The 72,089-nt window shown below is 45.9% G+C and overlaps 1 long non-coding RNA gene across 1 annotated transcript; it reads right to left on the reverse strand.

Moving 5' to 3' along the window:
• Positions 1-23,031: 23,031 nt before the first annotated feature.
• On the reverse strand, positions 23,032-39,228 carry LOC132207740 (uncharacterized). Its single transcript, XR_009443771.1, has 3 exons — positions 39,110-39,228; positions 35,765-35,920; positions 23,032-23,943 (listed from the first exon to the last, which is right to left on the reverse strand). It is a non-coding gene; the product is annotated as an uncharacterized LOC132207740 (long non-coding RNA).
• Positions 39,229-72,089: the final 32,861 nt, after the last annotated feature.

The following is a 72,089-nucleotide window of genomic DNA, read 5'->3' on the forward strand; positions in this document are numbered from 1 at the left end:
CAACCTCATCGCTTCAGGTGGCCTCCCACCCACAGCCTCCAACTTCATGGTTCCCCAACCCCGCACCACCCGCTTCTATCTCCTTCCCAAAATCCACAAACCGGACTGACCTAGTCGACCAATTGTCTCTGCCTGCTCCAGCCCCACCGACGTTGTCTCCACCCTTGTAGACTCAACTTTCTCCCCCTTGGTCTGGGAACTCCCTACCAACGTCTGTGACACCACCCACGCCTTCCACTGCCTCCAAAACTTCCGACTCCCTGGTCCCCAACACCTCATCTTCAGAATGGACGCCCGATTCCTACATACTTGCAGTCCCCATGCAGACGGCCTGCAGACCCTCTGCTCCTTCATGTCCCGCAGGCCCGACCAGTCCCCCTCCACTGACAGCCTTGTCTGTTTAGCTGAACTCATCCTCAACCTTAACAACTTCTCTTTCAATTTCTCCCACTTCCTACAGACAAAGGGGGTGGCCATGGGTAGCCGCATGGGCCCCAGCTATGCCTGCCTCTGTGTAGGGTACGTGGAACAGTCCCTCTTCTGAAGCTACACCGGCCCTATCCCCCACCTCTTCCTCCGGTACATTGATGACTGTATCGGTGCCGCCTCATGCTCCCACGAGGAACTCGAACAGTTCATCCACTTCAACAACTCCTTCCACTCCAACCTTAAAATTATCTGGACCACCTCTGACACCTCTCTCTCCATCCAGGACCTCTCTGTTTCCATCTCTGGCAACCACCTGGAAACCAATATCCATTTCAAGCCTACTGACTCCCACAGCTACCTAGAATACACCTCCTCCCACCCACCTTCCTTGCAAAAATGCCATCCCCTATTCCCAATTCCTTCGCCTCCGCCGCATCTGCTCCCGAGATGAGGCATTCCACTCCCGTACATCTCAGATGTCCTCGTTTTTCAAGGGCTGCAACTTCCCCTCCAAGTGGTCAAAAACCCTGTCGACCGGACCTCCTGTGTTTCCCACAACTCATCCCTCACACCCCCTCCACGCAATAACAACAAAAACAGAATCCCCCTTCTCCTCACGTACCACACCACGAACATCCGGACCCATTGCATCATCCTCCGGCACTTCCGCCACCTGCAATCGGACCCCACTACCAAATCTGCTTTCCAGAGGGACCACTCTTCCCCCTGACTCCCTTGTCCGCTCCACACTCCCCACCAGCCCCACCATCCCCGGCACTTTTCCCTGCAACCGCAAGAAGTGCAACAGCTGCCCCCACACCTCCTCCCTCACCCCCATCCCAGGCCTCATGGAAACCTTCCACATCAAATAGATGATCACCTGCACATCTGCTAATGTGGTATATTGTATCCCCTGTTCCTGATGGGGCATCCTCTACGTTGGGAAACCAAGCGGAGGCTTGGAGACCACTTTGTGGATCACCTACGCTTGGTCTGCAACAAACAATTACACCTCCCAGTTGCAAACCACTTCAACTTACCCTCCCACTCTTTGGACGACATGTCCATCATGGGCCTCCTCCAGTGCCACACGATGCCATCTGAAGGCTGCAGGAACAGCACCTCATATTTCGCTTGGGAACCCTGCAGCCTAATGGCATCAATGTGGACTTCACAAGCTTCAAAATCTCCCCTCACGCTACTGCATCCCAAAACCAGCCCAGCTTGTCCCTGCCCCTGTAACCTGTCTGCTCTTTCTCCCACCCATCCACTCCTCCCACCTCAACTCCTACCCCCACCTCATACCTACCGGCCTCATCACTGTCTCCTTGAGCTGTCCTTCTCCTCTGCATCTATCTGATCCTTTATCCATCTTCCATGTGACTTCCCCTCTCTCTCTATTTATTCTAGAATCCCGTTCCCCTCTCCCATTTCTGAAGAAGGGCCCAGACCTGAAACGTCAGCTTTCCTGCTCCTCTGATGCTGCTTGGCCTGCTGTGTCCATCCGGCTCTAAACCTTATTATCTCCGATTCTCCAGCATTGGCAGTTCCGACTCTGTCTGTAAACTTCAATGTTAGCGAAACAAACTCTGCAGACATATTCTGCACTATAGAGAATCTCGATTAGACATTACTGAACACCAGACATGACCAAAGAGCATAATTTCCAACCCCGAAAGAGCATATTGCAGATCACGATTTCCTGTCTCTAATGTGTGGCTGCCCTACCCTAAAACCATTAAATGTTACAAGGCAACAAACTATATTCGAGGAACAAAAGCAAAGTTGCTGGAAAAGCTCAGCAGGTCTGGCAGCATCTGTGAAGGCCAAAGAAAACAGAGCTAATGTTTGGGGTCCAGTGACCCTTCCCCAGAAGTTATGGCTGCTGGGAAAATGTCAGTTTGTCTGCCGAAAATAGGGAGGTGGGTCGGGTAGGGAGTAAACAATAGGATAGGGCGCAAAGAGCGAGAAAGAAGTTGGACAGACAAAGGAGTTAATAACGATCAGGCTGGGAGGGTGAGTAGTTGCTAATAGGGACTGTTAGTGACTGACAACAGGGAGTGTGTAATGGCAGGGTATGTGGTAACAAGGCCTGGTGTGTGCAGTGGGGTGTGGGACATGGGAGAGTTTAGGCCCTAAAATTATTGAACTCAATACTGAGTCCGGAGGGCTGCAGGGTCCCCAAGTGGAAAATGAGGTGTTGTTCCTCCAGCTTGCATTGGACTTTGCTGGAACAGTGCAGCAAGCCAGAGACAGAGATGTTGGCCAGGGAGCTGGATGGTGCATTGATGTGGCAGGCAACAGGTAATTCAGGGATAATAAAATGTGAGGCTGGATGAACACAGCAGGCCAAGCAGCATCTCAGGAGCACAAAAGCTGACGTTTCGGGCCTAGACCCTTCATCAGAGATCTCTGATGAAGGGTCTAGGCCCGAAACGTCAGCTTTTGTGCTCCTGAGATGCTGCTTGGCCTGCTGTGTTCACCCAGCCTCACATTTTATTATCTTGGAATTCTCCAGCATCTGCAGTTCCCATTATCTCAGGTAATTCAGGGACTTTTCTTGGGAGCAAAATGTAGATGTTCTACAAAGCAGTCTCCAAGTCTACACTTTGTTTCCCCAGTGTAGAGGAGACCACATTGTGAGCAGCAAATGCAGTAGACACGATTCTGGGAAGTGCAAGTGAAGTGTTGCTTCACCTGGAAGGTATGTTTGTGTCCTTGGATACTGGGGAGGGAGGGGGTAAATGGGCAGGTGTTGCACCTTCACCGGTTACAGCGGAAGGTGCCGTAGGGCTGTGGGGAGGTTGGCGGTTTGGACCAGGGTGTCCCAGAGGGAATGGCCCTGTAGAAGGCAGACAAGGAAAGGGAGGGGGATCTGAGTTTGATGCTGGCAGCTCGCAGAAAGTGGCGGAAATGGTTTCTGACGATCTTCTGGATGTGGATGCTGGTGGGATGGTCGTTGAGAATAAGGGAAACTCTATCGCTGTTGCGGGAGGGAAGAGAAGGGATGAGGGCAGAAGTGTGGGAGATGGGTCAGACCTGGCTGAGGGCCCTGTCGACAACGGAGCTGGGGAATCCTCGATTGAGGAAGGAGGTGGACATGTCAGACGATCCCTTTTTGAAGTTGGCTTCATCTGAACATATGCGACCGAGACGGGGGCACTGACAGCATGGGATGGAGTCTTTACAGGAAGTGGGATTGAGGAGGTATAGTCCAGGTAGCTGTGGGAGTCTGTGGGTTTGTAATGGACGTTAGTGGCCAATCTCTCCCCAGGAATGGAAACAGAAATGTTAAAGAAGGGAAAGGAGGGGTCAGAGATAGACCAGGTGAAAGTGAGGGCAGGGTGGAAATTGGAAGCAAAATATCTGAAGTTTTCTAATTCCAGATGAGAGAGAGAAGCAGTACCGATGATATCATTGATGCATTGGAGAAAGATTAGTGGGTGGAGGCTAGAATAGGACTGGAAAACGGAATGTTCCACGTACCCCATGAAGAGACAGGCAAAACTTGGGCCCATCCAGGTACCCATGGCAACCCCTCTTTCCTGAAGAAAATTAGTCTCCTCATTTGGTCAGCAATCCACCCTCCACCCATCTCCTCCTGCCCACACAAGGCAAACCAAGCTCAGGGTCTTTGGGAAAATGCAGACTGGAGTTTGTAGAGATTCTGGAGATGGGAGGGTCTTTCAAAACATGTCAGTGTTGTGTGGGGGTGGTGGTGGGAATATCACTCACTGGGCTTTGGTGGGGCAGATTGTGTTTAATTTGCATAAATGCGAGACATTGTTTTTGGTGAAACAAACAAGGGCAGGACTGATACAATTTAAATTAGGGCCTTTGGTAGTGTTGCAGAACAGAGACTAGACTGTCAGGTATAATTCTGTGAAGTCTTTGTCACATATAGACAGGCTGGTTAAGAAGGTGCTCAGTTTACTGTCTTCATCGCTCAGGCCTTTGAGTTTGGGAGTTGGGATGCCATTTTCAGATTGTACAGTACGTTGGTGAGGCATCTTCTGAAGAACTGTGTCCACTTCTGGTCGCACTGTTATAGGAAGGATAGTATTAATCTGGAGAGAGAACAGCAGAGATTTACCAGGATGTCGGTGGGAATTGATGGTTTGAGTTATAAAGAGAGGCTGGACAGGCTGGGACTTTTCTCAGTTGTGCTTTGGAGATTGCGGAGAGACCTGATTGAGGTTTACAAAGCTTGAGGGGCACAGATAAGTTGAAAGTTAGTCATCTTTTCTTGGGGGTGGAGGATTTCAAGATGATGGGGATATTTAATTTTTTGAGGAACAAATATCTGAAAAGACATGAGGAACAATTATTTTACAGAGTTGTTCGTGTATGGAACAAACTTCCAGACAAAATGGTGAAAGTGCCGACAGTTACCATGTTTAAAAGACATTTAGATAAGTACATGAGGAAGAAATCAGTTTGGATGGTGTTGTGAGCTGCTGCCTTCCCAGGCCCTCTCTGAATAAATCCCAGATGGTCCTCATCCTCTGCTGCTGCCTGTGCAGTGGCGTGTGGAGACCAGCAGAGGGTGGCATTGCATCACACCAAACAGCACAGAGACTGTCAGACCTGACCCACACAGAGACACACAGATACATACACAAATACACCGATACTTACACAAATAAGGGGAGACTATCAGAATTTCTCTGGCTCTGTGGTTTGTCAATATTTCATTCATTCCATCTGGTGTGTGTCAGGATTCCTGTTATTCCGTGGACAGCATTTCATTATTTGAGTCACTCCATGAGAGTACATCAGTATTTGCTCTCTCCAGTGAGTGTGACAGTCTTTCAGTTGTTCCATGGGGACTGTGACTCTGTGAGATTTTCAATGCTTGATTATTGAAGATGTAGGGACAAGTTGGGAGACTAGTAAATATTACAGGTTAGATTCAGTATCTGACCTGTCTGAAGGAGGAGGTGTAGGAGGGAGACTCCGTGCTCCCTTCCTGGGAGCTGGTGGAGACGATGTGTTGTGAGCCCACCCTCCTGCCCACCGAGACCGTGGGGATTCCATTTATACCGGCTCGATATAAAAGGGAGATGGCATCAGGGACACAGTTTCTAAGCTGTGCCAGGTGGAAATGGAACTGACAGTGGGGTTAAAGTGAGAATTACCCTTCACTGAACATTGCTGCTTACTCGGTCGGTGGGACATGTATATTTTGGAATCTCCACACGGGCCGTCCTGGTTCTCTCCAGCTCATTCCAGGGTCCACCCCATGCGGCGGGGGAAGGTGGGTGAGGGAACTGATGTGGGGAACACCACCGCCCTGCTTGGCCTTTTCTGTCCTATCCCAGGCTGTTCCTCCTGGAATGAGGGAAAGGGAGGGTTGGAATGAAGGTGAATGTGCATGGCCCTGCTGTTAGTGATGGTGTAGGTGAGGGGGAATTGGTGAGGTGTCCGGATTGAATCAGTTGACAATGTTGATTCCATGCAATGTTTTCAGTGTAGGGGAGTAGCGGAGGTGGTGTGTGTGTGTGTGAGAGAGACAGAGAGAGAGAGTGAGAGAGACACAGAGGCAGAGAGAGAGAGAGAAGGAGAGATGGAGCAGTGAGAATACAGTGTTGTTTATCCTGACGGAGCGGGGAAGGCTATTGTTGCCCTGTGTTGCTGGACATTTCTTCAGACTGCAGGTACTGCACTGGGCTGTGTGGTGAGCTCAGGCCATACTCGGTGGGTCTGGTGGTGTGGTTTCCTCTGCTAAAAGAATGGTCCTCCTTTGTACTCGCCCATGCACCAGGATCTCCGTGTCCCTTTCGATCAATCTTGGTGCAATTGCTCCTGATCTGCCAGGCTCGGGGTAAACCGTGTAGGCTGGCACCAAACTAAGAAAGTTCTAATGTGTGCCCATTGGCCTTTTAAAGAATGGCACCTGCACCAGGGATGGAATACCTGGGCCATCCAGGCGATGGGAACTATTACCAGCCATGATGGGTGGGAGAGTCAGGCTGGCATTGAATGAGAGGAATGGCATGTGCTGGGTGAGGGAGAAAATGAGGGGAGTTTGATAACATAGCATCAAAAAACTAGCTCGGCCTCCTGCAGACTATCCTTCTGTCAAACTCAATTGAAATGTCACTGAGACAAATTATTGTTAGATTCAGCCCAATGAGTCAAAAACTGTGCTCACCACACTGTCTGTCACAAATGCAGAACAAATGCTCATTCAAAACTCTCCATCATCTGAACTCACAGCAATATCCTATTCACACATCATTCCTGAAACACTGACCCATGTTGCAAGATGCTATCAAAATGTCTACATGTCAGTATTCTAAAACTTGTGAGCACATCCTTCCATGACACAGTCTCTCAATCTCCCCGTCTCTGTCTAGAAATCCAATCCATCCCATTTGTTTGTATTTAAACTGATTCCCCACCATCTCTCTCTGGCAGTGATTTTCACACCCATGGCACCCCTTGTCATGGCACATTGGAGATATGGAGCTGTAAATGGATGGGAGCAGCACATCCTGTCACTTCCAGCATGGGCTGCAAGTTTCCCCAAACTGGGCAGCGATTTAACGCAGCGTTAACCGAGCACCGCACTGGAGTGGTCTGTACAGATCTACACGCTGGGAGGGTAACTGCTCCGGGTTTAGAGATCAGTTCAGTGGTGTTCACTTCACAGCCCCCCGTGCTGGAGAGGTACCTGATCCAGGGTTATAGATCGATGCACTGGTGTGGTCTGCACAGCTCCCCGTGCTGGACTGATATCTATGTGACTGGTGAGGCCTGCACAGTGTCCCACTCTGGGCAAATTGCCGGGTTGCATTGAGCAGGACACTAGCCTGGTCTGCACAGTGCTCCATGCTGAACAGATATTCCATCTGGGTTTGTGGTGTCTGGGCTGGTTCCGTGAGGTGAATTGAGAATGTGAGATAACTGACCACTTCAGCTGATCTGGCAATGCCTTCAGTTTGTGTTTGCCAGTTGTGTTGAGTTTGGGGAGAGATTTCCACCGCGAGGCTGTGTTTCTCAACAAAACTGATGGACAGAAGGGCCTTTGTGATGTGGATCTTTATGACTCCATCACATTCTGTAACCGACATTCCCCGGAACATTCTGTCACCGACTTTCCCCGGAACATTCTGTAACCGAATTTATTTGTGAATGTTTGGATGTCAGTTAATTGAACAAAAGATAAGATCCTGAGGGAAATGATCCCTTTCCAGGGAGAAGGAGATACTGTTTCAAAATTTCCTCAGGGAGTTAAAGGGGTGAATACATTTTCCCTGTGTTCATGTTTCTTCACATCTGAAAATTGACCACAATTTAGACAAACAGACAGAATTTTTTATACTCTGTTTGTCTTCAAGGAACTGGGAAAGAATCCTTCAGGAATGCAATGTCTTCACCCTCTGTATCAGGAACTGTGAAGAAGTGACCTGTGACTGCGCAGGTGGGAATGTTCCAGAAAACATCCGTTCTTATGGATGTGTGTCTGTGTGTTTCGGGTGGGAGTGCTTCTTGTGTTTCATGTTGCGTTTTTCACAAACAAAATTGAGAAATTACTATTTGTTATATCAGCTTTTTTTCCCCGCAATAAATCAGCGACACATTTGAAAATGTCACTCGGTCCTCAATCAAACTGGTAACTTTGCTTCCAGGCTGGTGTATGATTTGTTTGTTTTCCTTCCTCACAGTTAACATAGTGACAATCTACGTCCTGCTTTATAAAGATTGTGGATTGTCTCCTTGTGTCAGACGTTACCTGGGGGCTATGGCAGTGGCGGATCTACTGGTCATTATCCTCGATCTGATACTGAGACACATTCCCATTGTTTATGAGGAACAGTTTTATTTCCTGTTCTCCATCCCTGTGTGTAATATCCACGGCGTCCTGCTTTATGCAGCCACTGACTGTTCTGTCTGGTTCACCGTCACTTTCACCTTTGATCGATTTGTGGCCATTTGTTGCCAGAAGCTGAAAAGTAAATATTGCAGTGAGAAAACGGCGGCTGTGGTTCTGGGAACAGTGACTGTGCTGAGCTGTTTAAAGAACATTTTCTGGTATTTTATGCTCACAGCTCACTATTCGCTGGCGAACGACCCCTGGTTTTGTGTGCAAACAATCGATGTTCAATCATCTCGTGCCTGGACCACAATCGAGTTCCTCCACCACATTCTAACCCCGACTCTCCCATTTCTCCTGATTCTGCTGCTCAATGTTTTCACCGTCAGACACATTTTAGTGACCAGCAGAGCCCGCAGGAGACTCCGGGCTCACACCAATGGGGACGGTCAGTGTGACACAGAAATGAGAAATCGAAAAAAATCCATCATTTTACTGTTTGTGATCTCGGCCAATTTCATCCTGTTATGGTCAACGTTAATGGTGTTTTCCATATGGTCCCGGATGTGGTCTTTTGGGTATCGGTCTGTGTATCTAGGTCGCTTTGTGCAGGAATTGGGCTTCATGCTGCATCTCCTCAGTTGCTGCACAAACACCGCGATTTATGCCGTGACCCAGACTCAGTTCAGGCAGCAGCTGAAGAATGTGCTGAAATATCCCTTTACCCAAATTCATCAATCATTCAAATTCACTCATTAATCAATCCATCCAGGATTTTCTCATTTCAGTTCAATGTTTCAGCAATGAAGCAGCCTGTCGCTATGGTAACAGACTGGAGGTAGCGCTGGTCCAAACTTATCTCGCAGGGGGTTACAGGGAAACATTTCGATGATTGTCTCAATTCAGTGGGCCAGTGAGAAAAGGCACCATCCCACTGACTGTACCTATCACTTCAATTTGTAATTGATAAATATGTATATTAAAGAGAGCCAAGCAGCAGAGTGAACTGTATTATTGTTGCTGTTCCTCCAGTTTCCAGGTGCCATCAATGTGACACTGGAGGAGGCCCAGGATGGGCATGTCGTCCGAGGAGTGGGAGGGAATGTTGAACTCGTTCGCTACTGGGACGTGCAGTCGTTTGTCACAAACCGAGCGTGGGTGTTCCACAAAGAGGTCTCTGAGCCTCCGTTTGGTTTCCCTGACATTGAGGAGCCCACATCGGGAACAGCGGATAAAATCGACCACATTTGGGGATGTGCAGGTGAACATCTGTTTAACGTGGACGGTATTTTGGGGCCTGGGATGGGGGTGAGGAGGGAGGTGCAGGGGCAGGTGTAGCACCTCCTGCGGTTGCAAGGAAATGTGCCGGAGTTGGTGGGGTTAGTGGGGGGTGTGGAGCGCACGAAGGAATCGCGGAGACAGCAGTTCCTCAAAAGGCAGATAGGGGTGGAGAGGGAAGTATATCCTTCATATCCTTCACACTCCTCACCAGATCTCATCCCAAGACCAGCAGCAACCCCCAATCCCTGTCTCCTTGACCGGTCCATCTTCCCTCCCACATATCCGCTCCTCCCACCTACCCGCTCCTCACACCTATCCACTCCCTCCACCTCACTGACCATCCCCACCACCCACACTCACCTCTCCTGGCTTTATCCATGCCTTCTTGACCTGTCCGTCTTCTCTCCCACCGTATCGCTCTACTATGTACCTGCTATCACTGCCGCCCCCTCTCTATTTATTTTACAGCCTCCTTCCCCCCCCCCCCACCCCATTTCTGAAGAAGGCTCCTGACCCGAAACAGCAGCTTTCCTGCTCCTCTGATGCTGCCGGCCTGCTGTGTCTCTCCAGCTCCACACTGTGTTATCTCAGACTCCAGCATCAGCAGTTCCTACTGTCTCCCAGTGAGTTATCTTCAATGTTCAGTGAAGTGATGGAAGGGAAGCGGACAGGGCTCTCAGGCATCACATTCTCAACAATAAGCTGCTCACTGACACTCACTATCTTCTAATGTTCGCAGTCTTTGTTTGTCCATAGTCCCATTTTGCTTCTCGCATCAGATTTATCACCTTCCTTCCGTTCACCCACCATCACATCAAACATGAGCTTTCCTCATGGTGGGCCAAACTCGAAGGATCAGACAGAGAGAGAGAGGGAGAGAGAAAGGGAGGGAGGAGAGAGATGGAGTGAGAGAGCAGGAGAGGCAGAGAGAGGGGGGGGCAAAGACAGAATGAGGTGGGGGATATATATATATAGAGAGAGAGAGGGGGATCTATGTCTCACTCCCAATTGCTCCAGAATCTGCAGTTCCCATGATCTCTGATACAATGTTAACCTCACTGTGAAGCCTCTTCCTGGGATACCTAACCTGAAGAAGTTACCCTCCTCCCTCCGGACCAACCTCAGGGGATCTCTCTCCCACTGCAAACCATCTTCGGTCCGCTTCCCCCTCTCTCCCTATTTATTCCAGAATCGTCTCCCCATCCCACTTTTCTGATGAAGGGTCTAGGCCCGAAACGTCAGCTTTTGTGCCCCTGAGATGCTGCTTGACCTGCTGTGTCCATCAAGCTCCACACTTTGTTACCTCTGATCCCGATTGCTCCCTCGTGTTTTAAGTGAAACAATACCCCCCTCTGCTGGCCTCCTCACGCCACTGCACAGGGATGATCGATGGTGAAAGCCAGCAGGGGCTCAGTCAAAGAGAGAGAGAGTAGCCCACAGCAGCGTCAATACACACACACAGACACATGCACATATAGGCACAGCCATGGAGACACACAGATACATTTATGCACACACATGTACACTCAGACCCAGTCATGCAAAGACAGAAACACACAGATAGACACAGCCACACACAAACGCAAAAGCACACACCACAAACACACGCAAACACAGACACAAAGAAACAAAATGACACACACAGATTCCATGTGCAGTAGCAGGCACAGCCCTGAGATTAACCACCTTTAAGACAGTTTTTGTCAATCAGATAATTCCCAGCTTTTATGAATGAAATGCCGATGAGAAAGTGGGACAGCGCTGTGATGCCCCTTGGCTACTGCCAGGGAGAAGGTGAATGTGTTTAAGAAACACATGATCATTTGTGCAATGTACATACGCCCAATGGTGCAACAGATCCATGGCATCATTTGATGTCCATCTGTGAAACTGATTGATGTTCATTCTCAGAAAATCATTCAAAGTAAACTCGCCAACTCTACTGGTTAAGTTCAATCCCACTCTCATCTTGTGTTTGTGTGAAAGTGTTGTGTTCCCCTGTGGGATAAATCTGGGTTCCCTGGCTGCAGAAAACTCTGTTCCCTTGTCTGAATGAAAGGGTGTTGTAGCTAGTTTGAATAGTAGCTTTGTATCTATGTGGATTTCAGGCCTGGTGTGTGTGTGTGTGTGTGTGTGTGTGTGTGTGCGAGAGAGAGAGAGAGAGTGAAGGAGTGTGAGAGAAAGGGAGTGACTGTTTAAGGGAGAGACAGACAGGAGCCACTGGACAGAACTTTTGAGTTGTTGCTTTTTCTCACACCACCTCACATCCTGCTTTAATCTCACAAAGAAGCCTCTTACTCTGCTCTGTACCTTCGGGAGGTATATGTCAGGTAGAGAGAGCTGGGAACTTACTGGAAGAACTGGGACCTGGGAGGACAGAAGGGAGTGAGGCACAGGCCTGGGACAGAGACAGAGAGGGAGTAGAGAGCAAAAGAAACCAGCGAGAGAGACAAGACAAAACCCAAAGAAAGTAGCAGAGAGAGAACAATAAAGCCACGGGCTGAGAGAGAGAAGAGAGAGAAATGCCATTCAGAACAAGGAAAAGGGCAGAGAGGTGGGAGTGGGGTATAAATCCAGAGTACAGACAGAAGGACTGACAGAGAGAGAGAGAGAGATCCCAGGAAGAGAACGAGAAAGGACAGGTACAGAGAGAAATCGAAGGAGAGGAGAGCAAATAGATACCATGGAGAGTGAGTGATGGAGATACAGATGATCACAGATAGGATGACCATCAGGCAGAGAGAAAGGAAAAGGGCAGAGAGGTGGACTGGGAAGTTCAGAAATGAGAAAGGCTGAACGTTAAAACAGTTCCTGCAAAAACTGGGGAAAGGGGTGAGAGAGTTGCGGGAGAGACTTGAGGAGGTGGGGTATTGGTGAACTGGGAGATGTGAAGGATGTGGGGGAGACAGATTTATAGAAAGCTGTGGGAGGTACAGGAAGCTGAGAGTATGGAGGCAGAGAGAAAGGGAGGCAGTGAAATCTGTGGGATCAGACTGTGCAGCAGCCCCACATTGTCTGGAGTTTCAGCTCCCAAGTCAAATCTCCTCAGGGGCAGGGTGTGGAAAGACAGAGAAATGAAAATTGAATAAATAAATAAAAGCATCAAAAGCACAGCAAGATCCCATTGCTGCTTGGACTTCATAACCTGACATCTTCCCACTCCCCCAGCAGAGCCCCTGATGTTAACCTGAGAGAACGGCGAACAGGACGGTGTCTCAACCTGTCTCAGGCCTGTCCCAGTGTTTCTGGTTGAGGGGAGGGGGCAGGAGAAATGTTTACTCCAGAGGCTGGGATTCACACCCCCATCCTCACTCCCAGACTCTGTTTGTCTCCCTCTGTCTGTGCCCAAGTTTCAGTCTCTCAGAAATCCCCCAGGGAGAGAGAGATGAAAATTGATCACATCAAAACCAATATATTTTGAAACAAAAATAACAAGGATCAAAACGAGGTCCCATCGCTGACTGACTTCCAAAAGCTCTCCAATTTCTCAGCACTTCCCCCTGACTTTTAAATCCAGAGAATGGGAACAGATTTCATCTGGATTCGAGGGGCAAATGCTTTCTGACTGCCCCCAGGGTTTATTTTCTGAGAGGCTGGGTAATGACTCAGTGGGAGGAGTGACCCCACAGGGCCTGTGTCTCTCCCTCCCTCCGTGTTTAACCTGCCCCCTCCAGCTGGTTCTCTGACATTATGGGGTGGGGGGGTGTGTTGAAAAACAAAACCAATACCCCTCCCCCAGTCCACTCCCATTCACCGGGCTCAGCCCCCATGTCCATTCTGTCTGGGGTTGGTGCTGTTTCTATCTTAAATATTAGACGTGGATCTTCCGCTGGTACAGTCACCTCTCTCTCTCTCTCTTTCCTTTCCATCCCTTCCCCTTTCTCACTCTCTCTCTGTCCGTATCAATGTCTCCATCTCTGTTGAGCTTTCTCTTGCTCGATAATTGCTCAATGCCTCCCTCTCTCTCTATTTCCTCTCTGTTTTGACAGGGATGCCCTCTCCTGCCTCACATTTGCCACGTGTTCCCATCTCCCCGCTGTGTCTGGGAGGCATGACACTGTCACATGTTGGTGGGCGAGGGGGTGACGAGAGGTGGTGGGGAGGGGCGTGTCTGACGGGTGGGGGCGTACAGCAAAAGGGAGGGATGTTACACCCCACCCACTATCAGACTGTCAGAAAATTCAGCCTGGGTCCCTGCAGACAGCCTGAGGGTGACATGCTGCCAAAGGGGATACACAGCAAGATCCCACAGACTACAGTATGCAGGACCTCCAATGGATTCCCTTAACAACCTGTTGGAGCCCATCCCCCCCACACCCACAGCGCCCCCACAAGGAGAGGAGCTGACATAGGAATGAAGGACATTCTGCACAGCAGGATCCCACCTGCTGTCCCCTGCAATGCCCTTACCCCACACTGAAGAAGCCTGAACGTTTCTGCATCATTTCCACCCACTTTCGGAAGCCCTCCCTCCTCACCCGCCCCACCACATCTGAATTTGGAAAGTGTAGCCTCGCTACTGTAAAGGGAACGGCTACAGGCTGTCCCCACACAGCAAGATCCCACAGGCTGCAAAGCGCAAAAAGGGGCCTCCCCCACCAGCAAACACTGAACTCTCCCATTTCAACTTGGAGCTGGGCTCGGCCTGAACACTGGAGGAACCTCCTTTCCCCTATCCCCCCCCACCACACCCACCTCTCCCTCTTTCAGCTGTTTCCCTTTTCCCTCCTGCACCCCCATCCTCCCCTTACCCTACTCAGCTCGGTGAGATCCCACAAGTAGCTCCCCTCCAATATGGCACCCCCTCGAGTGTACCTCGAACATAACACAGTACAGGCTCTTTGGCCCACGATGTTGTGCCAAAAGTTTACCCGAAAACCAAGGCCTATCTAACCTCCAACCCTACCTGAGGTTATCATCCACATGCCGATCTAATAGCCACTCAAATGTCCCTACTGAGGCCGACTCCACTCTCTGCTCCAGAAATGCATTCCATGCCCCAACCACCCTCTGAGTGAAGAACCTCCCTCTGACGTCTCCTCTATATCTGCCGCCACTCACTTTAAATCTATGCCCCATTGTAACAGCTACCTCCACCCTAGGAAAAAGTCTCTGGCTGTCCACACTATCTATATCGCTCATCATTTTGTACACCTCTATCAAGTCACCTCTCATTCTCCTTCGTTCTAAAGAGAAAAGCCCTGGCTCTCTCAACCTTTCCTTGTCAGACTTTCCTTCCATTCCAGGCAACATCCTGGTAAATCTCCTCTGAACCTTTTCCAATGATTCCACATCTTTCCTGTAATGAGGCGACCAGAACTGGACACAATACTCCAGATGTGGCCGGACCAGGCTTTTGTACAGCTGGAGCATAACTTCACGGCTCTTGAACTCAATCCCTCTATTAATGAAAGCTAACACACTATGTGCCTTCTTAACAACTCCATCCACCTGGGTGGCAGCTCTCAGGGAGCTGTGGACATGAAGCCCAAGGTCCCTCTGCTCCTCCACACTGCCAAGAATCTTTCTGTTAACCCTTTATTCTGCTTTCAAATTTGTCCTTCCAAAATGAATCACCTCACACTTTTCAGGGTTCAACACCATCTGTCACTTTTCTGCCCAGCTCTGCATCCTATCAATGTCCCTTTGTAACCTAGAACAGCCCTCCACACTATCCACAACTCAACACCCCTTCATGTCATCTGTGAACTTAATAATCCACCCTTTCACTCCTTCATCCAAACCATTCACAACAATCACAAATAGAAGAGGATCCAGAACAGATCCTTGAGGTACACCACTTGTAACTAAGCACCATGTTGAATATTTCCCATCCACTACCACCCTTTGTCTTCTAAGGGTCAGCCAATTCTGAATCCAATCTGCCACATTTCCCCCGATCCCATGCCCCCTTACTTTCTGCATGAGCCTACCATGGGGAACCTTATCAAACACCTTCCTTAAATGTATGCTTCCCAATATGCTCCCCTGAAATGACCCCTGCCAAAATGACCCCTAGAATTTTGTGGCATGCAATTTTGAACCATCCTCATTTCACATTCTCCTCTCCTCCATTTTCTGCCTCCTGCCCAAATCTTCTGCCCAACATGTTTCACAGCCTCCACGTTTTGCCCCTTTTTACCTCCCCAGAAATGTGTCCTCCACTTTTTCCCTACCATCACAATATTGTACCCCATCTCCAAATCCTGTGCCTCCCCAAAACAATATTGCACTCCCCCCCCATAAGTAATTTGCCCCGACCTGTCAAATATTGTTCCCTCATATTGTTATTTCCCCCATTTCAGTTACTCTCCACAATATTGCCCCCAAAGCTTGCCCTCCTTCCCAATTTTGGGACTCCCCCACTTTGCACTCCTTCTAATATTGTCCCCTCAACAAATGTTTGCAACCCCTTTCAAAATTCCCCATCTTGAGTTTTACCCCACAAATATTTTGCCCTTCACAAAATGTTTCAACGCTCAGTTTGTAACTGCCACCCCGCCATAGAGCTTCTCTCCCCTCCCAGTTCCTTCGTGACCACAACTCCACTGTATATAAATGGCCCTCTGCATTTCCTTCTGTGGACAATTCCCCCCTCCACATCACCAAGTCGTTGCACCCACCCTGGGGGCAGAGATCATAGGGCATAGGGCGAGACACTCAGGGGCCTTTTCACTGACTGCCTTACAGTACAGCAAGATCCTGGTCCCCAGGCAGACCCTGCCCCCCTCATTGAGACAGGTAACCCCCCACCCTTTCAGTTTAGAGAGAGCAGGCAAGGGTGAAACTCAGGTGGGGCAGGGAACAGGAAGATCAGAGGGTGAGACAAGTGATGGGGAGAGAAGGTCATTGATAGAAAGGGAGGGAGAGAACCTCAGAGGAGAAAAGAGGCACAGACAGGCCAAGGGAGAGACAAGACATGGGGAGTGAGAGGTGGGAATAGACAGAGGGAGGGAGAAGGGTGAGAGACAGGGCGAGAGAGACAGAGCGAGAGAGTGACAGAGAGAGAGAGAGAAGAGGCATAGAGAGACAGAAGAAGAATGAGGTCATGAGGAGGGGGGACAGACAAAGAGAGAGAGGGAGAGAGGAAAACAGGGAGGATCCCACTCCAACAACTATTCACCCCTCTGCTCTCTGGCACAAGGCCCAAATCCACCCTAGGGAGAGAGACAGAGAGATGCAGGCAGTCAGAGTGGCACACCCCCAGGGATGGAGACAGACCAATGGGCAGGCAGGCAGATGAACCCAGGGAGGGAGGGAAAGTGAGAGAGTGACAGAGAGAAGCGGGGGGAGGGGAAAGGAGAGAAAGATACCAGGGTGTAGGACAGAGACAGAGGGAGATGGAAAGATAGGGAGAGAGAAACAGAGGGACAGAGAGACCCCAGAGAGAGACAGAAGGACAGACAAGCGAGAAAGAAACATGGACCGAGAGACAGTGAAACCTGAGGCTGGGAAAGCAGGACACACAGAGAAAGATAGAGGAGAGAGACAGAGGAACAGAAAGGGAGAGAGACAGAGGGAGCCAGGAAGATCCCAGGGAGGGAGACATAATGAGGAAACCCAGGGGCAGAGACAGAGCAAGAGAGAACAAAAATACCACAGGGAGAGACAGAAGGGCAGACAGGGAAGAGAGAGAAATCCCATTGAGAACAAGAAAAAGGGCAGAGAGAGAGTGGGAGAGAGGGGGAGAAATAAACTCAGGGAGAGAAACAGAAAGCAACTTAGAGTGAGAGAAAACCCAGGGATAGAATGGAAAAGGACAGGTAGGGAGGGAGAAATCCGAGGGAGAGAACAAGAAAAGACGGACAGAGAGAGAGAGAGAAATCCCAGGGAGAAAATAGGAAAGGATAGGGGGAGAGAGAGAGAGAGAGAGAGAGAGAGAGAGAGAGACAGAGGGACAGAGAGAAATCGAGTGAAAGAAGAGCAGGCAGAGAGATACCATCGAGAGTAGGTAATGGAGAGACAGTGAGGGAGCATGCAGATAGAATGACCGTCAGGCAGGAACAGCAAGATCCCATAGAACAGCGAGAGAGTGAAAGTATAGAGAGAGGTGAATGGGGAAGGTCAGAGTTCAGAAAGATTGAACGATGGAACTGGAAGAGAGCAAATGATTTGAAAAATGGATATCAGAGGGTCGGGGGAGAGCAGATGGGGGAGATTTGAAGGATGTGGGGGAGGTGGAGATTTATAGAAAGCTGTGAGAGATTTAAGAAGCTGTGAATATGGAGGCAGAGGAAGGCAGTGAAATCTGTGGGATCAGACTGTGCAGCAGCCCCATTTTTATCCCTTTGTCTCCCCCAAGCCCCAGCCCAGGTCTCACGCCCTTGTGGTCCAAACTCCAGAGACTGCCTGAACCCCATAATTCATTTCCCCCGTGAGCATGTGAGTGTGGAATTGAACGACAAGGACACGGGATGGTTTATTATAATTCTCTCGGTCTCGCTCTCTCTGGTCCCAGCTCCTGTCTGACGATTCCTCACTGCAGAATGATTTGATTCTCTCTGTCTCTGCATCATCCCGAGTTTCAGCTCCTGAATAAAATCTCCTTGGGAGTGGAGGTAAGACAGAGAGAAATGAAAATGGACTAATATTTTTAAAAAGCACTGAAAGCACAGCAAAATCTCACCACTTGCTGACTTCAGCAATCTGAGACATTCCCCACCCAGCACAGCAAGATCCCACTGCTGAACATGCCTGAACACCCACAACCTCACACTCTCCTCACCTCACCTCACCCCGCCCTCCCCACCCTAACACCAGCACAGCTCCTGATTTTAAACCCAGAGAACGGGGAACAGGAAGATGTCTCAAACTGCCTCAGGACTGTCCCAGTGTTTCTGTTTGAGGGGAAGGGCAGGAGAGATATTTACTCCAGGGCTGAGATTCACAACCCCTCACACATCCGCCATCCCCACTCCCAGAATCTGTGTGCCTCACTCTGTCTGCAAGCTTCAGTGTCAGATATCTCCCCGCCTGCCCCAGCACAGAGACAGAGAGACAGAGACAGAGGTGCCCTGTTTTTTTGGGAGGGGATGTGGGGGAAGAGAGAGAGAAAAACAGACAGACAGAAATTGATCAAATTAAATGGAAATAAAAACAAACAGAAACAAAGGGAATCCCGCCACTGACTGACCTCCAACATTTCCCCATTTTATCAGCATTTCCCCTGGGTTTGAACCCAGAGAAATGGAAGAGATTTCAACTGAGATCAAGGGGCAGATGCTTTCTGACTGCCCCCAGGCTTTATTTCCTGAGAGGCTGGGCAGAGACTCAGTGGTGGGAGTCACTCCCCGGAGCCTGTGTCTCTGTCCATCTCCATCTCCCCACTCAGAGTTTAACCTGTCCCCACCAGCTTGTTCTCTGACACTCTGGCGAGGCAGTAAAAAAACACGAAGAAATGACCAATGCTCCCCTCTGCCCACTCCCATTCACCAGGCACAAACCTCTTGCCCACTCCACCTGGGATTGGTGCTGTTTCTACATGAAATATTAATGATGAACCTTTCAAAGTGTCCAGTCGCCTGTCTCTCTCCCTCCCCGTCTCTGTCTCTGCCCCTATCCATGGATCCATCTCTGTTGACTGTCTCCTGCTCGAGAATGATCAATGTCCCTCACTCCCCCCATTTCCTCGATGTTTCAGTAGCAATGCCCTCTCCTGCCTCACGTTTGCCATGTGTTCCCATCTCCCCGCTGTGTCTCATGGATATCTGCAATGTCAATGTCACATTTTGGAGGTTGAGGGGGTGATGGGAGATGGGGTGGGTCTCGGCTGAGGTAGTGGGGGTGATAGAGGGACAACACACCCACTCAGTACAGTCACGATCAGGCCATCAGCAGACTCAGCCCAGGGCCCTGTGGATAGCATTGCATCACATGTGAGGGTGACCTACAGGCTGCAGTGGTGCACAGTAAGATCCCACCGGCAGCTGTGTGTGGGACTGCTGAGGGTTTCCCTCAACACCTTGTCGGAGCCCGGCCCACCCCCTCCACGGGCTGCAATGTGTAAACAGGCCTCTCCCCCACTGAACCCGCCAGCAAATATTACACTCCCCCATTTCAACTTGGAGCTGGCTCAGACTGAACAAGGGAGTTAACCCCTCACCACCACCTCCCTAGATCCTCTACCTAGCCCCCACAAACATGCCCACCTCTACCTGTTTCAGCTGTATTCCTTTTCCCCCCAACACTCCCATCTTCATCCCAACCCCACCTCCACACTCCCCGCTGTGCATGGTCACACAAACAGCAAAATGTGAAAATGGCCACACGTTACTGGAGAAGGTTAAGCTCATCCTGAACACTGATGTAGAGGGATTGGGGGTGGGACATCAGACCCTGCAGTTTCTGCCCCTTTCTAATGCTGAGCCCTCCCCCTGTCCCAGAGCCTGCACTGACCCCACTCCCTCACTCCCACTCCTCCCAGAGATCAGAATAAGGTCCCAGTCAATGGAAACTATTCCCTCCATTCACCCCCAGACCTCACAGACAGGCCGAGAGGGGCCAAGTGGTGGGATTGGGACATGGGGCAGTGGGGCGAGGTCGTGGGATCCTACTCCTCCTTTCCCACATCCTGGCATCCCCATCCTACCCACGCACCTCTCCATTAAAATGACAATAAGTCCCAGCAGAGTTTCTCCCAGATATTCCAAGATGAAATGCAGGAGAGGAAACAGTTTGACGGATGGACAGGAGTACCCAGCTCACCCCTCCCCTCCCGTCTCCTATTGCCTTCAGCTCGCCAATACACTTCATTCGAGTGGTGCCTGTACCTTCCATATATTGCTTGCTGCCACGTGGCCCCATCTGAAACACAGATATGACTCACAAAGCTTCATATAGGGTTAGGATTCCTGATCTCCCCCAGCCCTCCTTTCTCCCCATCCCATATACAACACCCAGAAGGGGCTAAAGTTGGAATGACCAAACAACAGCACAGCAAGATCCCAATGACTAGAGATCCCCACCCCCAGCCCTTGTATCTATTCCCCACCTCCCGTACATCCCCACCTTCCCACTCCCACTGCCCTCCGATCTCACTCCCATCCCCGCCTTTCTAAGCTTTTCCTCTCTGTCTCCATCTCCCTTTCCCCCCAACACTGTCTCTGAATTATACCTCTGTGTCTGAAATGTTGTCACCCCTGCCATTTAGTAACCCTGGCCTGTCACACTGCAGCATTGACTGTCTAAAATGGTGGAACGGTCTGGAGAGAGTGGTGGGAGTGGGGAAGCCCTAAACTGAGGAATGGCAATGGAGAGAGGGAAAGGGGGAAGAGATAAAGTAAGAGAGAAAGAAAGAGCCAGAATATGGTCAGAGAGAAAGGGAGGAAGACCCCATTCTGAGGAAGGTGCGTGGAGAAGGAGACGGGCAGAGTGAGACAGAGAGACAAAGAAAATGTAATAGCAAAGGCTCTGTAAACAACATTTGGACACTGAGCATCTTGTTGCAATGTAGGCCACACTGCAGGTAATTTGACACACAGCAAGATCCCACAGGCAGCAGTGTGGCTGCAGACAGATTGTGTGTCTCACTGATGCTGGGTAAGGGTTCAATTCTGGCTCCATATTGACAGAGAGGGACCAATCCTGCTATTTACAAAATTTAAAGTACTTCTTTCTTTCTCTGCCTCTTTCCCCTGCACCTCTGATATCTCTCTCTCACTCTCTCTTTCCAACCTCTTTGTGTGCCGTTCTCTCTCTCCCTGCTAAATCTCTTATCTTTCTGTCTTTGTTCCTCTCTCACTTCTTCCCTCCCCCGCCCCTCATCTCTGATCTTTTTTTCTCGCTCTCCCAGATTTAATCTTGAGCATTGTAATCTTTATCTTTTAAAAAGACTGTGGCATTGATATTTGAGGATATTCTGTTTGATAAATGGGGGCACTGTTTCCCAGCATTCTGTGCCAGTAATGCTGCAGGCCATTGATACACAGTGTGATCCCACAGGTCACCCCTTCCTGCTCCACAATGTGTTGAAATCACAATTTCCATTCAGAGAAGAGGCTATCAGTTTCTTTGGGACAAAAAACACCCCCTCCATCCCAGGATTTGAGTTGGTGGGTGGCACTTTCTAGAACAAAGTGATTGGAGCTGGGCAGTGAAGAGATATTGGAGACCCCAGTTCTCTCCCCCACAACATGCCCCCTCCCCCAGACCCTGTCTCCCTTTCCCAGCACAGATACAAAGACACATCTTGTCCCTTTATCCCTCGGACCCTCCCGCTCAGTCTTTTTGTCTACATCTGTGTTTTTTTTGTTGATCGAAAACTTTTGTGTTGCAAATTATTTCTAACTCCCCCACTGTTTCTGTTTGTTTGAAAAAAACAATTGGAGGAAGCTGGAGGGGGTTCAGGAGAGGAGACAGGGAGAGAAAGACTGAGATGCCCTCGCAGTTACTCAGGGGATTGAAGTAAAATGTCCAAATAATGTTTTAGTTAGTGATAATGGGAACTGCAGATGCTGGAAAATCCAAGATAATGAAATGTGAGGCTGGATGAACACAGCAGGCCCTGCAGCATCTCGGGAGCACAAAAGCTGACGTTTCAGGCTCTCTGATGAAGGGTCTAGGCCCGAAACGTCAGCTTTTGTGCTCCTGAGATGCTGCTGGGCCTGCTGTGTTCATCCAGCCTCACATTTCATTATCTCTAAAGTTTTAGTTATGTGGTTATCAGTTTTTTTTCATCCTGGCCTACACACATCACATGTTACTCTGAAGTGAGAATGAGTCTTTGCAAAGAGTTTCACATTTATGGTTTTAATTTCCTCCATGGGGAATCCTGCTGTTAGACACTCACTGGGAGGAGAATTAACATGTTTGTGTCAAATCCCAGGCTTCTTTCTTCAACCGCAGGCTTCAAAAGGTTTTAAAAGTTACCTGGAGGCTCCTAAAAGAAAACCAGGGTACACCAGAGGAATTCAAACCTTGACAACAAACAAATACAACTCACATGTGCCCCGCGGTGTGCAGCCTGTTGAACAGGCCTCTGGCCAATGCCTGAACCCCACCCCTCCTCGCTCTGGAGGAAACCTGTGTCCAAGGGAAGGATTTCTTGTCCCATTGTGGTTTCAAAATAAATGGACAGAGCAAGAGGGGAGAAATTATTGGAACTGGAAAGGAAGGGCATTGTTAAAGAAATTTCACGGCAAGAGGTGAGGGTTTGATGTTTCTCCTTCACACAAGCCATCCCTTATCAATGCCAGGCTCTGTTTGAATTGGGGAAAAATTTGGGAAATTTCAATCCCAGACCCATCAGGCAAGGTTAACAGGAGGAGATTATCGAGACAGTCGCATTGCTGCAGGCCAATGAGGCACAGCAAGATCCCACTGCCAGCAATGTGTCAGGAACAAGATAAACCCAATCTTTGTAATGGAATATTGGTTAAATGGTCAATATTTTCTGTATCCCCAGGCACTACCATGACAGATACTTAAAAATCTCAAATGCCTCTCTCTCCGTCCCTCTCCCTTTTCCCCTGTCCCTCTCCCTGTTGCAAGTCTGTCTCTCACTCCCAATGTCGACTTCACATTCACACATTATTACTCTGACATCAGAACATGTCTTTTGTGAGATTTCACATTTACAGTTTTAATTTCCTCCTTGGGGAGTCCTGACACATGTTTGTGTCAAATCCCAAGGCCCCGATTACTTTAACCCCAAGCTTCAAACCCTGGGGCGCAGCCTGTCCAATAAGCCTCAGCATGATGTCCCCTTTGGAGAAAGCCCTTGTTCTATGCCTTGTGGGCCCCAAACGCTTCCCCTTTGGTTCTTCAAAAAAAAACTGGTCCCTTTGGAGAAAAAAAAGAGACAGCATTAGTTGCAAGGCAAAGCAGAGACAGTGCAGCAAGATCCTGGGATTTCCTCTCTGTCACACGGACAACGTCTTGGCAACATCTGAACACAAACATATCGGGTGATGCATTGAGTTTCCATGCCAGTCCCTTTGTAAAGCTTTGAAATGATGGGTTACCTGATCAAAACAGTCACGACCTGTAACAATGGCACTGGGACAATTAATACACAGCAAGATCCCACATGCAGCAGTGTCCCAGCAGCCAGATAATCTGATTTTTTTTCCCTTCTGTGATGCTGGCTCAGTTTAATTATTTCCTGTGACCCCAGAAACTGACATTACAGTTAATTCACAATCTCAAATACTCTCCCTGGCTCTCCTGTTTGACCTACTCTTTCAATTCTTCAAATCCTTCTCTCACTGTCACATTTTATCACGCTGCCCTCCTCCGTAACCCACATTAAACCTCAGGGTCAAAAAGAGACAGGACTCATATGGGCCCCTCATGGGATGCAGTGGGAACAGACATCAGGCCAATGTTGTAACCCTCTGGAAGTTGTTCTTTTTCAAAGCTTTCCTGGCCCCAGACATTTTGGATCTTCACGTTGTAGCTTTCCAAACCAGAAATTCCTGGGGATAGAAGAGAAAAGATTAGTTGAAAGGGGGAGCTAGAGCATTTTGCAGCAAAATTACACAAGAGGCCAGGTTTATCTTCATTACCCCACGTCCACAGCATTACAAAACATCACAGCAACATCAAACTACCAAATAAATCATAAGCTGGTAATAAACCAGAGGTTTAAAATAATAATAAACACACATACACACACACAATCTCAATCAAACAGGGAGAGCTGCTCACTCTCACAGTTTCAGAGATAATGGGAACTGCAGATGCTGGAGAATTCCAAGATAATAAAATGTGAGGCTGGATGAACACAGCAGGCCAAGCAGCATCTCAGGAGCACAAAAGCTGACGTTTCGGGCCTAGACCCTGCATCAGAGGATAAATCTGATACATTTCTCAGTGAATGATTTGCAGACTCCACCTCTGACACATTGCAATGTCGCTCAGTCTGCTCATTAGGGAGGCCTCTGTGTGATAGAGATGGTAATTTCCAGGATTGGAGTCTTTTGTTGGATCTTCCTGGCCATTGAAATGTTAATTCTCCGGCAGCAAAGCTTTATTCGCAACAAACAACTGCACCTCCCAGTCGCAAACCATTTCCACACCCCCTCCCATTCTCGAGATGACATGTCCATCATGGGCCTCCTGCACTGCCACAATGATGCCACCCGAAGGTTGCAAGAACAGCAACTCATATTCCGCCTGGGAACCCTGCAGCCTAATGGTATCAATGTGGAGAGATAATGGGGACTGCAGATGCTGGAGATTCCAAGATAATAAAATGTGAGGCTGGATGAACACAGCAGGCCAAGCAGCATCTCAGGAGCACAAATCCTCATCAGGAGCCTCTCTGATGAAGGGTCTAGGCCCGAAACGTCAGCTTTTGTGCTCCTGAGATGCTGCTTGGCCTGCTGTGTTCATCCAGCCTCACATTTTATTATCTTGGTATCAATGTGGACTTCACCAGTTTCAAAATCTCCCCTTCCCCTACTGCATAGTTCCAGCCCAGTTCGTCCCCTCCCCCCACTGCACCACACAACCAGCCCAGCTCTTCCCCCCGACCCACTGCATCCCAAAACCAGTCCAACCTGTCTCTGCCTCCCTAACCGGTTCTTCCTCTCACCCATCCCTTCCTCCCACCCCAAGCCGCACCCCCATCTACCTACTAACCTCATCCCACCTCCCTGACCTGTCCGTCTTCCCTGGACTGACCTATCCCCTCCCTACCTCCCCACCTCTCCTCTCTCTACCTATCTTCTTTACTCTCCATCTTCGGTCCGCCTTCCCCTCTCTCCCTATTTATTCCAGTTCCCTCTCCCCATCCCCCTCTCTGATGAAGGGTCTAGGCCCGAAACGTCAGCTTTTGTGCTCCTGAGATGCTGCTTGGCCTGCTGTGTTCATGCAGCCTCACATTTTGTTGTCTTTACCAACCCTTGTTCTTTGAAACCTTTTTAAAGCCATGTTATCTCTGTCAGTGCAGTTTGAAAATATTTAACATTGGTCTCATAATAGCACTTAAGAGCCTGACTGCGGATGCCCCAAGAGACAGGAATAGAAAGATAATGGGGATATTTGCTGAGGATCTCTCAGTATTTTCCTACTGTCAGTGTGGCTCCCAGAATCAAACTCCTGAGATGCTGCTTGGCCTGCTGTGCTCATCCAGCTTCACACTTTGTTATCTCTTTCTCACTCTCTCTCTCTCTCTCTCTTCTGCCACTGTCTCTCCCTGGCCTGCACTCCATGCAGCCATTTCAAACTTGACAGTCAAAGCTTTGTTTATTCTCCTCCTTGGGAGCACTTTATAAAGGTTTTGTCAGGGGGTGTAGTCAGTGATGTTCTGAGCTCAAGGGGTCAGCGTGTTGTGTGTGTGTGCGTGTATGTGTGTGTGAGCGTGCAAGTATGTGCATGTACGTGTGAGCGTGAGTTTGTGTGAGTGTGCACATATGTGCATGTATCTGTGTGCATGTGTGTGTGAGCATGCAGGTGTGTGAGCGTGCACATGCATGTGAAAGTGCACGTGTTTTAGAGCGCATGCATGTGTGTATGAGCGCGCACATGTGTGACCACGCATGTGTGTGTGTGCTCATATGTGTGCGAGTGCTCACATGTGTGCATGTGTGTGTAAGTGTGCACGTGTGTGTGTGTGAGAGCATGCATGTTTGTGTGTGTGCGAGCACACACGTGTGTGAGTGCACGCGCATGTGTGTGAGTGTATGCGCATGTATGTATGTGTGTGTGCGTGCATATGTGCGTGTGTGTATGTGAGCATGTGCATGTGTGTGTGTGCACGTGTGAGCATGTGCCTGTGAGCGTGTGCTTGTGAGCATGTGCGTTTGTGTGAACGTGTGTGGGTATGTGCATGTGTCCGTATGTGTGTGCGTGTGAGTGCGCGCATGTGCAGGTGTGTATCTACATGTCATACAGTCCGACAGCACAAAAACAGATTCTTCGGTCCAACCAGTGCATGCCGAACATAATCCCAAATGAACCTAGTCTGACCTGCCTGCCACTGGCCCAAATGTATTTTAAGTGATATAATTGTACTCACACACACCTCTTACTCAGGAAATTTATTCCACACACTTACCACCCTCTGTGTAAAAACTTTTCCCCTCATGTCTTCTCTAAATCTTTCTCCTCTCGCCTTTAAAATTGTGTCCCCTAGTCTTGAAAAGTCCCATCCTAGGGAAATGACAGCTACCATTACCTCTATCTATACCCCTCATTATTTTATAAACTCCTTATCAGGTCACCTTTAAAGCTCCTATGCTTCAGTGAAAAACATCCCAATATATCCGACCTTTCTTTGTACCTCAAATCATCCATAATCAGCAACATCCAGGCCAATAGTGTGTGCGTGTGCGCGTGTGTCTCTGTGTGTCTGCATGCGCGTGTCTCTGTGTCTGTGCACGTGTGTGTCTCTGTGTGTCTGCGCGCGTGTCTCTGTGTGTCTGCGCACGCGTGTGTCTCTGTGTGTTTGCGCGCGTGAGAGAGAGAGACCCAAAGAAAGGGTCTGCCTGTGTGCGTGCATAGAAAGAAAGACCATGCATGTGAGTGTGTCTATTGGACTGCAAAGTTTGTGTCAATGATTCCATCCTGTAATTTCATTCAGTAACTGTCTTCCCCTGTGTTTCTTCCCCTGCCACAGTGAAGACTCTCAAACAGTCCCTTACTCTCAATCACACACACTCTCGTGTGTGCAGACGCTCTCACATACAGTCTTGTACATACACACATGCACACACTCACATATATTCACAGGGACAAAAAGAAAGAGAGAGACACACAGAAAGACACAGAGATGGTGAGAGAGAGAATGATTACACTTGTAAATGTATCAGCAATTCGACAATTTATACAACGAGGGTGGGCAAGACACAGATTTTCAGAGGTTTTGAGAGAGACAGAGAGAGGATGACACAGATAGGTGCAGTGACAGAGAGAATCACAAATAGACACAGTGACAGGGAAGAGAGAATCACAGATAGATGCATGGAGCGAGAGAGAGAGAGAGAGGGAGAGACATAGATAGACACAGACTCAGATAGAGCAAGAGAAACAGATTAAGACAGGGTCAGAGAGATAGATAGATAGGCACCGTGGCTCAGTGGCTAGCACTGCTGCCTCACAGCACCAGGGACCCAAGTTCTCTCCCATCCTTGGGTGACTGTGTGAAGTTTGCACATGGTCTCCAAGTCTGCGTGACTTTCCTCCGGGTGCTCAGTTTTCCTTCCACGGTCCAAAGGTGTACAGTTTAAGTGGATTGACCACGCTAAATTGTTCAGCAATGTATATAACAAGTGGGTTATGGGGGTGTGTGTTTTGGTGGGAGGCTCTGAAGGATAGTATAGCCTTATTGGGCTGAATGGCCTGTTTTCACACTGTAGGGAATCCATGAATGAAAGAAACAGATATACACAGCGACATAGAGAGATTACTGATATATGTAGGGACGCAAACAGAACCACAGATAGACACATGGAGCAGAGAGAGATTATCACACTTATGAACCGATCACAGAGACATTGCAGCTACATTCAGCAACATGGAGTGGGATTCACAGAAACAGAGACAGACAAACAGATTCACAGAGAAATAGCATGAGATAGATAGAGAAAGAGACAAAGCTAAGATGAAAACGATGACACTGTTATCACAAGGAGAAATGGAGACTGAGACAGACACTCTCTCCCCTTTACTATGAGTACAGTGGCACAGAGTTGTACATCATCTAAAGGTCCCTGCAGGGATCACTCAGGATTATTCAGCAAAAATGATCTTCCACAACAGCACCCACTATTCCAGGATTGACTGCTTTCATCCTTTTGGGAACATCCCCATCCCCATTCTCTGCTCCCAGACACAGAGCACACTGACTCCGAACGATATTCCCATTGCAATGCTGTCACTGGGTCTGAATCCATGAAGTGCCACCCTCACAACACTGTGGGTGAGCTCCATCTCATGGACTGTAAAGGGTTCACATCCTGACTGATTGTCACTCATATCCCATGAAGGAAGTAGAAGAATATTGGACACTGGAGAAGGAGAATAGACAATAGACAACAGGTGCTGGAGTAGGCCATTCGGCCCTTCGAGCCAGCACCACCACTCATTATGATCACGGCTGATCATCCACAATCAGTATCCTGTTCCTGCCTTATCCCCATAACCCTTGATTCCACTATCTTTAAGAGCTCTGTCCACCTCTTTCTTGAAAGTATCCAGAGAGGTGGCCTCCACTGCCTTCTGGGGCAGAGCATACCACATATCCACCACTCTCTGGGTGAAGAAGTTTTTCCTCAACTCTGTTCTAAATGGCCTACCCCTTATTTAGACACAAAGACAAAGAGACACAGATGCTGAAGCCTTACCAATGACTCACTGCTACGCTGTCTGAGTGCATCTCCCCCACAGTCTCATTGTGCCCAGTTCCCACTTTTCAGGAATGCTGGGGAATAGTCAGAATAGCAAGTGCAGCCTCATTCCAGTGAAAGACCTCATTTACTGCAATCCTGGATAATCGTAGGGGAACTCTCAGCACACAGTCTCCAGCAGATCCTTCAACACAATCACAACATTATAATCACAGGGACAGAGACAGTCACAGAAACACACAGGTACATAAGAGGCAAACCATGAAATCCGAAAGGACAGAGAAATAGGCCTCATCGTATGATCAATACTGCTCACACACAAACTCAGCTGAAGTCCAGAGCACCCAGGTTCAAATCCAGCCACGACTGAGGGTGGAATTTAAGTTCAATAAAGAATTCAGAGCTGAGAATGCAACAATGATGTTGAATGCATTGTCAATTTTTGGGAAAAAGAAAACACTTGCTTCATTTTTCCATCCCCACTCCTGTCTGCTTTCCAGAGAGACCACTCTCTCCATGACTCCCTTGTTCGCTCCACACTGCCCTCCAACCCCACCACACCCGGCACCTTCCGCGTAACCGCAGGAAATGCTACACTTGTCCCCACACCTCCTCCCTCACCCCTATCCCAGGCCCCAAGATGACATTCCACATTAAGCAGAGGTTCACCTGCACATCTACCAATGTGGTATACTGCATCCACTGTACCCGGTGCGGCTTTCTCTACATTGGGGAAACCAAGCGGAGGCTTGGGGACCGCTTTGCAGAACACCTCCGCGCAGTTCGCAACAAACTACTGCACCTCCCAGTCGCAAACCACTTCCACTCCCCCTCCCATTCTCTAGATGACATGTCCATCATGGGCCTCCTGCAGTGCCACAATGACGCCACCCGAAGGTTGCAGGAACAGCAACTCATATTCCGCTTGGGAACTCTGCAGCCCAATGGTATCAATGGACTTCACCAGCTTCAAAATCTCCCCTTCCCCCACCGCATCCCAAAACCAGCCCAGTTCGTCCCCTCCCCCCACTGCACCACACAACCAGCCCAGCTCTTCCCCTCCACTCACTGCATCCCAAAACCAGTCCAACCTGTCTCTGCCTCCCTAACCTGTTCTTCCTCTCACCCATCCCTTCCTCCCACCCCAAGCCGCACCTCCATCTCCTACCGACTAACCTCATCCCACCTCCTTGACCTGTCCGTCTTCCCTGGACTGACATATCCCCTCCCTACCTCCCCACCTATACTCTCCTCTCCACCTATCTTCTCTTCTCTCCATCTTCGGTCCGCCTCCCTCTCTCTCCCTATTTATTCCAGAACCCTTACCCCATCCCCATCTCTGATGAAGGGTCTAGGCCCAAAACGTCAGCTTTTGAGCTCCTGAGATGCTGCCGGGCCTGCTGTGTTCATCCAGCCTCACATTTCGTTATCTTGGAATTCTCCAGCATCTGCAGTTCCCATTATCACTGCTTCACTAATGCTCATTGTCTGGTTTGGCCTAACATGTGAGTCCAGGCCCACAGCTCTCTGCACAGTCAGTGATGGGCATGAAATGCAGGCCTGGCCAGAAATGTTTTCATCCCAGATGTGATTAAAATAAACAAACATTGGGGCAGAGAGAATCAGAGACAGGGTAGTGAGCGAGACAAGAGAAATATATACATGGGGATAGAAAGAGAGAAACACAGTACAGGTCATGTCAGAAACTGAGGATCACAAAAGCACACGGGGACAGAGAGAGACACAGCTCTACTCAGGAAGAGAGAGAGAGATAGACATGCACACATAGAAAGACACACATAGATCAACACAGGGATGAGAGAGAGCTCGAGATAGACACAGGCACAGAGAAAGAGACACAAATAGATCAACACAGGAATGACAGAGAGAGTCATAGATAGACACCCAGACACAGAGAGAGAGAGAGAAACAGATAGACACAGGGGCACAGTGAGAGAGAGTCACAGATAGACACGGGGCAGAGAAATGATGACGGATATGAAATGAGACACAGCTACATTCTGGGCCACAGAGAGAGATTTACAGGAATACACAGGGACAGAGAGTTATGGAGAGATTCACAAAGAACACGGAGTGACAGAGAGCGAGAGAGAGCAGAAGAAACAAATAGGGGCTCACAAACCTAAGATGAAGACAATGACAGCTCTACACAGGGAAAGATGGAGAATAAGAGACAGTGTGCAAAACCTTAATGACTCTAGCCCTTTACCATCAGTTCAGAAAGACAGACCTATGCATCATTTGCAACATCCTCTGCAAATATCATTCAGGGTTATTCAGCACCTCCTTCCAAAAATGACCTCCCTAAACAGCAACCACTATTCCCAAATGGACAACAGCAGTCCATGCCTGGAACATCCCCATGCCCAAAGTCTGCTTCCAAACACAGAGCACAATGACTTCAAATGATATCCCCATTCTGACCCTGTCACTGGGCTCAAATCCCATCTTCACAACACTGTGGGTGAGCTACACCACATGGTTTGCAGAGGGTTCACTCACCGACTGATAGGCACTCATGTCCCATGAAGAAACAGGAAGAAGGAGAGAAAAAGAAGCATGCAGGAACAAAGGGAGGCTCACAGATACACCCAGAGACAGAGCAGGGAAATTAGCACAGATTTGGTCTGAAGTTGCTCCGTGGGATCTGAGGGACACTCGATGGGCCAGCTGTCATTCCCCTTCACTACCTGCCCTCAGAAAGGCGATGGTGGTTGGTTTCGCTGACCCAAAGCAGTCCATCTGGTTTAGGGAAGGCCAAAGTGTGATTTAGGAGGGAGTTCCTGGGTGAGACACAGTGCCAGGGAAGGAGCAAACATCTAGATCACAGCCAGGACATGGTGCCTCTTGCAGGGACACATGCAGGTGGGTGGCAGATGAACTCCAAGTGCTTCTGTCACCCTGGTCATTCTCAGTGGTGAGGGGTCATATAGTTGCTGGGAACGAGTGTTGGAATGTTGCTTCCATTGTTATTGCTGTGGGACACATGCCTGACCCTCTGCATTGAAGGAGAGAGACAGAGGATGAATATACTTGTAAATGTCACATCAGTTAGAGAGTTTATGTAGTGAGGGAGGGAGAGATAGATGCAGATGTCGGGGGGGGTGGTGCGGGGTATGGTGAGAGAGAGATAGGGACAGAAAGAGAGAAACACACACACACACACACACACACACACACACACACACACACACACAAACACACACATACACACAAAATGATTAAGTGAGAGACAGAGGGAGATACAGAGACAGAGGGACAGATTTACACAGGGACAAACGGAGAATGAGAGCAACACCCTTCACCATCGATTCAGAGGGACAGAGTTGTGCTTCATTTCCACGAACCTACAGAGATCACTTTGGATTATTCAGCATCTCCTTCCAGAAATGGTCTTGCAAAACAGCATCCACTATTCCTGAATGGACAAGAGCAGTCCATGCCTGGAACATGACCATCTCCAATCTCTGCTCCCAGACACAGTGAACACTGGCCCGAATGATATTCCCATTCTGACACTGTCACTTGGTCCGAGTCCAGGAAGTGCCACCCTCACAATGCTGTGGGTGAGCTACACTGCATGGGCTGCAAAGGGTTCAATCACTGGCTAATGGCCACTCACATCCCATGAAGGAACTGGAAGAATATTGGACACTGGAAGAGGCGGAGAGAACACACAAGGACAAGGGGAGGTTCAAAGATACACACAGAGACGGAGAGCACAAGCGAGGGAGCGAATCACAGAACGGGTCTGAAGTTGCTCCATGGGATCTAAGGGACACTCGATGAGCCAGCTATCATTTCCCTTTCCCACCTGCCCTCGAGAAGGTGATGGCACTCTGCTTTGCTGAGCCAGTGCAATTCATCTATTTGAGGGAATGCCAAAGTGTGATTTTGGAGGTAGTTCCTGGATGGGGCACAGTGCCAGGAAAGGAGCGATCCATCCTGTTCACAGGCAGCATGCTGTGCCTCTTGCAGGGGCACATTTATTTGTGAGGTGGGTCATTTCTGTTGCCCTGGTCATTTTCGGGGTGAGTAGACCGGGCGCGGCGGGGGAGGTCACATAGTTGCTGGGAATGAGTTTAGTCGTGTGGCCTCCATTGTTGTTGCTTTGGGACAGATGTTTGCCCCTCCGCTCTGAACGAGAGAGAGAGGACGATTACACTTGTAAACGTTACATCAATGAGACAGTTTATGTAGTGACCGAGGGAGAGACGCACACAGATAGTCACAGGGTGAGAGGAAGACTCAGACCCAGGGATAGAGATAGAGAGATACACACATAGCAAATGGGAGAAACACAGAGAGAGGGAGAGAGACCGACAGATAGACAGACAGACAGACACATGCAGAATCACAAGTAGACAAAGAGAAACAGAGACACAGATAGGCACAGAGACAGAGACAGACAGTCACAGATTAACATCAGGACCAACACAGACACAGGGCAGGGGGTGTGGGGGGAGATATCGTCACATGGAGACAGGCAAAGAGTGACAGATAAACACAGGTACAGAAACAGAGAGAGATAGAGTCTCAGATGGACACAACAATCAAGATAGAGACAGATACATATAGGGACAGAGAGAGAAAGAGGCAGACACTGTCTGTGTGGTGTTGGCATGTTCTCCCTGTGACTGTGTGGGTTTCCTCCGGGTGCTCTGGTTTGCTCCCATGTGCTGGCTGGGTGGATTGGCCAAGCAAAATTGCCCATAGTTTTCAGGGATGAGTAGGTTAAGTGGGTTGCAGGGAGATGTGTCTGGGTGGGGTCCACTGAGGGCCGGAGTGGAGTTCTTGGGCCGAAGGGCCTGTTTCCATACTGTAGGAATATCTGAATTCTATGAAAACATTGCTAAGTGATCTCTGATGGGAATATTGGAAATAACGCACAGCTCTGTCCCTCTGAACAGATGGTGGAGGGGTGGAGTTATAAAGGTGTTACACACAGTGTTAGTCTTATGCTCCATTTCTCCCTGCCTAAGGCTGTCATTGCCTTCATCTTACATTTGTGACACTGTCTCTATCTCGTGTTCTCGCTCTGTCCTTCTGTATCCTCTATGCACCCGCCCGTGCTCTCTGTCCCTGTGTGTTCCTGTGTATGTCTCTCCATAATCCCTAAATGCAGTTGTGAATCTTTCTCGATCTCACTTGAAATGTGTGATGATCTCTCTCTATCCTTGTCTATATGTGACTCTGTGACAGAGAAAGAGAGAGACACAGATAGTCACAGGGACAGACAGACAAAGAGAGACAGATAGATACAGTGACAGGGACAGAGTCACTGATAGACAAGAATAGAGAGAGATCATCACACATTTCAAGTGAGATCGAGAAAGATTCACAACTGCATTTAGGGATTATGGAGAGGCATACACAGGAACACACAGGGACAGAGAGCACGGGCGGGTGCACAGAGGATACAGAAGGACAGAGCGAGAACACGAGATAGAGACAGTGTCACAAATGTAAGATGAAGGCAATGACAGCCTTAGGCAGGGAGAAATGGAGCATAAGACTAACACTGTGTGTAACACCTTTGTAACTCCACCCCTCCACCATCTGTTCAGAGGGACAGAGCTGTGCATTATTTCCAATATTCCCATCAGTGATCACTTAGCATTCTTTTCATAGAATTCAGAGAATGCCGACAGTATGGAAACAGGCCCTTCGGCCCAAGAACTCCACTCCGACCCTCACAGCACCTCAGTCAGACACATCTCCCTGCAACCCACTCAATCTACACATCCTTGAACACTATGGCCATCTTAGCTTGGCCAATCCACCTAGCCAGCACATGGGAGGAAACTGGAGCACCTGGAGGAAACCCACGCAGCCACAGGGAGAACATGCCACCTCCACACAGACAGTTGCCCAAGGTTGGAATCAAACCCAGGTCCTTGGCACTGTGAGGCAGCAGTGCTAACTACTGAGCCACTGTGCCGCCCTTCTATTCAGCATCTCCTTCCAAAATGTTCTTCCCAAACAGCACCCACTATCCATGAAGGGACAAGAGCAGTCCATGCCTGGAACGCCCCCATCTCGAGTCTTTACTCCCAGACCCAGAGCACAGTGACTCTGAGTGAAATTCCCATTCCGACACTGTCACTGGCTCTGAATCCAGCAAGTGCCACCCTCACAATACTGTGGGTGAACTATACCTTACGGATGGCAAAGGGCTCACTCACTGACTGATGGCCAATCAGATCCCATGAAGGACCTGGCGGAATACTGGGGACGAGAAGAGGGAGAGACACACAAATAGACAGAAACAAAGGGAGCCTCGAAGATACACCCAAAGAGAGAGTGAGGGAAAGAACCACAGAATGGGTCTGAAGTTGCTCCATGGAATCTGAGGCTCAATAAATGGGACAGTAGTCATTCCCCTTCATTGCCTGCCCTGAAGAAGGTGATGGTGGTCTGCTTTGTTGATGCACTGCTGTCCATCTGGTTTAGGAGAGTCCACAGTATGATTCAGGAGAGAGTTCTTGGATGGGACACAGTGCCAGGGAATGAGCAACCCATCTTGCTCACCATCAGGATGTTGTGCCTCTTGCAGGTGAAATTGAACCAGCCTCACCCCCAATAACTAAATCTGAAACATCCAAGAGAAGCACACCTCACCCTATAATCTGGTAAAAGAAGTGTGAAAAGTGGTGTAACTTGCCTCTCACCCTAACCTGTTAATAATGAGTGATCAAACAAAATATACCCCTTATATGCACTCTGTAATCAACAAGTAACAATTTATTTATATAGTTCTAACAGAGATCAAACTTGGTAAGCCAGCAACAAACTGAACATTTCCCCTCTAACTGCTAACTATTCCGGAATAAAATAAGATTCTAATAGTATGCTGTCATAATAAATTCAAGTCCCACTTATATTAAGCAAAATTTAAAAAAAGAACTTAGTGTCTCAAAATTACAGCCAGGTCACATCTTCTGGAATGTCCTGTATCTTCTCTGTTGAATTCTTCTGTCAGGAATGCCTCCTCTGTGGAATTCTTGTGTCAGGAACATTAACTAGTTGTGCTGTAGGTACCTTTGCTTTCGATGGCCTTAACTCCACGGCTTTTCGAAATCTGTGAGAGCCAATGAATCTTTCTTTAGAGATGATTGTCGGTAACTTGGACAGGTGGCAGTTTGCTCTCTTGACTTCCCTAATCTTTAATACCCTTAGTGACATTTCATTTTCTTACAACAGAATTGATCCCAAGTTGTCAAAATGATTAGATTTAAACTTAATTGTTTTTGTTTCGGTATGTAAGTGCCTGGTTGAAATTAATTGGCTAAAATCAAAACTTGTTGCCTTGATAACAAAATGAAACTGTGGATTGGCCTGCTAACTATACAGCCTTTTGAAACAAATGTTAAAATTCAAGTGTTCTTTGAACCTACTAACCAGCAAGCTGGTCACAGAACTATTTCTTTAAATCTCCAAGCCAAACAAAAACAGATTATCTTTTAAAGGGAACACTCACTTCTTTCCTCCTTCTCATTTAACAAACATCAAAATTTTACAGAAAAAATTCTAACATCCTGCCTTCCAGTCCAATAGCACTCTATCCAACTTTGTAACACTTCCAACAATCTAGATCTCTGGCGGTTCTACTTGTTCCAGCAATTCAGTCTAACTAAATATTACATAAATTTCCATCGTAATCTTGACAGTCCATGTGTCAGGAGCACATCCTATGGGAAAATGTGGATGTGGATCTGTCCTAGATTGTCTCATCTGCAGGAAATATTTCTACATTGCGATCCTCTGGCTGAAACATGAAGCTGGGTTGTGAGGAAAGGCAGGACTGAGAGCGCTACAGTATACCACAGCTGACTGTATTAGTTACAAAAGCAAATCTCTAGGCTCATTCTGCACCATGGTCAGTGAGGATCAGTGATTCCCTACCTTGGTGAAAACATTCTTGTTTTCCAAAGATAGCATCTTGAATTGAATATTCTCATGTATCAGAACTCTCTCCAGCTTCTGTGATGCACAATGGGCATTAATTTCTACCCAGAATCAACAAGACACAGAAAGTGCCTTTTCTGTTTAAATAGCACAGCTTCAGTGCCACAATCAAATAAATAAGGAGATTGCTTCTCCAAAATAAACCATCAAGATAGTGGCAGAATTACACCATTCAGCATCTGGAGCCTGATTAGCAGTTTAATAATGCTGTTTGTTTGAAAAAGGAGTCACATCAGTCACAAAAAACTTACTGTTTCTCTCTCCACAGATGCTGCCAGATTTGCTATGTCCCTCCTTGTCTTTTTTTTAAATTTCCAGCATCCACAGTGGACGTTTCTATTTTAGTAACATCATAGCTGACTTCTCCACTCATCCAGTTTCTGCAACATCTTTTTGATCCCCTTCACATTGCAAACGTTGCTACTCATTTTCTGGAATATAGTCAGTGATTCAGTCCCTGAGGAGGAATGCCAATGCGTGTTTCCTTCAGTGAGGAAAACAAATCTGCACACACTTGTGTTCCTCTGGCTTTAGGAGGTTCCACAAAGTGCATGAATAGAAATCACATTGCAAGGAACATATCACATTTCCAGGTGTTCAAGTCACTTCATGTGTAATTTGTAGACAAAGGAAATCTGTGTTCTAGGGAGCAGAATCCTATTAGACACAGCCTGTTGCATACAGCAACATGACACTCTCAAATATAGAAGCCATAGTCTGATATTTAAAACGTTTTATCAGCAGAAAATGTCACATAAAGCACCCACTCCTTGTCACTTTAATACATGACCTTCCTGACAAGATAACACAAAAACAAATACAATCTAGTCAGACAGCTAAGCTAGTGTGGGTAACAGGTAGAACTGGCTCATATTGAATTGTGAATCAACATTTTCACTGCAAAACTGACAACAAAACACTTCAACACCATTCACACCCGGTGTGACATAAATAAATGCAGATTGGTTGGACAGGCTGGCTTTGTTTCCACTGGAGTATTGGAAGAATGAGTGGTGTCCTGACAAGGTAGATGTGGAAAAGAGGTTTCCTCTGGTGGGTCATTCCTCAATGAGAGGGCACTGTTTTAAAATTGGGTTCACCCTTTCAGGACAGAGATGAGGAGACTTATTTCCATTCAGAGGGCTGTGCTATTTTTAAACTCTCTGCCTCAGAAGGTGTGTTCATTGAATATTTTTAAGACATGGGTTAATGGATTGTTCTTCAGCAGAAGCATCAGTGTTCATTTGTGTTGAAGTAAATATGGCATTTCAAACACAAACAGATCAGTCATGAATGTATTGAATGATGCAGCAGGTTTGAAGGGCTGAATGGTCTACACATGGTCACAGGGTTGTGATCTAGAAAGGGAGATTTAAAATGATGGAAACCAAAGTCTTGACCAAATAGGTAGGTTTTCCAGGAGCCTAAAAGATGAAAGGAGCGTAGAACGGACCAGACGAAGAGAATTTCCCAGCTTAGGCCCAAGCCAGCTGAGGGTAAATCCATTAATAGTGAGTGAGGTAAATAAAATCAGGAATTCTCCAGCAGCTGGAATTGGATAAGTGCAGATACTTTGAGAAGGGGTGAAATTGTAGAAATAGGATCAGGCGAGGTCGTCGTTAGATCTGAGAACAGTGAGCCAAACTTTGGAAGAATGTTTAGATTGAACATAATGGAGCTCATGGTGAAATTGTGGTGGATATTTTACAGGACCTGTAAGGACATAGGCGGTAGAATCTGTGATGATCATGAATACATGAAGGCAGAATGTGGAACACAAACTTGGACTGTTAGTCATGGCGAAAGGGAACAAATGCTAGATGGAGTGTTTCAGCAGCTGATGGACTGAGGCCAAGGCGAGCCAGTGAAAACTGAGCAAATGGCCATCATCCAATAGGGCAAAGAAACTGATCCATCAGCCAGAAACTGACTGACCATGTAGCTGTTAGTGATTCCAACACAAGTGAATGGAAACACTGTCCAGAGTTTGTTCCTGCAACATTTAATACAGCCATAAAATGAAAATTGAATAATTAGCTGAAAAGAAGTACATTGCTCAGTTAGAGTCAAAAATTATTTAATATTCAGTGAATGAACATTACTTTCTGCAGAGTAAAATATTCTGTGCATCAATAATCTCACAGAAATACAGTCAAAGGGGAATGTAAACTTGGCAGATACCTAATGAAACAACCACCTGTATAAAAACAGCTCAGAACAAAGGGGCTGAATCCTCACTGACAAGCAACACAGATATCATCAGTTTTACAGCTAGAAATCAGAATTGTTCAGAAAATCTTACCAGAAAATGCTGATTGATGATGTGTGCTAGAAATTGTTTTCAGTGAAATAACTTTGTGATCTGCCACTTATTCGTTCAGAAATGATTCTGTGCTTCGACTGTGAAAAGCAGGTGTATAGTTTACTGGCCGCCTGATTTACAGACAAAGGAAAGCTGATCGGGTAAATTACACTGTTAGTGACAGTTCATCGCATACAACAACAAGAGCTTCTTACAAGAGAACAGAACAGATTCTAGTTAATGAGACGCACATCCCAAAATGAAAATCTGCTGCCTTGACCAACATGCTGCCTGTTTGAACAACATAAACATGTTGCCAATGTAGTGAGACATTTGAACTGCCCACTACAACTATCATGTCTTTCTCAATTCAATAATCACTGTTTCAATGTATTATTCAAGCTATTATGAGTTGTGTATGTATAATTAGTTCCTGGGACAATCTAGATATTCTGTTGAATAAACACATTTACAACCTGTATATTGCTTAGCCTAATTTTATAAGTAAAATATAACTTTTTTTAATCAATCACAGTAGCTATCTTTTAAATGGTAGATTCATAATCATAATAAATTTCTAATTATTCTGAGTGAGGAACACCTTGCAAAGGAAATTACTTTTCACGTCAGCACTGACATTACATATTTTACAGCTTCCAGTGCAATCATCCAACTATGTGTACAAGTATTCCATAGGTCCATAAAGCTAAAACTAAAGTTTTTTTTCTGACATCCTTTCATTACTTTGTTTTTGAGTTACACTTAATAGCATAAAATATTACAGGCATCAAATAAGATTGAATTTTCAATGCAAAAACTGGTACAATAATCACATATTATTCAGCTCATTAATTGGAGTTAGATTCGAATGATTTTTTAACTGTATGATCACCTTAATTTCACTGAAATAATTACATTACACTTTTTAGCTCTATACATATGTAAAATGAATGTTAAGTCATTCATAAGTGATATCAAAAACTGTTCACATTTTGTTTTTTAAGTCCAACAATCATGGAATATGTTTTCCAAAAATAAGTAAATTCTGTCCAAAAGAACCTTCTCCAATAATTTCCCAACTACTGACCTAAGGTTCACATTTCTGTAATTTGCTGAAATGGGAAAATCCTGGATAGATTGATAAATGAGTGAATTTGACTGATTGATGAATTTGGGTAAAGGGATGTTTCAGCACATTAATTAATGTTTAATGTTTCAGGTCGCTTTGCTCTTCCTCAGAACTGATTCCCATTTTTTGTTTCAGATCCAATGACTTCATTTCACAGGGACAAAGCTTCCAATTTGTATCAGGTTAACTATTGGCCTCCACTTTTCTTTAGAAAAGAGTTTTATGCTCTCACGTCTGTCGTCTGCAAGGTGTTAGAAAGGATTCTGAGGGATAGGATTTATGACCATCTGGAAGAGCATGGCTTGATCAAAAGCAGTCAACACGGCTTTGTGCGGGGCAGGTCATGCCTCACAAACCTTATCGAGTTCTTTGAGGATGTGACTAGAAAAGTTGATGAGGGTCGAGCTGTGGATGTGGTGTATATGGATTTCAGTAAGGCATTTGATAAGGTTCCCCATGGTAGGCTCATTCAGAAGTTCAGGAGGAATGGGATACAGGGGAACTTAGCTGCCTGGATACAGAATTGGCTGGCCAACAGAAGACAGCGAGTGGTAGTAGAAGGAAAATATTCTGCCTGGAAGTCAGTGGTGAGTGGGATTCCACAGGGCTCTGTCCTTGGGCCTCTACTGTTTGTAATTTTTATTAATGACTTGGATGAGGGGATTGAAGGATGGGTCAGCAAGTTTGCAGACGACACAAAGGTCGGAGGTGTCGTTGACAGTATAGACGGCTGTTGTAGGCTGCAGCGGGACATTGACAGGATGCAGAGATGGGCTGCGAGGTAGCAGATGGAGTTCAACCTGGATAAATGTGAGGTGATGCATTTTGGAAGGTCGAATTTGAAAGCTGAGTACAGGATTAAGGATAGGATTCTTGGCAGTGTGGAGGAACAGAGGGATCTTGGTGTGCAGATACATAGATCCCTTAAAATGGCCACCCAAGTGGACAGGGTTGTTAAGAAAGCATATGGTGTTTTGGCTTTCATGAACAGTGGGATTGAGTTTAAGAGTCGTGAGATCTTGTTGCAGCTCTATAAAACTTTGGTTAGATGGCACTTGGAATACTGCGTCCAGTTCTGGTTGCCCTATTATAGGAAATATGTGGATGCTTTGGAGAGGGTTCAGAGGAGGTTTACCAGGATGCTGCCTGGACTGGAGGGCTTATCTTATGAAGAGAGGTTGACTGAGCTCAGTCTCTTTTTTTTGGAGAAAAGAAGGAGGAGAGGGGGGCCTAATTGAGGTATACAAGATAATGAGAGGCATAGATAGAGTTGATAGCCAGAAACTATTTCCCAGGGCAGAAATGGCCAGCACAAGGGGTCATAGTTTTAAGCTGGTTGGAGGAAAGTATAGAGGGGATGTCAGAGGCGGGTTCTTTACACAAAGAGTTGCGAGAGCATGGAATGCATTGCTAGCAGCAGTTTGGAAGCAAGGTCATTGGGGTCATTTAAGAGACTGCTGGACATGCATATGGTCACAGAAATTTGAGGGTGCATACATGAGGATGGTCGGCACAACATTGTGGGCTGAAGGGTCTGTTCTGTGCTGTACTGTTCTATGTTCTATGTTCTATGCTATTCAGTCTTTACTGGCAATTACAACCTGCGTTCTGTAAGATTTGTGAGTGACCCTTTACTTTCCCAATCCTTGTGAGTGATGCCAGCAGCAGAAATATTTCCGAATCTGCAAGTGATCTCTAGTTACAAATTCACTCTTATCTTCAAATAGACTGTGTAAACCACAAAAGGTCTGAGTACAAACCCACAAAAACACGAAGGCAGCATGACAGCCTGAGCTGAATGAACCTGGTGATGTGTGGGCTGTCATGAGGAAAACATAACCATGATCACAACTGGTTAGAATCACAAAATCCCTACAGTGCAGAAAGAGGTCATTCGGCCCATCACTGACCCTGTACTCCCATAACTCAGCATTTACCAAGGCTACCCAACCACCTAAACTGCACACTAGGGGACAATCTAGCGTGGCTAGCCCACCTAACCTGCACATTTTTGGACTCTGAAAGGATCACAGCTCAGCTATAATGAAGCCAATTTGTGAGTGAAGGATAAAAAAAACTCAATGTTGAAACAATTTCACTGTTTTTGTTTTAAAAATAAAATCTAGGGAAAGCTGCTGCCACAAAGATTTCAGATTTTCTCTGGAGGAAGAGAATTCAAAACTCGCGCCACTGACCCGGGGGGCACAGTGAGGTCACAGAGGGCTGGGACCCATCAGAAATGTGAAAAGTGTTGAGCAAGGTGGGGGTGAGAGAGGGGAAAAAAGGCGGTCTGTCACAGGGGAAGGCAGGAGAGATTAAATTGTAGAAATGTTATTAGTATTTCATGGCCACAAAGAATGGAGTTAGGGTAGAAGAAAAAACAAAAGATGTGCCTGGAGCCTGGTGTGTAGAAGACACAGACACAAATTGTAACAAGAAATGCAAACAAATAGGGGCAGAGTTCACAGCCTGAAATTGCTCTTCTCAATGGTGAATCCAGAAAGCTGCAAACCTGTGTGTTTCAATCTCAACCAACACAAACATGATGGGCCAAATAATACTGGCCAGCCAGCGACACCCACATCTCACAAATACATTTTAAAAAATGGTCTTGGTCTGTGCTGTAATTTTCTGATAGTTTTGTTCTGAAATTTGGAGTTTGTTTCTGATGATGTTTATAATCTCTCAAATTGGGCTAAAATTTAAAATAAATCAGCTTTGCTTCAAACACATCACAGTAGATTGTTGTATTTGTCCTCAGGGTTGAACAGCACCTGGAGTTCAGAGAGGACAATCTCAGGGTGGGGGAGGGAGGGCGAGGGGGGCAATCGAATGGCAGCAACAGAGCTTCAGTCGGGACACATCCTTCAGGGTCACACTGAGGGGGTCAGATGGCACTTTACTCTTTCACGTCTCTCTTCACTGACAACCAAGCCACGGTGTGGGTTAATCCTGCTGTGTGTAAGAAATGTGTCCCAGCTACTGTCTTCCATGGCTCACAGCTCCTTGACACGGAACAGAATCTCGTTTCCAACTGGGTTTAGAGTCAGGGGAAGTACAACGGTGAATGCTGGAAATGTGCTTCAAATCAGAGATTAGCGTAAATCAATGATCTGTTCCTGACTGGAAGTGAATCTGCAGGTTTGTGTTTCTGCTACACTGGTAAAGATAAAACAGTACTGGGTAAACATGGAGATCAAAAGCACATGAGCAGCCTGTCTCTGCCTCTGTTGTAACCACACAGAATGCACCAGGGTGACGTGAGAGAAGGGCTTGGGTTAGCTATTGTACTTCACCTACAGTGAGTATAAAGGAACAGTTCAAAAATGTTAATTTTCATTTTCACTAACCATATGTAACATTTATTGGTCAGGAAGGGGTGCAGCAGGAGTTGATGTTGGCTGCGGGAAGGCTTTTCTTTCTGAAGGAGACTTGTCAGGGAAAATTTCTAAATGGGCAAATAAAGCCAATCATCACTTCAAAATCTGACAGGATTTCTCAATTTATCAGGACCTGCGTATCATCTGCCTTTAAATGAGGAAAGAGAAATGACTGGGAAAGCACTGAGACAGATGCAACATGAGTGGGTGACAGTAAACTGATGATGAAAAGAGCTTTATCCAGTCACTGTGCCTGAATGACAGTGCTCCAGTCGGTGAACTCAGATGTGTTCTGTGTGTAGGCAAGGTGTGAATTGATTGCTCAACCTGGAGAAAGACAAGGACACGGTCACCTTGGAGAAACAGTGGAATTGTGGGAAATGTGGGAAGGGATTCAATTACCCATCTCAATTGGAGATTCACGAATTCAGTCACACTGGGGAGAAGCTGTTCCGCTGCCCCAGTTTGGGAAGGGATTTACATTACAGTCAATGTTAAATTCCCATCAAAGGCCTCACACTGGGGAGAAGCCATTAGCCTGCTCTGTGAGTGGGAAAGGGATTAATTCTCTGTCCCAGCTGCTGGGGCACCAGCTGGTTCACATTGATGAGAGATAACAAGGTGTTGAGATGGATGAACACAGCAGGCCAAGCAGCATCAGAGGAGCAGGAAGACTAATGTTTCAGGCCCAGACCCTTCTTCAGAAATGGCGGGGCAGGGGGAAGGGGGATCTGAAATAAATAGTTAAAGAGGCTGGGATGGAGCCAGTAGAGGTGAATGTGGGTGAGGAGGTAGGGAGGAGATAGGTCAGTCCGGGGAGGACGGACAGGTCAAGGGGGCAGGATGAGGTTAGTAGGTATGAAATGGAGGTGCAGCTTGAGGTGGGAGGAGGTGATAGGTGGGAGGAAGGACAGGTTTGATAGCTGGGCTGGTTTTGGGATGCAGTAGGGGGAAGGGAGGTTTTGAAGCTTGTGAAATCCACATTAATACCATTAGGTTGCAGGGTTCCCAAGCAGAATATGAAGTGCTGTTCCTGCAACCTTCGGGTGGCATTGTTCTGGCACTGCAGGAGGCCCAGGATAGACATGTCATCTGAGGAATGGGAGGGAGAGTTGAAATGGTTTGCGACTGGGTGGTGCAGTTGTTTAGTGTGAACCAAGCGTAGGCAGTCTTCAAAGCGATCCCCAAGCCTCCGCTTGGTTTCCCTGATGTAGAGGAGGTCACAACGGGTACAGCGGATACAGTATACCACATTATCAGATGTGCAGGTGAACATCTGATTGAGGTGGAAAGTCTTCTTTGCGCCTGGGATGGAGGTGATGGGGGAAGTGTAAGGACAGGGGTAGCACTTCCTGCTGTTGCAGCGAAAAGTTCTGGGTATGGCAGGCTGGGGGGAGTGTGGAGTGGACAGGGGGGTCCTGGAGTGAGTGAATCCTCCGGAAAGCAGATAAGGGTGAGGAGGGATTATATGTCTTCAGTGGTGGGGTCAGATTGCTGATGGCGGAAGTGATGGGGGATGATGCGTTGGATTGGAGGTTGGTGGCGTGGTACGTGAGGACGAGGGGGATTCTGTTTTGATTGTTATTGCCGGGAGGGGATGTGAGGGATGAGTTGCGGCAAATGAGGGAGACACAGTCGAGGGCATTCTCCACCACTGAAGGGGGGAAGTTGAGGTCCTTGAAAAACAAGGACATCTGAGATGTACAGGAGTGGAATACCTCATCCTGGGAGCAGAAGCGTCAGAGCCAAAGGAATTGGGAATTAGGGATGGCGTTTTTGTGGGAGGGTGGGTGGGAGGAGGTATATTCTAGGTAGCTGTGGGAGTCAGTGGGCTTGAAATAGAAATCGGTTTCCAGGTGGTTGCCAGAGATGAAAACAGAGAGGCCCAGGAAGGAGAGAGAGGTGTCAGAGATGGTCCAAATGAGCTTAGGTTTGGGGTGTAAGGTATTGGTGAAGTGGATGAACTGTTTGAGCTCCTCGTGGGAGCACAAGGCAGTGCCGATACAGTCATCAATGTTGCGGAAGAAGAGATGGGGTTTAGGTCTAACATTGATGAAAGGCTGTTTAACTGCTCTGATTGTGAGAAGAGCTTTAAAAAATAAACTGGGTCAAACACCAGCTTGTTCACACTGAGAAACAGCTTTGTGCTCTCATTGCTGGAGGTCATTTAGACACTCATGGATCCTCATTAAATATCATTAGATTCACACTGGGGAGAGGCCGCTTCCATGCTCCCTGCGTAGGAAAGCATTCACTCGCCAATCTGACCTAAATTCCTATCAGCCTGTTCACACGGATAACAGCCATTTTGAATGTTCTGAATATACTCTGAATGTAAAAGCAGAGGACACTGCTGAGACACCAGTGAAGTCACATCAGGGAAGGGGGTGTTCATTTGCTTCATGAGTGGGAAGCAACTTACTCAGTCATGTCACTTACAGACATGTCAGTGAGTTCACAAGCGAATTTAGGGGATGGATTGTGTTGTTGCTGCTGTTAATTACAACAGAGTTCATGCTGAAAGTTGTGTTTTATTTCTGTTGATGTTGTTAATCCGAAATCTGGACTGGAACTTACGTACTCTATTGAATCAAAATGTACGAATGTAATTTGAAACAGTGTGTCCTCAATTTCTGGAAGATACGATGAGAATAAGTGATGTCCTGTTGATGACTGCTGCATGTTTAGGGCTCTTCTCTTTTCTAACTCGGGATTCTTTCTGTTCCCATACTTCGGTTACTCCTGTGGACAAGGGAGTGTCTCCCTTCATCTTGGTATCCAGCAAAGGTCCTGTGATCACTTAAAAACAAAACCCAATCTTTCCGTCACTTTCAGCGTCAAGACCTAATATGTGTCCCTCAGCAAACATCACGTGAACCAGTCTTGTTTTTAGTGCACAGATGAGAATCTTCCCAGTCCCTGTACGCCGTGGACAATGGTGGGTCTGTTGAGAAAATATGGTGAGACCTCAAAAATGAAATTCTCAGTGTCAAAGACTGAAAAGGCAAATTTTCCACCCAAGATTTTAACAGAGACAAAGAGCTTGGTGGTAAGTAGTGAGATTCCTGTTTGCATGCACTTACACCTCATTATTATCTATTCCCACCTGATTTATTTGCAATTTGATATTCTCCCGTGTGGCAGTGAGAAACTTGGTGCTGATGATTTCCAGCATGGAAGTCTGACCAGGTAATTAGTCATCCTCGCCTGCTTCTGCGTCCTCAATCTTGGCAGCATTCCCCAACATTTCAGGATTCATGCTCCATGTGCAGTGATTTCCTGCATCTTCCGTCTTCTGAGGTTGACATTGGAAATGCACGAGCCTCCCATCATCTCCTGGCACATCCCTGATTCACTTAGAGAACAGTTCACCACTTTAGTATGGAGCATACAGAAAGAACTGGGTGGGAATGTGTGGAAGCTCAGAACTGATAGGGTCGACAGATATCACAAGGAACAAAATGGAATGAAGGCTTGGGGGAATCACCTTGATTAAGGGCTTGATATGACTTAAGCTGCAACTGAGGAAACAGTTTCTCCCAAACTTGGAGTGGGCAGAGTAAGCGGCTGTTTGTGTCTGAGGGCACAGGCTCAGTGAGTAATGTGAGAGCCTTCTGGGGTCAAATTACACTAATCAGACACTCAGAGACTGAGTTAGAGAAATCTGTAATCATGTGTCCTGTATGTGGAACCCATGCAGTGATTAACAGTGTGTGATTCAATTCTTGGCCACAAACAACCTTAGCCATGTCATTGATCATCCCATGTTGATCACAGTCATCGCTGTGAAGCAGAAGTAATTGGAGGTCACCTTAGAATTGTCAACTGCAGGGATCAGAGATTTTTGTGAATGGAATCAAGGGTTATTTGGAGTATACAGGAATAGACATGATCTCATTGAATGGCAGAGCAGGCTCAAGGGGCTGAATGGCCTACTTTTCCCAGTATGTATGTTTGCAGGTTGGCAGTAAGGACTTTGTCACCTGGCACCCAGGAGCAGCAGTACAAACACCATCAACTTAATGCAGCAAAGCAACTGACCAGGGCTCCTGAGACAGCACTTTCTAAAACCATAACTTGATCACCCAGAAAGTCAAGGGCACCAGATGCTTGGGAAATAACGGTTTCTGCAATTTCCCCTCCAAGCCACACACCGTTCTGACTTGGAAATGCATCGTGTTCATTGACCGTTGTAGGCCAAATTTGCAAGCCTCATTGTTTAATCATCTGTTTCTAACTGGAGAGTAACTAACACATTTGATTAATTGCAGGATGTCACCTTCAATTAAATGTTAGGCACATAATTAATTTCATTATCTTACTTCAGTCAAAAAAATTGGAACTATTCAGAAGATAGTAACATTGAAGATAGGAGCGTGAGGAGGGCATTTGGCCCTTTGAGCTTGCTCCGTCATTCATCACAAGCATGGCTGATCATTCAAATCAATAGCCTCATCCTGCTTTCTCCACATCACCTTTGATGCCATTGACCCCAACTGCTATATCTAGCTGCCTCTTGAATACGTTCAATGTTTTAGCATCAACTACTTCCTGTGGCAATGAATTCCGCAGGATCACCACATTTTGGGTGAAGAAATGTCTCCTCTTCTCCGTCCTAAATTGTCTATCCTGAATCCTCAGACTGTGACCACTGATTGAACAAACCTACCATCAGGAACACCCTCCCTGCAATTATCCTGTCTAGTCCTGTTAGAAATTTATAAGTCTCCATGAAATCGCCCCTCATTCGTCTGAGCTTCAGCGAAAACAATACCAACCTAGTCAATATCGCTCATATGTCAGTTCTGCCATCCCTTGAGTTTGGCTGATAATCCTTCATTGCACTCCATTGAGAGCAAGAGAACCCTTCCTCAGAAAAGGAGACCAAAACTGCACTCAATATTCTAGGTGTAGCCTCACCAATGCCTGTATAACTGCGACAACACATCCCTGCTCTTGATCAAGTTCTGTTGAAATTCATTACCCAAGCCATCTTACTGGTATCTGAAGACATCTGCTTATTTCCCCTATCAGTCCCAATACCTCAAGCAGTGGCCAGGCTAACAAATGCAGCTTTATTGAAATATTCATAGGCAAAGATACAAACATCTCCAAGAGAAGCTTTCTAGTTATTAGTGTGACCTAATCTTTCCTTTCACTGGAATCTCCATCAGCGAAAAGTGAATTTAATCCCTTTTGACCCCTCCCCCATTCAATGCAAACAGGACTGATGCTTATTCCAAATCGAAGCTTTTAACAAAAATCTAACACCGCAGTTTTAAAATGTATAATTGGTCCTCAGTATCCATAATCCAACGTTTTAATGTTCCATATAGCTGTCACACTGATATTTCTGTCATCAGCTCAATGCACTCTTCCAATGATGCTACATGTCAGCTCCAAGAAAGCAGCACACCTTTCAATTCGGCACTTTACAGTTTTCTGGATTCACCATCAAGACTAACAATCATTTATGTGAATGCTGCCCTCTATTCTGTTCTCTTTTTTTGTTTCAATTTGTTTCTTTGGATAGTGACGAAGGATGCTGTAGGTTGCAGAGAGACATAGATAAGCTGCAGAGCTGGGCTGAGAGGTGGAAAATGGAGGTTAATGCAGACAAGTGTGAGGTGATGCACTTTGGTAGGAGTAACTGGAAGGCAAAGTACAGGGCTAATGGTAAGATTCTTAGCAGTGTAGATGAGCAGAGAGATCTCGGTGTCCATGTACACAGATCCTTGAAAGTTGCCACCCAGGTTGACAGGGCTGTTAAGAAGGCATACAGTGTTTTAGCTTTTATTAATAGAGGGATCGAGCTCCGGAACCAAGAGGTTATGGTGAAGCTGTACAAAACTCTGGTGCGGCCGCACTTGGAGTATTGTGTACAGTTCTGGTCACCGCATTATAAGAAGGATGTGGAAGCTTTGGAAAGGGTGCAGAGGATATTTACTAGGATTTTGCCTGGTATGGAGGGAAGGTCTTACGAGGAAAGGCTGAGGGACTTGAGGCTGTTTTCATTAGAGAGAAGAAGGTTGAGAGGTGACTTAATTGAAACATATAAAATAATCAGAGGGTTAGATAGGGTGGATAGGGAGAGCCTTTTTCCTCGGATGGTGACGGCGAGCACCAGGGGGCATAGCTTTAAATTGAGGGGTGAAAGATATAGGACAGATGTCAGTGGCGATTTCTTCACTCAGAGAGTAGTAAGGGAATGGAACGCTTTGCCTGCAACGGTCGTAGATTCGCCAACTTTAGGTACATTTAAGTCGTCATTGGACAAGCATATGGACGTACATGGAATAGTGTAGGTTAGATGGGCTTGAGATTGGTATGACAGAGCAGCACAACATCGAGGGCGGAAGGGCCTGTGCTGTGCTGTAACATTCTATGTTCTATATTCTATGTTTTGTCAGCTGCATACCTGCTCCAGCCACATCTTTTGTTTCTTTGTTCCTTTCACAGCCCCAATTCCATTCCCCATGGCCTTGAGGGACTAATTAATGTTGTGTTCCCTGGTCGTCTAGTGGTTAGGATTTGGTGCTCTCACTGCCTTTTCCCAGGTTCAGTCCTCATTCAAGGATTTGTTTTTCTTGTAAAAACCGATAAATGCCCAGGAATTCTTCACAGTGACAACAGTATAAACAGTGTAACTCCATCTGAATCACTGCGGGTTTTACATCGGAGATGAAATCAACACGTTGGGCCAGGAGCAAATCACATATTTGTCCGCTCCTGAGTATTTAGCTGCTTCTAAATACTGGCCACAGGACTACGTCAGCCCTGCTCCTGATTGAAACAAACAAGATTCTTGGGAGTTTTCATTTGGCTTGTTTCAGTTTGTTTCTCAGTCAGCTGCACTCCTGCTCCATGCTCATCTTTTGTTTCTTTGTTTCTTTTCTGGCCCCAACTCCATGGCTTGTGGACTTGAGGGAAGAATTTTTTTGTCATTTTATCTTTCCTGTCTTCTCGCTTGTCACAGGCCATTTTTTGTACTAGTCTAACCCACACCTACTCAAAACTTGTTACTTTTCTTATATTTCCCAGCCCTGATGAAAATTCACAGACCTGAAATATTAACGATATTTCTTTCAGCACATATATTGCCAGAACTTCTGAGTGTTTTAAAACAAGTTCTATTTTCATTCCCTATTTTTGCTATTCTTTGTATGATGAATTGCTTGTATGAAGATTTCACATTATCTCCAAATGATGTCCTTTTGTACTCAATTCTCCCACTAGAGGAATTAGAGTCTATACCTATCCAAGTAACACATCTGACGGATTTTGGCAAATTCGTTTTATTTGGAGAAGTAGCAATTTACATTTAATTGCAGGGCCAAAAAGCGCTGCTGGAATGGTTTATAACAAGACTTTCAGAGACTCACCCCAACCGTCGCTTCATGTTTTGATCAGCAGGTTTTCTGGTTTTAATTCAGTTTCACCAGCCTGAGTGTTTGATATGGGATTTGGCTGAGTAATTGCTGCTGGATACTAGACATGGAAAGACACATGAAGTTGCACAGAGAACAGTAACAAAACTATACGTGGCTTGTCAGGGTTGGTGCAGGAATGAATATTCCCCAAATGAGCAAGTCCAGATCTGGGGACACAGCTGGGCCATTTGAGACTGAGACAAGGAGGAATTTCCTCATTGAGAATGAGGCGAGTCTTGGAATTCTCTACCACAGAGGCTGTCGTATTTCATTCAAGTTAGAAATAGATTTCTCCACTTTAAAGATATTTAGGGATATGTGGATGGTGTGGTAAAATTCCATTCAGCTGGATGAACAGCCATGATCTAATTGAATGACATTGATCTTGAGGAAGTGATTGAACTCCTCCCCTCCCCTTATTTCTGACTGATCAGAGCAGGTTTGAAGATCAATCTTTAAAAAGCTACACAGATTTGAAGGACAATATTTTCAGGATTAAATATGACATTACATAGAATTCCTACAGTGTGGAAACAGGTACTTCAGCTCAAAAAGTCCACACTGCCCCTCAGATGATCCCACCCAGACCCCTTCCCCCAAAGCACACCTAATCCAATCATCCCTGAACAGTACGGACAATTTCGTTTGGTCAACCCAACTAGCCTGCACATCTTTGGACTGTGGAAGCCAGAGCCTCAGGAGAAAACCCATGCAGGCATGGGGAGAATGAGCAAACTCCAGACGGACAATCACCTAAGGGTAGAATTGAATGCAGGATCTGGTGTTGTGTGGCAGCAGTGCTAATCCGGAGCCACTGTGCTGCCCAAAGCTTAGATTTCCACAACCATTGGGAAATTGAACCCTGGCCTGCTTATTCTGAGGAAGGATCACTGGTGTTGAAATGTTTTTATCTTCACAGATGCTCCCAGACCTGCTGAGCTTTTTAGCAACTTTGTTTTTGCTGCTGGCCTGCCACATGATACTAACCACTATACTACTGAGGACCTCAAAAACTTGGATGAACTGTTGAGATATTCTGCTGAAGGAGTGGGACAGGACCTTCCTGGTACATTGCCTGGTGCAGAAACGGAACTTGCATTCGAGGTGTTATTCTATATTGTAAATGAGCTGTCCAGCCAACTGAGCAAACCAATCCTTAGAAGGTGTAGGGTGGACAGCATCGAATGGTATTGAAAATAATAACTGGACATGAGCTTCTGCCAAGTGAGTGTAACAACCTGGGACATTTGTGTGAGCCTCTCTGTGCATGTGCATTGCTCACTCCCGCGCAGGCGCAGATCTATTGAGAAACATTCCCCATGGCACAAGATAATAAAATGTGAGGCTGGATGAACACAGCAGGCCAAGCAGCATCTCAGGAGCACAAAAGCTGACGTTTCGGGCCTAGACCCTTCATCAGAGAGGGGAATGGGGTGAGGGTTCTGGAATAAATAGGGAGAGACGGGGAGGCGGACCAAAGATGGAGAGAAAAGAAGATAGGTGGAGACGAGAGTATACGTGGGGAGGTAGGGAGAGGATAGGTCAGTCCAGGGAAGACGGACAGGTCAAGGAGGTGGGATGAGGTTAGTAGGTAGATGGGGGTGCGGCTTGGGCCGGGAGGAAGGGATGGGTGAGAGGAAGAACAGGTTAGGGAGGCAGAGACAGGTTGGACTGGTTGTGTGATGCAGTGGGGGGAGGGGACAAACTGGGCTGGCTTTGGGATGCAGTGGGGGAAGGGGAGATTTTGAAGCTGGTGAAGTCCACATTGATACCATTGGGCTGCAGGGTTCCCAGGCGGAATATGAGTTGCTGTTCCCTACAACCTTCGGGTGGCATCAATGTGGCACTGCAGGAGGCCCATGATGGACATGTCATCTAAAGAATGGGAGGCGGAGTGGAAATGGTTCGTGACTGGGAGGTGCAGTTATTTATTGCGAACTGAGCGGAGGTGTTCTGCAAAGCGGATGCTTGTGGATGCTTGGGGACCGCTTTGCAGAACACCTCCGCTCGGTTCGCAATAAACGACTGCACGTCCCAGTCGCAAACCATTTCCACTCCCCCTCCCATTCTTTAGATGACATGTCCATCATGGGCCTCCTGCAGTGCCACAATGATGCCACCCGAAAGTTGCAGGAACAGCAACTCATATTCCGCTTGGGAACCCTGCAGCCCAATGGTATCAATGTGGACTTCACCAGCTTCAAAATCTCCCCTTCCCCCACTGCATCCCAAAGCCAGCCCAGTTTGTCCCCTCCCCCCACTGCATCACACAACCAGTCCAACCTGTCTCTGCCTCCCTAACCTGTTCTTCCTCTCACCCATCCCTTCCTCCCACCCCAAGCCGCACCTCCATTTCCTACCTACTAACCTCATCCCACCTCCTTGACCTGTCCGTCTTCCCTGGACTGACCTATCCTCTCCCTACCTCCCCACCTATACTCTCGTCTCCACCTATCTTCTTTTCTCTCCATCTTTGGTCCGCCTCCCCGTCTCTCCCTATTTATTCCAGAACCCTCACCCCATTCCCCTCTCTGATGAATGGTCTAGGCCCGAAACGTCAGCTTTTGTGCTCCTGAGATGCTGCTTGGCCTGCTGTGTTCATCCTGCCTCACATTTTATTATCTTGGAATTCTCCAGCATCTGCAGTTCCCATTATCTCTGATACATTCCCCATGGCACACTTGTGCAGCGATGCGTTGCTGACTCCGGCGTGGTGACGTCACCGCGCCCACCGGTTCCGTGGCGCCGCTTTTGACTTCTCTTCCTGCAGAGAGACTCTGAAACCTTTGTATCTGCGGGTTCCTGCGGGTTTTATCTTTGGGGACACAGTGAATCGTTGGAGTGGTTTGATTTCATGAGACTTCATCTACAATTCCGAGCTTTACTGTTAAGTTCAGTCCATCTGGAGCGAGTGTGACTGCTTTCCTGTGAATCTGAATTCACGTCCATCCATTGCCTGGTTTCACCTCTGTCCTCTGTGAAAGTCTCTCTGTATTGTCGAACTTCCTGTGTCTCTCCTAATGGGTGCATTTTTAAAAGTTTGAAATGTTTTTTGCTGGTTTTGCTGGCCATATGTAAAATAGGATTGTGCTTTAACAGTTTTAACATCTAATTTCATTTTTCATTGTTAGAAATTCTTTTCTTGCGCAAATTTATCTTCCACTTCTGATTATGCACTGTTTTTATCCTCAACAGTAAGCCTGCCTAGACTGAAAGACTAACTGTTTCTCACTCCTGTGACACTGTCAAGCCTGCTAAGCACTTCTTGCTTTTGACACAGAACTATAAAGTACATATTAGGGCAAACCTCTGAAAGCTTTCTCAAGGAGGTAGGCATTAATGTGCATCTTGCAGAGAGGAAGATGAAGAGCTGAACAAAGAGGAGAGTTAGAAGGCCCGGATATGTAAGCTTTATTCAGTTTTTGGGGAGATTATGACATACAAGATCATGGAGACATTTGAGAACAGTTTAAAAAATGACCTGTTTTTTAATTCGGACACTGTAAGGTTAAGATCAGTATGAGCTGTGGGCAGGGTGATGTTACTGTAGTCAAAATTGTTGGCCTTGGTGATGGTGCAGAAAATAGGGCAGAAACCTGTTTTTGTGGTCTGTGTAACATTCTGGTTGCTGACAAACTGCCTCTGTCTCATGGAATTGTTCGGGACTTGATGAGAAATACTTCAATCAATATTTAATTGGAAGAAGTTTCTGTTCTTCAAGGGCTTGGATGAGTGAACCAAAACCAACATTACCAATTTTGATGACCATGTATGACTAAATCAATAATAAACTCATCAATAAATGCCAGCCTCATCAGTGACACCCATATCCTGTCAATGAATATGCATGAAAAAGTTGGGAGTGTGAGTAGTGAGAAGGATGCAAGGAAGCTTGAGATTGATGCAGGAGAGCTGAGTGTATGAACAAACATATGTCAGGTGCAGGAGAACATGGATAAATGTGGAGTTAAAAAATTTGCAAACACAGTAGGGAAGAGTATGATTGAAATGGTGACATATTGAGAAATGTAGGCATACAAAAGCATCTGGATATTTTTGCAGACTAGACAATGGAAGTAAATAGGTAGCTGCAGCAAGCCATCAGAAGGCAAATGTTGCCCTTCATTGCAAGACAAATTGAAATTAGAAATTAGGATATCTTACTGTAATACTAGTGCACAGTTCACACTTTACATGGATTATTGTGTGCAGTTTTAGTCTTCCTGTCAATGAGGGGAATACTTAGCATGGAGCAAATATAATAAAGGTTGGTTTGGCTGATACCGAGGGTCGTAGGACTGTCCTGTGAGGAGAGATTGGTTTGACTCTGTCTGAATTTATTAGAGCTTAGAAGAACACAAACATCTCTATTAAGGCCAAGCAGATGAGATGCAGGGAGATGGTTTTCCCTGGATGGGGAGTCTAGAAACAGGGTTCACAGTCTCTTGATACTGTGAAGACCGATTAGAATTGTTATGAAACTGTGGAGGCTTGGTCTCTGAGTTAGTTACTTTCTTGTACATAATAAATGTTTAGATTTTAAAGATATCAAGGACTATGGTTCAAAATTGGGAATATTTCATTGACAATGAGCATCAACAATGATGGAATTGAATGGTAAAGCAGGCCCAAAGCGGATTTTTGTTTTGTGTTTTTTATTTCCTTCAAGTGTCTACATCCGTGTCCAAGTGGATGTCGAACAGATCGACACCTTCCTCAACACAGAAGTGTTTGCCTGGCTAGGCTGCCTTTCAACATGGAGGATGTTAAGAGTTTGAAAAGTTCTTGTCATGTCGTAGATAACACTTTATAGCTCCCACTTCTCATTTGCACTTCTCTCTGATCCCAGAGATATGGTAATTTCACTTCTCCTAAAGGACTTCTGTGAACCAGTTACGATCAGGGTCACATTTTCCTCATGCCAGCCCCACTAATCACCAGTTTCATTCAGCTAAATTTCACATGCTGCTTTTATTTTTTTTGTGGATTCTCACTCACTTGTTTCCTTCTGTCTAAATCAATTTCACAGCGTATTCAACGGGTGGATTCGCAGTCGGGAAACTCAAACCAAATATCTCATCAAGAATTGACAAAATATTCAATTTATTGTAACCAGAATATTATTGGATTTTGACCATGGAAGAAGAAAGCACCTCTCAGCGTGGGGAGAAACCGTATATATGTTCTGTGTGTGGGTGAGGCTTCAGCCAATCATCCGGCCTGTTCAAACACAAACGCAGTCATGACAGGAAGAAGCTGTGTAAATGTGGGGACTGTGGGAGGGCATTTAATTTCCTCTGCGAGCTGGAAATTCATCAGTGCTGTCACACTGGGGAGAGATTGTTCCTGTGCTCCGTGAGAAGGGCTTCGCTCGGTCAGCACACTTGCTTCAACGCCAGCGAGTTCACACTGTAGAGAGGCCGTTCACTTGCTCTGTTTGTGAGAAGGGCTTTACTAATTTGTCCAACCTGCTGAGACGCAATCAGATTCATACTGTCGAGAGACCTTTTAAATGTACAGACTGTGGGAAGTGCTATAAAAGTTCTAGGGAACCGATACGCCATCAAAGTGCCCACGCAGATGAGAGACCATTCAAGTGCTCTCAATGTGAGACTGGGTTCAAGCATTCATCTGAACTCACTCTGCATCGACGCACTCACACTGGAGAGAAGCCATTCACCTGCTCTATTTGTCAGAAGAAGTTCACTCAATCATCCCCACTTCGGCCACACCAGTGATTTCACATTGGGGAGAGACCATATGCCTGCTCCATGTGTGAGAAGAAATGTGCTCATTCATCCCATCTGGTGAGACACCAGCAAGTAGTTCCGGTGTTGGGATTTTCCTGTTAATCACATCCAGAACTGATCCATCAGGCTCTTATGCTGTTGATGTTATTAAAATCCAACCAAGCTAAAGTTGCTAGTATTCTCAGTGTCAAGTAAATCAGATATGTATCAATTATACAGTGTGGTGAGGTTTTTTTAATAAAGGACACAAGTTTGTTATTTTTGAAGAGCTCTCCCTCTCTCCTGCCTCTTCCATCCTCACCTCCAGCAATAAGTACAGGGAATATATAGAGCTCCTTTGTCACTAAGATTGAGACAATCTGATCAGATTCCTGTCCCGTTTCCCTCTCATTCGCTCTCTCGGACAACGTGCCTCAAAAGATTTTTTTTTCCATGTCCTAGACATGTACGTGTCTTCACTCTCCCTCCATTTCCTGTCTTGCTATGTTAGAGCTCACCATGTCCAAGACTCTCATTTCCTGCTCCAATGGTCCTGTTCCCATGAAATGTCTGACCACTGAACATCTTTATTTTCTCCATTTGTTAATCGCTCCCTTGCTGGTACTGACCATTTTGCTATAAACCCTCCATATTCAAGTTCCAACCTCTCAATCCCTGCTAGTTACTTTATAATGTTGAACCTACCTTTCTCGTCCAAATTACTAGGATGAATATTTTCCTCCCCAATCCACATCACCTCTCCCAGAATGCAATGTTTTAATCCTGAGACAAATTTCCATTCCTGCAACATTCAGGAAATGCTGCACTTGTCGTCACATTCACTGTTTGATGGAGCAATATGCACTTGTATTGAAAATTGGCACATTGCTTCACGTTTGATGTACAAATAGCGATAAAACTTTCCACAATAAAGGGAATCGAGTGCTTTAGAATGATTGCTCATGCCTGGTAATATCCATAAAGAGAGCATCTATTCTGTATCGGATGCAGAAACTTTCTACCAATTGTAGGGGCTTCCACCATGTATTAAAAACACTGCCATCCACAAGGTGTTGGAGCAGGAGGAGGCCATTCAGCCCATTGAATCCACTCCACCATTTAATGAGTTCATGGCAGATCTGATAACCCTCAAGGCCACTGTGCTTCCATTTCCCATAACCCTTAATTTTTCGACAGATTAAAAAAAATCTGTCTGTCTAAATCTAGTCAGCACAGGCCCTTGAGAGAATGAATCGGGAAAATAATAACGGGGAACCAGGAAATGGCAGAAGAGTTGAATAAATACTTTACACCAGTCTTCACAGTAGGAGCCACTCATAGCATTTCAAACTTTGTCTTAATAGCCAAAAGGCAAAAAAAAGACAGGAAATAAATGCAATGAATATCATTGGAGATGAATTTTTAGGAAAGCTAACGGAGCTAAAGACCAATTAGCTCCTGGATCTGGCAGGCTGCAACCTAGGGTTTGAAAGGAACTCTCTGCAAAAATCGTGGATTCACTAGTAGCCATCTTACAAGAATCTTTAAAGCTTGGAAAAGTACCAGAGGATTAGAAAATTGCCAATATAGTACCTTTATGTGAAAAAAAACTAACTGTAGACCAGTTAGCATAATATCTGTTATTGGATAAATCTTAAAGTCTGTTATAATAAAGGGTGTAACAGCAGAGCCAGGATAGGTCCTTGCGGGACAACCAAATTCAGGGAATTTCAAGTAGAACATAAGAAATAGGAGCAAGAGTAGGCCATGTGCTCTGTCAAGCATGCTCTGCCATTCAATAAGATTATGGCTGATCTTTTCATGGATTCAGCTTCACTTAACTGTCCACTCACCATAGCCTTCATTTCCTTTGCTGTTCAACAATCTTTGCCTTAAAATTGTTCAATGAAGTAGCCTCAAATGCTTCACTGGTCAGGGAATTCCACAAATTCACAATCCTATGGGAGAAGTAGTTCCTTCTCAACTAATTCATAAATCTTCTCCTCATTATTTGAGGCAATGCCCCCTTAATTCTAATTCCAACCACCCAACATCCCTGCTTCTATCATATTAACCCATTCATAATTTTATTCACTCCCCCATCATTTTTCTAAATTTCAGTGAGAATAGTCCCAGTCTATTCAATCTCTCCTCATCAGCCATCTCAATTCTGGAATAAACCTAGTAAACCTCTTCTGTACACCCTCCAGTGACAGCATATCCTTTCTCAAGTCAGGAGACCAAAACTGTACACAGTACTCTAGATGTGGCCTCACCAGCAATGTATGCAGCTGCAGCATAACCTCCCTATTTTTAAATTCCATTCCTTTTCTATTGAAGGTCAGCATTCCATTTACTTTCTTAATGACCCGCTGCATCTGCATACTGAATGTTTTTGGTTCGTGCACAGGGACACCCAGGTCCCTCTGCACAGCAGAATGCAACAGTTTCACAATTTAAATTGCAGTCAATTTTGCTGTTATTCCTACCAAAATGGATAACCTCAACATTATTCTCTGACAGACCCTTCCCCACTCTCTTAAACTCTCTACCCATCTGTAAACATTCAGTGTCTTCTGCACACTTGGCCCAACCAGCCATCTTGGCATCATCTGCAAACTTTGACACACTAACTTGGCTCCCCAACTGTTAATCGTCTATGAAAGGGAGGTTGGAGATGGACAGTTTGCAAAGATGGCAGGACGAAGAGTCAGTCTTTCTCAAGAAGGCCAATGATGGTGGAATTATCAGTGAGAGAGACTGAACCAACTGTTATAGAGAGAGTGGAGCCACTGTAGAAGGACAAGGAGCTGGGTCCCATGAACAGGAGCTCTCTCAGGTTAAACTCATCACCAGTCATCTCTCTTTCTCTCTAGTGAGAGCACAACCCTGTGGTTGTCTGGCACTGTGGAAACTATTACGGCAGGAGAGACGCAATGCACGGCAAAAGGGACTGAATTTTATTTGAACTATTACCAAAAGATCATAAAATATAGGAACTAAATTAAACCATTCAGTCCATTAAATTTGGTCTGCCATTCAATCATTGCTAATATGTTTCTCAAAACCATTCTCCTGCTTTTTCCCCATAACCCTTCAACCCCTGACTAACCTAGAAAATATCCACTGCTGTCCGAAATACGCTCAATGACTCAGTCTCCACAGCTCTCTGCGTCAATTAATTTTAAAGATTCACCACTCTCTGAAGAAATTCCTCCTTCTCTCAGTTCTAAAATGTCATTCCTTCAGTCTGAGGTGGTGCCTCCGAGTCCTTACTCTCCGATAATGGAAACATCTTCTCTATGTCCACTCAATCCAGATCCCTCAGAATTCTGTAACTTTCAAACAGATTCCAAGCCCCCACCCCATCCTTCTGAACTCCATCAAGAACAGAGAGTCCTCAACCAATCCTCATATGATAAGTCCTTCACGCCTGTGATTATTCTTGGAAACCACCTCTGGACACCCTCCAACACCAACACATCTTGACTTAGATACTGGGACAAACTGCGCACAATACTCCAAATGCAGTCTGACCAGAGCCTGGTTTATCCTCAAAGGTACATCTCTGCTCCTGTTTTCCAGCTGTCTTGAAATGAATGCCTACATTGAATTTTCTTCCTAACCACCAAGTGAAGCTGCATACTAACTGTAAGAGAACCCTGAATGAGAACCCTGAAGTCACTTTGTGCTTCAGATTTATAAAGCTTTTCTGTTTCAAATATAATCTATGCCTCTAGTCTTCTGACCAAATTGTATACCCTCACATTTTCCTTATTGTATTCCACCTGCCGCTTCTTTGTGCACTCTCCTAGCCTGTCCAAGTCACTCTGCAATCATCCTGCTTCCCGATTATGATCCATCCCCCCACCTATCATAGTGTCATCTGCAAAGATAGCAACAATGCTCTCAATTCCTTTGTCCAAATTGTTATTAATTGCGGTCCCAACACTGACCCCTTCTGAATGCGACTAGCCACTGGCTGCCATCCTGAAAAAGAGCGTGCCAGTCACCCAATTCTCAAGCTGTGCTAGTACCTTGGCCCTGAAATCACAGGCTCTTATTTTATTTAGCAGCTTCCCATGTGGCACCTTGTCAAATGTTATGTGGATGTCCAAACAGGCCACTTCCATTAGGTCTCCTTTACCTAACTTGCTCAGTACTCCCTCAAAGAATTCTAAGATTTGTCAGGTATGACTTCCGCTTGATGAAGCTGTGCTGACTCTACCAAATGCTCCGCCATCACTTCCTTGCAATGATCTGCCACATTGTTTTTTGACATTAAACTGATTGACATGAGTTTTAACCAAAATATGAAAACTTTGCTTTCAGTCGTGAATGTGATGAACTGCAAAATCCAATCGCTGTTGAGACGCGCAAATTCTGTTTATTTTTTCACAGTATTTTGAACAGTCTGGGCATTTAAAAGGTCTCTGAATAATGTGAGGTAATTGATGGGATGACATCTCCCTGGAAGTTTTCAAGCATTTTCCACAATCTGGGCATTTAAAAGGTTTCTCTGCAGTATGAACACATTGATCACATAAAGCCCTGGAAATTTTACAGCACCTTCCACAGTCCAGGCATTGAAATGATCTCTCCATACTGTGAATGAGTTGGTGTAACAGCAGGTTAAATGACTGAGTGAGTCTCTTCCCACGCACTGAGCAGGTGAACGGCCTGTTACTGGTGTGACAGTGTGGATGAATTTCTAGCTCAGGTGGGGAAACGCATTCCTTCCCACAATCACCACATTTTCACTGTTTCTTCCCAGTGTGACTGCATTTGTGGTTTGTGAAGCCTGAGAATTGGCTGAAACCTTGTCCACACACACAACATGTGTATGGTTTCTCTCCAGGGATGTTTCCTCCCATGTTCAAAATCGGATCATGTTGCACATGTGATAAAACGGACACATTCATCAGATCATGTTGTAATGTTTGGTTTGGGTAATGCTGGTTTGTAAATCTTCCCCTTCTAATATCCTGTGAAATTGCTGTTAAACAAACAACAATGGAGTGAGAGAGAATCTCTCCCAAGACATTGGCTTCTCCGTGAAGGAAGGGACTGAAGGAGGGGGATATTCATTACATACAAGTTGACTATAACCTTACCAGAATCTTCCAAATACTCATCCTCCATGAACAAGAATCAGCAGGGAATGTGAACACCATCACTGCCAAATTCCGTCTGAGTCACACACCATCCTAACTTGTCTGACATCCAGCTCTGTCGGAGCACAAATTTCCTCCAATTAAATAATGGCAAAACTGAAGACTTTGTCACGACATCACCAAAAGGACCTGTATGTTTCAACAAGAAACATTTTGTAGGGCTGTTTCCGAGCAGATGAAATCAATGGTTTTCAGTGCTTCTTCTCATTTAATTCATCTCTGATGTGAAACTCTCACTGATTCTGATAGAGATGCTCTCTTTGCTGGTTTGAATGCCAGAAAATCATGTTCATGTTAAGAGTTTGTACAGGAACAATAAACCCTCACGTCCTGATTGAAAATCAATCCAGGAAACTGCAGTCGGACTGCTGAATCAGAGCTACTACAGCACCAATGGAGGTGCATGCAATGCTTGCAACTTCTCTTGCTGGCAATTCTTTTGAATTTTATCATTGCAGAGATTATTCTATATTACATCAATGCCATTCATTAAACATCTCACTTGTGAATCCAGTTTCTGGCACTTGGTTTTGTATGTTCTGATGTTTTAAGTGCTCAGATAAATCAGTATTCAATGTCCTGTGGTCTTCAATGGAATAAAAACAGCACTTCTGGCAGTGACATGATACATTACTGGAATATGAAATCTACAATTTCCTCCCTGAAGGCAGTTCCAAACCAAACTCTTCATCTAAGCCATTTGCCAGTTTTCCTCATGATGCCAGTAGTTTGAAATTATATCCATCTGGTTACCGCTCATGATTTTCATTTTCAAACTTTCTGCACCTGAGGAGTGTTCTCTCTCAGGTTAAACTGCCATCACTTTTCTCTCTCCAATGATGACCCAGAACAAGTACGGCAACTTTAGCTTTAAATGCGTGGCTCAGTGTCAGATTTTGTGATATTATAAACATGGAACTCACAGGGATATTTTATTCTTTATTGTACGTATTATATAGGCCAGTTGTGCATGCAAGAGATAAACAGAAAGCCTACTTGGACCCATAGTAACTTACAAAGTTAAAAATCTACAATGGCGGTTACATGAACCCAGAATTCCGGACATTGGTTAACGACCCCTCCAAACGGGTTCCTTATCGCTGTGCACGCACAGACAGACCGCGGATCAAACATGGCATGGCGCATGCGCGGTTGGAGCGATCGGAGGAGCAGTTGTTCTTTTTCTCGGCTCCACAAAAGGGAACAATGAGACGGAGCGGAGCAGGCGATGGGCCGAGTTTCCTAACCACTTTGTGGATGCGCTAGGGTTCACATAAAGATAGTATTGTCCTCATTTCACGAAACTAGACAAATCGCTGCACACTCTTAGGGACAGGCCCCGGTTATTGTCCGCAATCTTTTTGTGGGGCAAAGGGTGGCTGGGTGCATGTGCGATCACTCAAGGCCTCCGAGAAAATGTTGTGATTTGAGTCAACTTTCCAGCTCCCCTGATGCAGCCTGGCTTGCTGTGTTCCTCCAGCTCCACACTGTGTTATCTCTGACTCCAGCATCAGCAGTTCTTACTATCTCTGACAGAACGTTGTGAATGTGTCCCCTGGACTAATCGGGCTGGAGGTTATGAACTACTTTTACAGGGGGTGAAGAAGAGAGTATTTACACATAGCAAACTCAAAATCGCAGAAATGTTTGTTTCATCTGAAATTCTGTCCCGGACTGGCTGAGATCGCTTTTGTAAACTTATTTTAAAGCATATTGGAAGAGGATTTGCTGATTGGAAATTCAAACCAAATGATATATCAACATCTGATGGTGCCACTTTATTCCTAATTCATTCAGCGAGCACTGGATATTATTGGCCTTTGAATTCAAGTAGAGTGAAATAAAAGTTAGATAAATTTTCTTCCTTACATCTCCCAATAACACTTACCCCATATCTTATGTCAGTGTCACCAATACATTTAGTATCAGCAAATCGTAACAGCTGCTCTTTGTCTGCCTTTTCTAAACCTTTCATAAATGTAGACAACTTTATCAAATCTCATGTCAGTCTCCTTCCCTCTATGCAGAGCAACTTCAGTTTCTCCAACCTGACTTTACAACTAATATTCCTCATTCCTTGATCCATTCTGATCAACCCCAGTCGTGACAAAGGTTTCAACCGGAACTGTTGACTTTCCTGCTCCTTGGATGTTGTCTGACTGACTAAGCTTTTCCAGCTCCACATTTATTCATTCTGATCAATTTTCTTTTAAATGTCTCCACAGGTGCTCACATCTTTTATGGTGATCACCTGTTTGCGGAGACCCAAATGCATTGTGTTCATGCGTGTGATCTTATCACACAATCAATTGCTCAGTAACATCACCGTGATTGCTGGGTGAGAGTTTCCGCTGACCCCAGTTTTTATGATTTCTTTAGATCTGCAGACTTTAGCATTTGATTGTAAATTTGAAAACACTGAATTTTTTCAGTTTTTCTTAACTAGTAACCTGCATAATTCAGCTTCTAGTGCTGTTCCTAGTTATCTGTGAAAGCCTGACATGGCCCTGGGGCCGGTGTGCCCCCATTACTGTGGATCTGAATCAATATCCATCCACTACTCTGGTTCATCACTGCTCTCCCTGATCAACTCTCTGTCATTGCCTAACCTCCTCTAACTCCAATAATAGGTGCAACTGTCTTAGGTATTTTATTGTTACTTGCATTGACTCTTAAATGAGGTTTCTTTTTAACAGCTGAACATCCCCTGACCATTTGCTGCTGGCAATTATTCTCCCTTAGGAGCCCCCACGATGCTGTTAGCTGAGGAGTTATTCACCAAGATGATGAGGGGAATGTGATATGTGTCCAAATCGATGGCAGTTAATTCATTATCAATATAATGCCTTTCACAGAGTGGTAACTTCCAAGCTGTTCCTCAGGAGTGGTTATAAAGCAATTTTTGATTACAATCACATTACAAGATATGAGAGTTGGCAAAAATCTTTTTATGGTCAACTATGTAGTTTTGAAGGAGTACTTGAAAGTGGAAAAGTGAGGTTGAGAGAGTGAGAAGTTTCGTGAGGAATTGTCACACTTTATGGCCTTAGCAATGAAGGCTGACGGCACCAAATGTGGAACAGTTAAAATTGAGAATGCTCAGGAGTTTGGAATGAGAGGTAATGCAGATATCTTGGAGGACATTTGTTAAAATTCATTCTTGGGATGTGGGCTTCACCGGCTCGGTTAGCATTTATTGGTGATCCGTAATTGCCTTTGAGAGGGCTGGAGGACATTAATGGGAAAGAGAAAAAAGACACTATCAAGAGATTGAATAGCAGAATGAAAAGCTTAAAGTTCAGCAGCACACGTACAGGATGGTGGGTGAAGCAGACTTGGTGCAAACACTCACACAGGTGGCAGAGACTTGGATGACCTCAGGATTACATCACTGGGTGAATAACCTGTGGATCCTTCCCTGACAGCCTTGTGGGAGTTTTTGTGGGAAGATAAAGCTGCTAAGGCAGCAGCACATGCTTGGGAGAATGGGCAGTGGTAAGATTCTCATTCAGATACAGTGAATAGAAGGAAGAATAAAACACCAAATAGAGCTCAATTACATCCATTAATAGAGACAGAGGAAGTTCGACAAGTGCAAGGAGGGGAATGTGAGAGTATGGTGGGGAATGTGTTTGGATAGTTACGTTCAGAGGGAACAAAGGAGTGGATGAGACATTCAGCAGCAGAGACTGAGAAGAGCCGGGTGATGTTACTGGGGTGGAAGTGGGCAGTCTTTGTGACAGTGGGTAGAAGTGGTTGAAAAGTAATTTTGGCGTGTGAAGTATTTCACCATGACGATGACATGTTAGGTTCAGGCTCAGACAGTTGCCAGGGAGAGGGATGGAGTCAGTCATGAGGCAGTGGAGATTGTGTTTGAGACTGAAGGCAAAGATTTCAGTTCTGCTATTATTTAATTGAAGGAAATCTCTGCACCTCCAGGGCCAGATGTCAGACAAGTCAGGATGGTGGGTGAACCGGACAGAATTTGGCGGTGATGGTGTTCACATTCCCTACTGTTTCTCAGTCATAGAGGCTGAGTATTTGGAAGATTCTGATAAGATTATAGTCAAGTTGTGTGTATTAAAAATCGCCTTCCTTCAGTCCCTTCCTTCACATAGAATCCAGAGTCTTGGCAGATATTCCTTCTCACTCTACTGTTGTTTGTTTAACATCCATATTACAGGATATTCGAACGGGGAGATTTACAAACCCAACTATTACAACATGATCTGATGGAGTTGCCTGTTTTATCACAAATGGAATATGATCCGATTTTGAACATGGGAGCAAACAGCCCTGGAGTGAAGACGTGCACGTGTTGCGTGTGTATGGACAAGGCTTCAGCCAATTGTCAGGCTTTACAAACCACAAATGGAGTCACACTCGGGAGAAAACAGTGAAAATGTGGCAATTGTGAGGAGGAATTCATTTCCCCATCAGAGCTGGAAATTCATCGACGCTGTCACACCAGTAACAGGCCATTTACCTGCTCAGTGCATGGAAAGAGACTCACTCATTCATTTAACCTGCTCCAATACCAGCTCGTTCACACTGAGGAGAGATCATTCCAATGCCTGGATTGCGGAAGGTGCTGTAGAAGTTTCACGACTGCTATGCCATCAATGTGTTCATACTGCAAAGAGACCTTTTAAATGCCCAGGCTGTGGAAAATTCTTCAAAACTTCCAGGGAGATGTCATCCAATCAATCACCTCGCACCAATGAGACCTTTTAAATGCCCAGACTGTTAAATATACTGTGGGGGCGCAAAAAGAGGTCACACATTTCAGCAGTGATCGGATTTTGCAGTTCATCACATTCAAGACTGAAGGCAAAGTTTTAATATTTTGGATAAAACTTATGTCACTCATCTTAATTTCAAAAACAATGTGGCAGGTCATTGTAAGGACGTGATCATGGAGTACTTGGTAGAATTGTCACGGCTTCATCAAGAGCAAGTCATACCTGACAAATCTTAGATTTCTTTGAGGAAGTACTGAGCAATTCAGGGAAAGGAGAGCGAGTGGAAGTGATCTGTTCGGACATCCACATGACATTTGACAAGGTGCCACATGGGAAGCTGCTAAATAAGATTAGAGCCCATGATTTCAGGACCAAGGCAGTGACAAATCTTGAGGATTGAGTGACTGGCAGACCTCTTATTCAGGATGGCAACCAGTGACTTGTGGCATTCTGCAGGTTTGGTCTTGGGGCACCAATTATTCACATTGTTCGTTAACAATCTGGACAAAGGAATTGAGGTCATTGTTGCTAGGGTTGCAGATGACACAATGATAGGTAGCGGGACGGGTTATATCCAGGAAGCAGGATGACTACAGAAGGACTAGGGACAGGCTAGGAGAGTGGACAAAGAAGTGGCAGGTGAAATACAATGAAGGAAAATGTGTGGTTATGCAATTTCGTCAGAAGACCAGAGGGATAGACTATTTTCAAACTAGTGAAAGGCTTTCGAAATCCAAAGCACAAAGGGGCTTGAGAGTTCTAGTTCAGGATTTTCTTACAATTTGTCCGCAGGTTCAGTTGGTGGTTAGGAAGGCAAATGCAATGTCGGCGTTCATTTCAAGAGAACTGGAAAACAGGGTAGAGGTGTACTGTTGAGGCAAAACAAGGCTCTGGTCCTGCTGCATTTGGAATACTGTGAACAGTTTCGCCCAGTACCTAAGAAATGTTGTGCTCGTGTTGGAAGGGGCCCAGAGATATCTACTAAGAATAATCACAGGGATGAAGGACTTGTCATATGAGGTTTCATTGAAGAATCTCTGTTCTTGTTAGAGTTTAGAAGGATTGGGTGGGTGGGTGGGAATCTGACTGAAACTTACAGAATATTGAGGGGCCTGGATCGAGTAGACATGGAGAAGGTATTTCCACTATCGGAGAGACCAGGACCTGGGCGCATCATCTCAGAGTGAAGAATGCCACTTTAGAATTGAGAGAAGGAGGAATTTCTTCAGAAGAGGGTGATGAATCTGTAGAATTAATTGACACAGAGAGCTGTAGAGGCCATGTCGTTGAGCGTATTTCATAGAGAGATGGATTTTTTTTGATTAGTGAGGGGATGAAGAGTTATGGGGAAAAGCAGGTGAATGGTTTTGAGAAACATCAGCCATGGTTGAATGGCAAAGCAAATTTGATAAACTGAGTGGTCTAATTCTGTTCCTATATCTTCTAGTTTTTTGGTAATAGTTCAAATGAAATTTGGTCCCTTTACAGTGCATTGCATCTCCCCTGCATTGGTAGTTGCCATAGTCCCAGAGAGCCATAGAGCTGTGCTCTCACTAGAGAGAGGGAAAGAGAGATGGCCGGTGATGAGTTTAACCTGAACTCCTGCTCATCAGCCCCAACAGCTAGTCCCTCTACCGTGTTCCCATGAAACTGCTGACCATCCACTTTTCCCCGTGTGATGCATATTGTTAACAATTCTCTTTCTTCTGGGCCTGTCCCTCTCACTGATAATTACACCATCATCAACCTTCTTGAGAAAGACTGATGCTTCATTGTACCATCTTTGCACACTGTCCACCTCTAACCTCCCTTTCATAGATGATTCAGAGTTGGGGATCAAGTGTAGTGTGTCAAAGTTCGCAGATGACACCATGCTGAGTGGTAAAGCAAAGTGAGAAGAGGACACTGAATGTTTACAGACGGATATAGATAGGTTACCAGATTGTACTGCATCTGCCAGGCTCTTACCCAATGTTGAGATCATCCATTTTGGTAGGAAGAGCAGCAAAATGGGCCATAATTTAAATTGTGAAACATTGCTGCATGCGGACATGCAGAGGGAACTGGGTGTCCTTGTACTCAATCCAAAAAAATTGGTAATTCAGATGCAGCAGGTAATTCAGAAGGCAAATGGAATCCTGACCTTCATTGGTCAGGGAATGGAATTTATAAATAGGGAGGTTATGCTGCAGCTGCATACGGCGCTGGTGAATCACGCCTAGAATACTGTGACAGTTTTGGTCTCCTGACTTGAGAGAGGATATAGTGGCACTGGAGGGCATACAGAGGAGGTTCACTAGGTTGATTCCAGAATTGAGATGGCTGATGAGAAGGGGTTGAGTAGACTGGGACTTATACTCATTGATATTTTTTAAAAAATGACAGGGGAGTTTATAAAACTATGAAGAGAATAGATAAGATAGAAGCAGGGATGTTTGGCGGGTGGAACTAGAACGAGGAGCCATTGCCTCAAATAAAAGGCAGCAGATTTAAGACTGAGTTGAGAAGAAACTTCTCCTAAATGATTGAGAATCTGTGGAATTCCCAACCCACTGAAGCATTTGAGGCTACCTCACTGAATGATTTTTAAGGCAAAGAGTTTTGAACAGTAAAGGAAATGAAGGTTGTGGTGAGTGGGTCGTTACGTGGATCTGAATCCATGAAAAGATCAGCCATGATGTTATCGAATGGCAGAGCAGGCTTGAAGGACCAGATGGCATACTCTGCTCCTATTTCTTATATTGCTCTTGAAATTCCGGGAACTTGGTTGTCTTTCAAGGATCTATACTTGGCTCTACTAATACATCCTTTATTATATTCGACTCTAAGATTTATTCAATAACAGATGTTGAGCTAACTAGTCTACGGTTAACTTTTTTCCCGACATCAAGGTACTAACCTGGCAGTTTTCTAATCCTCTGGGGCTCATCCAAACACTCAAGATTCTTGTAAGGTGTCTACCAGTGTATCCAGAATTTCTGCAGCTATGTCCTATGTTCCAGCCAAACAGATCCAGGAGCTTAATTGTTCTTTAGCTCCGTTAATTTTCCCAACATTTCATCTCCAATAATAATCATTGCATTTATTTCCTATCCTTGTTTTCCTTATCATTTGGCTATGAAACAATTTTGAAATGCTATAAGTGACTTCTACTATGAAGGCTGGTGTAAAGTATTTATTCAACTCTTCTGCTATTTCCTGGCTCCCAATTATTATTTTCCCAGTTCATTCTCACAAGAGCCTGTGCTCACTTGATTTAGACAAACAGCCTTTTTAAGGGTTGTAGGAAATGGAAGCTCAGTGGAGTTGAGGGTGATCATATCTGCCATGATCTCATTAAACGGTGGAGCACATTCAATGGGCCAAATAGCCTACCCCTGCCCCAACACCTTGTGGATGGCAGTGTTTTTAATGCATGGTGGAACCCCCCACAGTTGGAAGAAAGCTGCTTCATCTAATACGGAATAGATGTTCTCCAAATAGATATTATCAGGCATAAGCAATCATTCCAACTCACTCAATTCCCTTCATTGTGGAATGTTTTCTGTCATTTGCATATCAAACTCGAAGCAACGTCACTTCTCCATATAAGTGTGTATTGCTTTATCAAACAGTGAATGTGAGCCAAAGCGTGGCTTTTCCTGAATTTGTTAGGGACAATAATATGTCTGGGGGATCAAAACATTGCCTTCTGGGAGAGATGGTGTGGAAACAATTCATTCCAGGAATTTGGAGGAGAATTGCAGGTTCAATACGAGACAGTAACTTGCAGGGATGGTAGGGTTGCAACATGAATATGGCAGGTTTATAGGTAAAGGGACAGCACCTGCAGGAGAGCCGTTATCAAATGCAGCAAAGAGATATTCAGTGGTCAGATATTTCATGGGAATAGCGCCATTGGTGCAGGAGGTGACAGTCTTCAACAAGGTGGATCTAACATGGCATGACAGGAAATGGTGGGTGAGGGAAGATGAGTACATGTCCGGGTTTGAGGCAATTTGTCCCAGTGAGCAACTGGGAGAGCAGGAAACCAGACAAGGAGCTGATCAGATTGTCTCAATCTTAGTGGCAAAGAAGCTCCGTGTATTCCTTCTACTTATTGTTGGAAGTGAGAATGGAGGAAGCAGGAGAGAGGGAGAGCCCTTTAAAAATAAGAATGTTGTGTTTGATACGAAAAAGACTTGCCACACTGCGTAATTGATCAATATCTGATTTATGTGACACCCAGAGCACTAGCACCTTTACGTTGGTTGGCTTTTATTAACATCAACAGATTCAGAGTCTGCTATACATGGGTCTGTTCTGGATGTGATTAACAGGAAAATCCCAACACCAGAATTACTTGTGACATCGCTGGTGTCTCACCAGTGGGGATGAATGAGCAAATTTCTTCTCACACTTGGAACAGGTATCTGGTCTCTGCCCTGTGTGAACTCGCTGGTGTGACTGAAAATTAGATGATGGAGTGAACTTCTTCTGACACATGAAGCAGGTGAATGGCCTCAGTCCAGTGTGAGTCTGTTGATGTTGAGTAAGTTCAGCTGAATGCTTGAATACAGTCTCGCAGTGAGATCACTTGAATGAACCTGCATCTGTCTCAGCAGGTTGGACACATGAGTAAAGCGCTTCTCACAAACAGAGCAAGGAAACGGCCTCTCCTCGTTGTGATCTCTCTGGCGTTGCAGCAAGTATGCTGACAATGGGAGGCCTTTCTCACTCGGAGCACAGGAACAGCCTCTCCCCAGTGTGATGGTGCTGATGAATTTCCAGCTCACAGGGGAAATCAAATGCCTTTCCACAGTCCCCACATTTACACAGCTTCTCCCTGTCATGACTGTGCTTGTGTTTAAACAGACCAGATGATTAGCTGAAGCCTCAACCACACACAGAACAGGTGTACAGTTTGTCCCCACTCAGAGGAGTTTTCTTTTCCCATGTTTAAAATCCAATTATAAATTCTAGTTATGTTGCATCGAGTAATTTGTCAAATCTTGATGAGATGTTTGAATCGATTTTCCTGACTGTGAGTCCTCACCCTTGAATACACTGTGAAATTGATTTAAACACAACAAAATCAGTGAGTGAGAACCCACAAAAACATAAAGGTAGTATGTGAAATTGAGCTGAATGAAACGAGTGATCTGTGGGGACTAATCATTCTTGCACCTAAAATGCCAAGCTATGTATAGTTTTTTTTAGACATTAGATACAAAACTGGCTGTCCAAGAGAAGACAGAAGGTGGTAGTCGATGGAAAGTATTCAGACTGGAGCTCGGTGACCCGTGGTGTGCTGCAGGGATCTGTTCTGGGCCTCTGCTCTTTGTGATCTTTATAAATGACTTGGATGAGGAAGTGGAAGGGTAGGTTAATATATTTGGCAATGGCATGAAGGTTAG

Source organism: Stegostoma tigrinum, unplaced genomic scaffold (assembly GCF_030684315.1).
Source record: "Stegostoma tigrinum isolate sSteTig4 unplaced genomic scaffold, sSteTig4.hap1 scaffold_143, whole genome shotgun sequence".
In the NCBI taxonomy this organism is placed as follows: Eukaryota; Metazoa; Chordata; class Chondrichthyes; order Orectolobiformes; family Stegostomatidae; genus Stegostoma; species Stegostoma tigrinum.